This window comes from Eutrigla gurnardus (genome assembly GCF_963514095.1).
Source record: "Eutrigla gurnardus genome assembly, chromosome: 10".
In the NCBI taxonomy this organism is placed as follows: domain Eukaryota; kingdom Metazoa; phylum Chordata; class Actinopteri; order Perciformes; family Triglidae; genus Eutrigla; species Eutrigla gurnardus.
The window spans coordinates 459,128-531,216 of record NC_139924.1 but is presented as its reverse complement, the minus strand read 5'-3'; the positions used below and the strand labels follow the sequence as shown (position 1 = coordinate 531,216).

At 43.7% G+C, this 72,089-nt stretch overlaps 1 protein-coding gene across 3 annotated transcripts; it reads right to left on the bottom strand.

Moving 5' to 3' along the window:
• Positions 1-11,781: 11,781 nt before the first annotated feature.
• mmp23bb (matrix metallopeptidase 23bb) lies at positions 11,782-60,509 on the bottom strand. 3 transcript variants are annotated; one of them, XM_084019995.1, is made up of 9 exons: positions 60,365-60,509; positions 60,177-60,272; positions 58,867-58,973; positions 34,189-34,328; positions 31,935-32,102; positions 24,004-24,168; positions 14,599-14,709; positions 14,360-14,486; positions 11,782-12,972 (listed from the first exon to the last, which is right to left on the bottom strand). In XM_084019995.1, the coding sequence occupies exons 2-9, from the start codon at positions 60,255-60,257 to the stop codon at positions 12,780-12,782; spliced, it is 1,092 nt and encodes a 363-aa protein (XP_083876121.1). In that variant the 5' UTR covers positions 60,258-60,272; positions 60,365-60,509; the 3' UTR covers positions 11,782-12,779. The 3 variants fall into 3 exon arrangements, with proteins under 3 accessions (XP_083876121.1, XP_083876122.1, XP_083876123.1); XM_084019996.1 differs by having other exon boundaries at positions 11,783-12,972; positions 60,204-60,509; XM_084019997.1 differs by lacking the exons at positions 58,867-58,973; positions 60,177-60,272; positions 60,365-60,509 and adding an exon at positions 47,864-48,185 and having other exon boundaries at positions 11,783-12,972.
• Positions 60,510-72,089: the final 11,580 nt, after the last annotated feature.

Sequence of the window (72,089 nt, the reverse complement as noted above, 5' to 3'; positions counted from 1 at the left end):
CATTTATCCTGTCCTGTCATTTTACGTTGTCTTTTAATTTTCTCTTAAAGGTTTTATTATTCATTTACTTATTTATTTTTGTTTTGCTTTCAGTAATTCACATTAACATTCATTTATGTTGTTTTAGGAAGTTTTTCATTTCTTTTATTATCCATTTTATTTATTGTCTCTTAGTTTCCAGCTCCATTGTTCTCCTCATGGTAATGTAAGAGCCAAATTCGTGATTTCATGTGTAATAATAGTTTAGTTAAAAAGATTAAAAACAGTTAAGATAAATAATTTAATTATGGTGTGAAAGAATGTGTAGATTAAAATGCATAATCTACCTTTCACTAACACCGGCGTTGATTTCTTTGGACCCTTCAATGTAAAGCGAGGCCGGGGTACAGTCAAAACATACGGCGTGATGTTTACCTGCCTCACTCTCAGAGCCGTGCACATTGAAGTTGCCGACAGCCTTGACACGGACTCCTGCATCAATGCAATTCAACGCTTTATATGCAGGAGAGGCCAAGTTACCATCATGAGGTCAGATAATGGCACAAATTTTGTGTCCGCCGAAAGAGAACTGAGAGAAGCGATCCAGCAGCTGGATAATGGCAAAATTGAAAGAATGTTGCAACCAAAGGGGATTAAGTGGATATTCAACAGCCCAGCTGCCTCCCACCAAGGCGGGATTTGGGAGAGGCAAATCCGGACGGTGAGAAGAATTCTCAATTCCCTACCGAAAGAGCAAACAATAAATGATGATTGCCTGCACACAATCATCTGTGAAGTTGAAAGTATTATTAATGGTAGGCCGCTCACAACTGTCTTCCACTGTCTACCTTCCACTTCTTCAGGAGCGCCAGAAATGGCTCAAGCCAAGAAGAAACTTCATGACGGGAGATGTCGTGCTACTAGTGGACAGTTCTTCCCTACGCAACTCCTGGCTCATGGGGAAAGTTGTGGAAACATTGCCAGACTCTAGTGGGACAGTACGAAGAGTGAGGATCAAGACAAAGACCAGTATACTGGAAAGACCTGTGAACAAGCTTTGCCTATTGGAAGAGGCAATGCCAGAAGAGTGAAGAGAAAATATACTAGTTTAAGTTAAAGTTTAGTTAATGGACATGTTTGAAGTATTGTGGCTCTTAATGTTTTAGTTTGATATTGTTTAGTCCTTCTGCCTAACCAATTAGGGGCCGGGTAATGTAAGAGCCAAATTCGTGATTTCATGTGTTAATAATAGTTTAGTTAAAAAGATTAAAAATGCAACAGTTAAGATAAATAATTTCATTATGGTTTGAAAGAATGTGTAGATTAAAATGCATAATCTAGTCATGTTAAAATTGAAAACCTATCAGAATGTAAGCTTCCAATCAGAGAGCAGCATGTCAGTGATATATAAGGTGATGGAGCTTTATTCAGGTCAGATTGAATCCAGAGAGGTTGGAAGCGACATAGTTTTTTGACCTTGTGAACGTGTGAATATGTGAACTTTATGAGTAAACATTTTGGAAGAAGATCATCTCGTCTCACTCGCATTTCAATTACTAGTTGCTAACACTGAATTCAAATTGTGGTACGGAAGACTGAACGAAACAAAGTGCCACTACAGGGGCCCTCCACTCCAGGAGCTCTGTCTGGCCTGCCTGCGGGGGTGCCGTCCTGGGGGTTGTCCAGGCCTGGACAGTTGGGGAGTCCTGCCCCAGGGCTTTATGGCCGTGGTATGGGTCCCTATCTGTCTGGGTCGGGGTGGTCTCTGTGGCGGTGTCCCCTGTAGTCGTGGGCTTGGACGGCTCTCAGTGGGGAGGATGGTGTTTCCTCACTTGGTCTATCAGTGCTCAGCCATATTCCATTTTAGCTCGCGGGGTTGGGGGGGCGGGGGGGGGGGGGGGGGGTATGTATCGGTGTAGCATGTGTGTATGTGTGTGTGTTACATGAATGAGGGTGCGGGGAGTAATGATGTTAAAAGTGTTTGTTATATTTTATTTTATTGTAAAGCACTTTTGGCTGCATTTTTATATGTACACTCTTAGAAATAAAAGTGCTAAGTAGAACCATATAAGGTTCTTCGGCTTGTCCTCATAGGAGAACCCTTTTTGGCTCCAGGTAGAAGCTTTTATAAAGGTTCCACCTGGAACCCTTTTGGAAGATTATACCGAGAACCCCACATAAAGGGTTATACCTAGAACTGTGTGTGTAAGGTTCCACCCAGAACCCCCCATGAGAGGTTCTACAAAGAACCCATACTGGGGGTTCCACCAAGAACCCTTTCATTTTCCAAGGGTTTCATCTAGAACCCAAACAGGTAGTTCCACCCGGAACCCCTCATTAGAGGTTCTACAAAGAACCAACGCAGGGAGTTCCACTAAAAACCCTTTCATATTTCAAGGGTTTCATCTAGAACCTACAAAAGGACTTCCACCAAGAACCCTTTCATGTTTCAAGGGTTTCATCTAGACCTCACACAGGGAGTTCTAAAAACATCCCTTTTCAAAGGTTTTCACAAATAACCGTCTTGTCCTGTGAGGGTTCTATAAAGAGCCATATTGTATTCTACAGATCAGTTTAGTTCATATTATATTGTGGTCATTTATCATGTTGACATTGAACAAACATTCAAAACATTTTAATGGGAAAATAATTATTTAAAGATAGTCCAACAGAACAGGCTGACAGGCCAGACACATCATGCTGTCCTCAGTCATGGATTTTTGTAATCTCCAGCAACGGTGACATGGCAGAAAGTGGAGACAAAAAAGAGTTTTAGTTCCATCAATCCAAGGTGCATTTACTGTGCCTTATTGTAAGCTATCTACAAACAATAAAATAATGCATGGTCCAATGAAAGGAATCGGAGTACATACTGTACGTAGTAATCGTGACAGTGGAACAGAATCATGAGAAAGTGAGGGAACCCCACAAAGTTTTCACATTGATTTAAATAATGTTAAAATACTTTTCAGTATTATGTAACAAGTACTCAAAATGTTACGTATGATAACAATAATGGAAATCTCAGCAAAACCCTCTTTTTCAAGCCAATGGCACACTTTGGCTTTCGTCCAAGCTGTGTAAGTCATTTCTACAAGAAAACAAACAAACAAGCAAACGGAAAAAACATAACAAGAAACAAATGCTTAGTCCACCTTTCACCATAAAAGTCCTCAGCTAGGTCAAGCATGCTGAAATAAGATATTATATTTAGCTCACCTTGATTCTCTGAAGTTTCTTCTGTTCTCTCTCTCTTCGGTTCTTCTTTGTTCTGTTCTGTTCACAGTAATCACTATTGGTATGTCACACCTGGTTTGTAGAGGGTGAAGACCAGACTATATGGTGCAATCCATGGGGCAACCAGCTCTTAACTCACACATGACAGCCACCATTGGGCCAGCTCGCAGGCCCAACACACCAAACCTCTCCCTTTCCCCAGGGTTCAATTCCTGGCATCAACAAACCCTGATGCAGTAGCCCCAAAGTCAGCATTACAACATGATTGATGATCAGTTAAGGCTTGGCCTCTGACATCAAAGACCTTCCTTTATCACTGAACTTTTGTGCAGCTTCACAACTTGACTAAGCCAGTAAGCAGGGTACAGCCGTAGGGCGGGCCATACTTATGTGAAAATACCAAGCAGATCTTTTCACAGTTGGCATCACAATGTCCGGCACCTCCTTCCTCTGGGATTTGAGGCAGTCCAGCTGAAACAGGATGTGCCTAGGCCCTTCAATCCAGGAGTGATTGACCTTCACTTTGAACCAACATGGATAGTACACTCCAATGATAAATTCCACAATGATTTGGAGATTCTTCAGGTTCTTTCCTTTAAGTCCGTGCTTGACACCCAGAGCCTGAGAAGTCTGTTCGCTGTGTGAGCCAACGGCTTTGGTTCACTGGTCCTATCTCCAACAGAGCTATCCTTGCAGGAATCACTCCATCCCTGACTGCACAGACAATTTTATACCCATAGTGTTGATCAGTTGAGAGATCTTGAATGACCTTGTCAGACAGCTTGATCAGTGGTGGGCTAACAGAGATCCGGGGGAAGTTTGGATTGATATTCAATTCTGTAACAGAATCAAGGAGTTTTCCTATTGTCCCAGATAATTTGTTGTCTGACAGAGTAGGGCCATCAAGGGCAACAATGAGATGGCGTAGAGGAAGTTCACCAGTGTGCAGGTTGCACACCAACCAGACCAGCTTTCTCCCAATGTGCAGCTCCAGCTTGCGCATGACTCCAGCTTTCACACCAGTGTTGACATTCGTTGAGTCTCCTCCAATGGCCCACAAGGTCTTATCGAAACCCCGCTCTTTCAGCCAGGCAAACAGGACCTTAGCAATCTTCTCTGCATGTGACTCCTCTTTACTTGCTTTCTCTGGGGTGAAGTGGAACAGATAGTTGCTGCCTGGCTCACTAACGACACTATAGTGTTCTTCCTTGATCTTTGCAGGAAAAGACTGGACACTGCCCTCAGCCTCCATCATCACATTGGTCAGGTCAATCCGCCCATCAAAGAGGATACAGGAGATCCCACCTTCCACCCTGCACTTTTCCTCAAACTCTTCTCCCAGCTCTCTCATCAACTTCTCCTGTGCTCTCTTGACCTTGTTCTTATCAATCACTTTACTTGTGTCGTCTTCTGTGATGATTCCCGCATCAATCAGGGCTGCAGTTGCTATGGCTGCAGTTGGCCTCAGCCCTATGCCATACCTTACACTAGCAAAGGCTATGTTTGGAATCTCATCATAGTTTTTCTGAACCTTAACTGAAGCTGCAGGTTCAGGGTCAGTTTCATGGACAAACTCATCTTCAGCACCACTTCTCTCCACTTCCAGATCCTCATCACCATCTGCTAAAAATCTCTCGATGTCCTTCTTGGCTGCCTTCTCTGCTGCTGCAGAACTTTCCCCCTTGCTCCTTCTCCTTTCCTCTCCCTTCTTCTCCATCCCCTGTCTTTCCAATTTCTTCACCTGTCTCTTGTGCTCTGGCAGATCAGGGCCCCCCATTTGGTGGGGACCTTTACTTCCAACCTTCTCTTTCTGGCCCTTGATGTAGGCAAGCTCCTTAACAGGAATATTTTTCTCTCTGCTGCAGGAACAGTTAATGTGGGCTTGGTTCACACAGCCCTCACAGCCTTCTTCCTCACAATTGGTTATCTGACACTTGCCAGTCAAAATATCAAATAACTTGTCTAACTTGAGCATGAACCTCTCTTTTGCATCAAGTTTGCCCTTCCCAAGAGAAAACTTCACTGCCTGATTCCTAGGGTTGGGCATCGTTTGGATTTTACCGATTCCCAACCCGATTCCGATCCTCTGTTTTGATTCCTGTTCTAAACGATTCTCGATTCCGATTCTTTGAGGTGCAGGTCAACAGGTCCAGTGTTGCCACAGTTACTTTGAAAAGTAGTACTCTTGACTTCACTTAACTTAAATAATTGTTTGCATATTGTAATGGCAGTAACATCATGAATGAACATTTTATGAATATTGAACCGGCATTAGAGCAGCAAGGATTGGTTTTATGAAACAAATGAGCACAGTCCTAAAGTATGAGCGGCGTGATGACGAAGGGAGGGGGCGGGGCCAGCAAGCAGCGAGACATTTCTCCACTAAACACTCAAGAGAGACTCCGCTCGCATTTCAGCACAGACTGAGTTAGCAGGAGCTCCGTGAAATCGAGAACTCGTCTTGTTTATTCACACCTTTTCACCGTCACCGGGCGGGACCTGCTTGTTTAATGTGGTTGTGCCATGCTGTGACTTTAAATGTTTTTTCAAGTTTGACGTTGTATTCTTGAAAGTAGACAACACTTTGTTGTTAACACAGAGTGTACAACGAACCTTTATGTTGCCATCTTTTGCTGAGATGAAGTCGAAATAATGCTTGTATTTCCAGCTGGAAAATGCGTATCTCTCCCCCTCCATTGTTTACCTTTGTGCCGGTATAGCCGACTACACGTGACCGTCCGTGAAGGTGTCAGCTAACATACGTCACCCCCCCGAGACGCAAGAAGAAAGCAGATACTGACAAAAATAGTAACGCACCGTGTATTTGGATAAGTAACTTTAATCTGACTACTGGTTTGGCAATAGTAGCGCGTTAGACTACTCGTTACTGATCGTTCTATCGCGGAGTCTCCGCATGCCGGGCGGAGTAATACAAACAAACTAGTGCGAGCGGAGTAAAACAAACAAACTAGTGCGGACGTTTAAGAACCGAAAAAAAAGGATCGCAATTCCAACAGCTTCTTAACGGTTCCGGAACCGGAGGTTAGGAACCGGTTCCTATTTGGAACCGGATCTCGATGCCCAACCCTACTGATTCCAGACGTCCTTGAGCTTGGACATGATGGTCACCTTTTCATTAATGGCTTGAAAAGAGCATTATTTGAATTTGAATTTATTTATTCAGGATAGCCCCTTGAGATGAATCATCTCATTTTCGAGGGGGTCCTTCCACAAAAAAATACAATGATACAATGTCAGGTAAAGAAATAAAAAGAAAAGCAAATACATTGAAACACAATACAGGACTTACGTACATACACACACACACACACACACACACACACACACACACACACACACGCAAGACAAGGCTCTCCTAACCCCAGCTAATCCACAAACGGCCAGATATCGGAATAATAGTCAACTTGTGATATCTTAGCTTACAAATGGGAAAAATACAGAAAGAAATAAAATAATAATAATATTATAATAGTAAAAATTAAGTAAATAAATAATCGGATCAGATAAGAGAATCACACACACAAAGAAAGAAAAATTTTTGCAGTTTGCACGAGAGAGAGGAAAGATAAGTAATAGGAAATAATAATAATAATAATAAATAAATAAATAGTAAACATCATCAGAAACAAGAACAGGGAGTTTGCAAATGAATTAGAAGTTTAGCTTTTCTCCACTGAACAATCAGAGCAGGGTAGATGTCACCCACCAGCTGATCCACTGGGTAGTTCCTCCGGTCATCTTCACATTGTTCCCTCCATTAGATGCCATACCTCAGGATATCCCTCACAGTTGGCAGTTCAGCAGACACCAACAGCTCCTGGCCGTTGCCGACATAAATACTCAAATGAGAGCTTGATTTTGTCCTTGTCTTAACATGAGCCATTTTACTACTGCATAACTCAACACAATATGAATTTAAACCTGGACCCGTCTGCGCAAAGCTCAATTTTTACGACTACACGGACTCCGTGTACTCAGTGTCACGCAATAGACTGCTCAGTGACACCGTACGCTCGACTATGAAACCTCAAACTTCCGCGGACAGTACATGTGGAGTCCGCGTGGCTCACAGTACGCGCACAGTCCGCCCGACTATGTGGGAGCCTTAACTATCAGGTGGCTCTTATGAGGTAGAACACTTTTTCCCTCCAGAATTTCCTCTAATCATATAAAATTTAATGTTTCACTTGATAAACGTCCTCAAAATAGTAATTTTCTTACCATTTCTGAGCTAGATGGTATCACAATTACAATTCAAATCATTCCAGAAGAATAGCATAATAACCCGAAATTTAAAAATAATCAACTGCAAATTGATGTAGGTTAGGGTTATCAGAATTAAAAATTGAATTCAGATTTGTCTTCTACACACTAAAATATATGATTTGAAGACCCCTCTTAATTGATTTAAAAAAAAATTTGTATGAGTATGGCCCGCCCTAGTACAGCAGCCATGGGATTAGGCCGATCATGGAAAAGTATGAGGAGGAGACAAATACATGAGTAAAATTGTCTGTAAAATAAGTGTTTAATATTTTTCAAATTGTCTGTCACTAATCCACACATCACCTAGGTAGGCATTAACATGGTCACTCTGCATCAACCAGGCCTTGAACTCACAACTTCAAACTGTATCTCTAGATCACGTGACTTGTAACAAACTTTCAAAAGCCTTTGTTTATGGAGTAGTATAGCTCACTTAAATGCCCCAGAAAGAGGGGTTATATCCTTGCTGTAGGGACCCAGGGTTCAATTCCCCTGGTTGCTTCTTTGCTGTGTCATTTCCTCCTGAAGAAGGGAGTAGTGTAACTAAACTTTTAAAAATAAACACAATTATAGCTGCTGCGTAGCAATGGGTCGGGTCCGGACTATTTTTGGCAACTTTAGGCAATTCTGAGCAACAAACAGGAGAATAGGAAGGCAAGACAGTTGACATTGTAATGTTGCACATTTTGCACCAGTTGAGGCTGAAATCCACAATTTCTGGAACCAAAGACCATTGTCTGTCGCACTGAGCTAATTGGCAAGTGGCAACTCAACTGTGGCTTCACAAATTGAGTAAGCCATTCACTGTCGCGCAGGCAGATTTGAAACCACTGTAAAAAAAAAATCAGTTTTTGAGGTAAAATTATGATATGTTTTTGTCAAACATCACCTACCATGACTCTAAAATGTTGTACATTTGTTTCACAAAGACTACAAGGTATTTTGATGTATTACCATTATCACCCTTGCTGTGGCTTGAACCCACATCGTCTGGCACCAAGAACCAGCTCCTAGCCAACTGAGCTAATTGTCTGGAAGTGCAATCAGCAAGGTATGATATCTGTCAACATCGGAATTGAACCTGTGACCTAAAAGCAGAAGTCACAGTTTGTACAGACAGAGCTAAACAGACACATGATCAGCTCCCTCTGTCTGACCACTGACATGAAGGAACGGTCAACCTGGCTGTGTGAGTGAGTGTGGCAAGTGTGCTGGATAGCTCAGTGGGTAATGGTACAGACTTTAGATTTGGAGGGTGGGGGTTAAAATCCCAGTCACAGCTTATCTTCGCCTGGGTCAACAAGATTTGCTGATGAAGGTCTTGCTTTCTTATAATTAATGGTTGTGAAAATAAATTGGTAACAGAACATTTCAGTTTCAGGACTGCCATTATTTGTATGTCTGATCAGAATGTGTAAGGTGAACGACTAGTATGGTGGAACCGATGACTCAATGCAGCTAGCTGGTTAGCTCAGTCACTACTGCCAGTGACTTTAGACTGGTTGGCAGGTGTTCAAATTCCAAGATGGGCAATTATGTTGCAGTTTGATCAACAGGATCTGGAGAAGAAGAAAAAAACAAATAAACAAAAAAATGGATAAGAAAAGTATTTGTATCAGTAGTCACAAGGAATTGTATTTTGCACCATTATTGGTAAGTGTTATAAGGAAGTATGTCCCTGGTGACACAGGGATGCTTTCAACATTCCCTGAAGACCTCTTTCTTCCAAAAAGAAAATAGTTCTTACTGGAACCCTTAGTGTTACCAAGAACCCTTTTAAAACCCTTTATTCAGGAAAGGGGTTTTAAAGGGTTCTCTCGATCAAAATGGTTCTTACTGGAACCATTAGTGTTACCAAGAACCCTTGAAAAACCCTTTCTTCTGGCTTTTCAGCCCTTGTAGAAGAACCCTATTGGAACCCTTATTTCTAAGAGTGTAGGGGAGCTCACAGCCAGGAGGAAGAAGTTCAGAAAAAGGTGGAAATGCACTCTGATGGTGCGTTCACTGTCGCTCTTTTGCAACACCAAAAAACACCTTTCCGTATGTTAAGGTTAAAACAGTTGACAGTTTTTATTTGTGACAAAAGTCAAAGTGTTAAGTAGGAAATAAAAGTTAAAAAAATACTGCTATGCATTATGGGTAAAATAATTAAGATACTGGACGCTTTTTCTTTTTTCTTTGTTAACTGAGGAAACTGACTGTATGTCTCTACATAAAGGAACACATGTATGTTGTCTGACTGCAGCGATGGGAAGTTAACACCATACAGTACATAACCATAACCATTACCATGGACATATTGCATTGAAGTATTGTTGTATAAAGGCAAGTCCAGATATTCTGATATTTCTTCTTATATATTTTTTATTTATTAAAACTTTTACCACCTTCTATTATTTATCTGTTCATTATATTCCTTTCCTTCTTTTTCTAAAATATATTTGAACATTTATTATGATCTATTTCCATTATTTATTGCTATCTTCTCCTCTCCTCTCACCTGCTCTCCAGTCATCTCTTCTCCTTTTCCCTGTTTTCCTCTCCTCTCCTTTCAATTTATTATCACGTAACTTCTCAGATTCTATTTTCTACTTTTTTCATATATTTGGAAAGAGACAGTACAGTGTTTGAAACGTGATTGGACCGACCAACTGCAAAATCTTCTGTTGGGGCAACACACCACACAAACCACAGGAAGAACAGCAGCAGCCTAGCCCACTCCGTAGAACTGGTACCTTTAGTTTTGAAAGTCGTCATGGCGGCCTGTCATGAAACATATATTGATTTTCATTAATTAAAAAAATAAAAATGAAAAAATATAACATTTTGACGTGGAAAAAAAGTGAATATTTGATTTGTTTCTTACAAAGCAAAATGATCCAAACAAAAGCTTCGTAGTGTGAAGCTCAAAACATGAATTTATTGTTTAACAGCCGTGTGAAATAATCTGCACTATAGATTGTGGCCACATGGGGATTAATCAAGCATCTACCTCAATATATCAATATAGCCTTTCTGCAATATGATGATGCATTGATCTTTTGCAGAAATTAAACCTCTTATTTTGATTTGTTATTGACTTTTTCAATGTTTACTGTGAACCTCATGGAATAATTAATATATATACATTGATCAACGCGGGCTGCACAGTGGTGTAGCGGGTAGCACCTCGCTCACATTCAGAGGGTTCTGGGTTCGATTCCCGGGTCGGGTTCAGGTTCCTTCTGTGTGGAGTTTGCATGTTCTCACCGTGGGTTCTCTCCGGGTTCTCCGGCTTCCTCCCACAGTCCAAAGAATGTGGTTTATTGATGACTCCAAATTGCCCATAGGTGTGAATGTGAATGGTTGTTTGTCTCTACATGTTGGCCCTGTGATAGACTGGCGTCCTGTCCAGGGTGAACCCCGCCTTCGCCCAATGACAGTTGGGATCGGCTCGAGACCCCTGAATACAGGATAAGCGGTAGATGATGGATGGATTGATCAACGGAATAATATATCAATGAGATAATCTGTATCACATCATCCATCCATCCATTGTCTACCGCTTATCCTGTATTGAGGGTCGCGGGGCGGCTGGAGCCAATCCCAGCTGTCATTGGGCGAAGGCAGGGTACACCTTGGACAGGTCGCCAGTCTATCACAGGGCCAACATGTAGAGACAGACAACCATTCACACCTACAGGCAATTTAGAGTCATCAATTAACCTACCCCCATCCTGCATGTCTTTGGACTGTGGGAGGAAGCTGGAGAACCCGGAGAGAACCCACGCTTACACGGGGAGAACATGCAAACTCCACACAGAGGGAGCCCGGGCATACCCGGGAATCGAACCCGGGATCCTCTCGCTGTGAGGCGACAGTGCTACCCACTACACCACCGTGCAGGCCTTTATCACATCATGTGGTATTCATATTTGACTCATCATTGTAACGTAGCCTCACAATTGTTCTGTGATGCAGCAAAACCAAACTTTTGCACTAAACAAGATAAAAATGACAATTTCAGAACAAAGCACTGCCTCGTCATTGTCACGGCGACTCCATTGTTGTACCTGTTGATAATTATTGGTATGTAATGTCACTCCATGAGGATTATATGTTCATGACATTTTTCAGGATCATCCATCCATCCATCGTCTACCACTAATCCTGTATTCAGGGTCGCGGGGGGGCTGGAGCCGATCCCAGCTGTCATTGGGTGAAGGCAGGGTACACCCTGGACAGGTAACCAGTCTATCACAGGGCTGACATGTAGAGACAGACAGGTAACCAGTCTATCACAGGGCTGACACGTAGAGACAGACAGGTAAACAGTCTATCACAGGGCTGACATTTAGAGACAGACAGGTAACCAGTCTATCACAGGGCCGACATGTAGAGACAAACACCCATTCACGCTCACATTCACACCTACAGGCAATTTAGAGTCATCAATTAATTGATTAATTGTGTCCTAATGAGATGTTTACAAGGAAACCATGTCCCAAAGAGATGTTTACGAGGACACCATGTCCGGATGAGAAGTTTATGAGGACATGAAATCACACAAAGTGACATAATATCCTCCCGGGATATTATTGGTCCGTGACCTGGTACCCGATGTCTGTAGGATTATCAGGACAATATCTTCAAACATGATGATTACAGCAACATGATGCCTTGTCATGACTATTATGGGTACAAGGAAACCCATCAGGAAGATTAAGAGAACATGACCTATTAGATATATGATGTCAGACATGATGTTTGACAGAGAAGATTATGAGGATGTCGTGCCATGGTGACTGTTATATTACAAGGATATGACGTCCTGCCGAGATGGTCACAGGAACACATCTTGCATAAGGATGAAACAAACATGACGTCCCATCAGAAGAATTTTGGAATGACCCACTGGAATAACGGGACCATTATTTCATGAGACTTGAATTCCTACAGAGTTACAGGTACATTACATCTCAAACTGTCAGGAAGATTATGAAGATATGATGTTGTGACATGACTGGGAGGACTACAAGGACATGATGACATGCAAAGATTTTAACAGATAAATGAGATCCTACAGTATTATGAGGACACAGCATCATACCTGGATGAGCACAAGGACAAGTGGTCACGCAGTTTCCAGTTTTGTTTTTGAGATGATGAATCCAATACCTGTAAGAAGGTCTAACATGTCCCGACAACTCTGAGACCAGTAAAACTGGTAAGTTGTGCCATCCTACAAATGTTAAAAGCAGCACTTCCTTTCATCATCACTTTGTCCTCTGTCTCCCTCAGCTGTTGGACGGTTGCTCTGGTTTCAGTCGGATGGCCCAGGAGTTGGCGGATACAATGTCTCCCCGTCGATGGATGCGGCAGGTGTAAATGCCTTCATTGAACTCGTTGGCGACTATGCGGAGGTCTCGGTCCTTCATGACGATGTAGCCTGGGATGGAGGTCAGGATCTGCTCGCCGTCTTTGTACCAGCTACAGAAAACAAAGCAGAAAACAAAAGAGACCTTTCAGTTTTCAGTTGGTTTATGCCATGAACTTTCTTCGAAGCCTGGTGAGGCTCTAACACACACATGGGCATTTTAAGTCTCAGTCCGGCCCGCGGCGGCCACAGAGGAGAAAAGAAAAAAAAAATTCCACATTATAGAGGCATATGAGTTTGAACTGCTATACCATCCGATTGCAACAGAGGGCGCTATTTTAATTTGGAGTGGGTGAAAATGCGCTCCCTTGGCTCTTGCATAGACAGTTTGATGATCATCAGGATGAGTGCTGTGAAATGGATGTCTATTGTTTTTCTGATGAGCATTTCAATGCAATCATTTAGTTACAACAGCTGGATGCAATGTCACGAGTCATCATTTCTCACAGTTGTAATTCAAAGGAGTTGTGTGTTTCTCTGTAAATAAAATTATACAAAAGCCTAATATTTTCTTCATTGAGTGACGCAAGTCTGTTACACAAACAGAACAGTCTCACTGAATCATAGTTCTTAATTGAGTAGTTAAATGTAATATTCATGAGTATGATCATGTATTTGTTTAAAAAGGGCTGGTGAATAACACAATCAAACCCACCAAATCTATGTACCGGTAGTTTAAAATAATTCTGCACTAAATATTCCATTACATTTTATTTCCAATTGTGTGGCCCTTCACTTACTTTAACGGAGTCAGTATGGCCCACTTGAAAAAATATTTCCCACCCTCTAACACCTGGATTTCACTGGAGGCTTCAGTCAATGCTCTGCTTCTGAAATGTATGATGTCATACGGATGACGGAACAAAATCTAATGTGCGAACTTGTCTCTGACTTTTATTCGAGGCTTTAACTTCCTAAATACAGTTTTTTTTTTATTTACAGGTAATTTATATAAATAATTGAATCTTTTCAAAAAACATTCTCAACACAAAACTGTTTTTTTCCAGACTCGTTGGGTGGAGTTGTTCAGAATCCAACGTGGCAGATCAGTTGATATGTGGTCGAAAGCTCTAGAAACAAGAAGGATGGACATTGACTTGAGAATTGTTTGTCAGGCTGTAAAGATCAAGAACAAAGCTTCAATGATAACTTAATTTATCTGTTTATTGTTATTCATTGAGGTTCATGTATCTGACTGCTAAAATATGTCATTAACAATGAGTCCAACTATTGTAATAATCAATTACTTTTTGTATCTAAAATACAAGCAAGAAATTACTGTTCTGTGAATATTTTCTGTTTATATCTCAGTAAATTTAAACTCTTTGAGTTTTGGCCTGTTGGTCGGACAGTATTTATTCTATTTGCTAACACTTTAAAGAGGTCACTAAAATTCAGAAGATGAATAATTGAATCAATAATCAGCATTGATTAGCTGACCTGACTTTGGGCAGTGAGCGAGGGTTTTTGGTTCCACAGCGGAAACCCACCACCTTCCCCCGAGGAACCATCTTGATCTTGACATTGGCCGGAGGCGGCGTTGGCGTGGAAACCGCCTCCAGAGGCTCTATAAGACAGGAAATATGCAGAGTAGCAAAAATGACCAGAAAAACCTCAGAGACAGAATCGGTTTTCAGTTTGAGGTCAGGGCTGCGGCAAAGAGTCTGACGTCACCTCACCATAGCAGAGGTCACAGCGGCGAGGACAGTTCTTCTTCATGAACGTCTTCCTGCGCTCACAGAAACCCAGACGAGCCCAGAGATCACAGACACGCGTCTTATCCAGGCAGCCTGCACACAACAGGAAGTAGTCACATCCTCTACTCAAGTAAAAGTACTGCAGGAGGTATTCACATCCTTTTCTCAAGTGCAAGTACTACACAAAGAAACATAGACATAAAAGTATCAGTACTACACTGTTGAAATACTCTAACACAGGTAAATGTCCTGCATTTAAAATGTTATGAGTACAGAATAATTCCTCAACATGTATTTTAAATATCAGATGTAATAGTACTCATTAGAAAGTGTTAAAGGAGAAATACGGTAATATTTGACCCCATTGTTGTTGTCCCCAGGGTCATCGCGACTTTTCAGAAGCAAAAAACCCAACAAAAATTGACTTGACCTAGCCCGAGATGTGTACCTGCCTGCCAGCCTTCCAGAATCGCTCCAATGCTTTAGGGCCATAGGGGCAGGGTTAGGGTTAGGGTTTTCTGGGCCTCAGAAAATAATTCCAAGACCTATGCAACACAGGTTGGGTCCTTACGAGACACGACAGTGCTTGTTTAGCTCAAATAGTGTGGCGAAAATGACATAATTTGCATGGAGTTACTCACCTCAAATCACCTCGTAGACATAAGTAGTAGAGTGCCGGGCGCGCGCTCATCCCTCCCACTCGCCGCAGAAACAAAAACGTTTTCCTCGTAGTTGTCATGTCCATAATAAACCCATGAAGCTGTTATGTCCATATGTATGACTATGTTACAACATAGCAACGATTGCTTACAGCTAAACAGCAGCCCGTAGCCAAAACAATGCAAGTCTCGCGCAAGTTCCCATCTGACGTCCTCACTCTGTTTTCAAGCCAGTACAGTGACAAACTTCTTTCTATCGAGCAGTGCCGTCATGTCCATATGACAGTGTAACTACATAGTAAGATTGCTTAGCCTTTGTGACAGTTGAACCTGCTACAGCTAAAACAAATCTCACGCAGTCTCTGTAGGCTAGTTGTGTTGATAGCACTAGTGGGAGTCGCATGTGCAGACTGCAGTCTCTCATCAGCAGAGTGAGATCGAGCAAGAGCTTCCAAAGCTGGCTAGCTAGTACTTGCCATTGTCACTGTTTTACGACTCCAGGTGTACTCAAAGTGACCCTCACGCGACTGTCCAAGATTTGTCACTGATCTGGCTTGCAAACAGCTCCAGAGTGAGGACGGCAGACGGGAACTTGCGCGAGACTTGCATTGTTTTGGCTACGGGCTGCAGTTTAGCTGTAAGCAATCGTTGCTATGTTGTAACTAGTGTTGGGACCTCACCATGAGGACTACACAATGCGGCCTACAAAAGCCTTCACATGCGGTCAGGAGAAAGGAACAAAGGAGATAAAAAACTACAACCGCCATTTTGTTTCACCTCGCACCTAGGTGCGAAGTGCAACGTCACACAACTGGTGACCTATTGGCTGACAACCACAGGTACCCCAGGGGGTCCCCGGGAGCAGCCGTGAGCTATATAAACCGGCGCCGCCTTACGAACTTTCTCTTCCATCGCAACACAACGTTGCAACAGGAGGTAGACTCCTCCCGCCGCAGCACACCGCTGCAACAGGAGATGAACTGAGACTGTTTTTCCCCGTTTTCCGCGACTCGCCCTTTTTCTTTTACTCGGTTTTTGGATCCTGAGAGATCGCCACAACCGCGCGATTCTTCTGTTTGCCTACTGAAGAGGAACACAAACGGTTCCTGCATTCCAGCTACCAGCTCCTGTCTGAAGTCAGCTGACTAAATCGCCAAGCCGCGATTATATTGTTGCCCGCGGAAGGAAGAAACACAAACTGTTTACTTTATTCGAGTTTGATCAACGAGAGGGATAACGCCCCGCTCTCGTCTGGACTCACGTCCCCCACTGCTGCTGGGGACTCACGAACTACCGTCGCTGCCGCGTTAAGGAACGCCGCCATCGCCGGGAACAGACTCACAGGCTACACATCAACACCGTAAGAGGCTATCAATCTGGGCAGAGATATAAGTTTGATAGTGTAGAATATGCTTGTAATTCTTGTTAACGTGTTTTAAGTTTTGATCACGGACCGCCGAGTCCGTTGCTTTCTGTGCTGTTGATAGCCAAATCTGCTCCTGCTACTACCCCAACACTAGGGTTGTGAACGATAAACCGATGCGACCGAATATTCGGTTCAACAAGTGAGAGATACGGCTGCATCGGTAGCAGTCTCCTCAATCGATACGAATTATCAATGAATTCCTAGATGAATCGGTTATAGAGTCATGGATCGGGTATCGCGAGAGCGTCCTGTGACCGCCATCCAACGATTCAGCCAGACTTTTTTTTGGTCCATGTCTAAAAATAAATACATTGACATGTGATTTTGTTGTTCTGTTTTTTCATACAGCCACAATGCTTGGGGATATGTGGTATTTTACATATTTGAAAAGAAACTAATGTACTGTCACTTTCATAGAATTGGCTTCTTTATTTCATAAATTACATTATATATAACAAATATTAACCGTAGAATCAAATCGTATCGTTCTTACACTGTATGGAATTGATTCGAATCGAATCGGTCTGTAATAAAAGGATATCGTTTTTGAATCGAATCGTAACCTGTGTATCTAAATGCATATCGAATCGTTTAGAGATGTGCAACCCTAGTTGTAACATAGTCATACATATGGACATAACAGCTTCATGGATTTATTATAGACTTGACGACTGCACTCCCCGATCGTTTCTTTTTGGATACAAAATCAAAACTACGAGGAAAACGTTTTCGTTTCTGCGGTGAATAGGAGGGACGAGCGCGCGCCTGGCACTCTACTACTAATGTCTACGGGGTGATTTGACGCGAGTAACTCCATGCAAAAACACATATCCTAGGAGGATTTCACACATTTATGAATTTGCTAGGAGCGATTGGTACATTGATGGATGGCACAGGACTTAAGGAAATTCTAGGAGTAGTCTATGGGGAGAATTCAGTAGCCCATATGATGACTGGCAAATCAGTTCAGAGAGCATTCCGTGGCCATCTTCTTGTAGACAAATGTCTTAACCAAAGGCTGGTGTCAGAGATGATTGATGGTAGTCATGGATTCGCAACAATGGTTGAACAGTCTGAAGCTATGTATACCTCACTAGTTAAGGGTGAAATGCCACTAGAAACAGTGTTTATATCAGAGACCCTCATTAGAATAAATGAAGAGCTGGGGAAAAGGAAGATGGAACTGTGTGCTCGATCCAAGACAAGTCAGTTGTGGCTAAATTACCAAAACATGTTAGAAGTTGCTAGGTCACTGATAACGGCAGATCGCACAGGTTCTTGGCATTTGCACCTACGCGCTGTTTCTGACTGCATGCCGATTTTCGCTGCGGCTGGGCATTACAAGTACTTGAAATCGGTACACTTTATGTCCAAGAGATGAGTCAGCTTCACATCAACCACCCAGATGTGTTCAGAAAATTCAAAATGGGTTTTCATGTTATCCGCCGCAGCAGCCAGTCATGGGCAGGCCTCAGCTCAGATCTTGTCATCGAGACGACATTGATGAGGTCATTGAAGACTACCGGTGGTATGACACATGGAAGTGGAATGACTGACAATCAGAGAGCCCTTTGGACCATGTCAAAGTGCATAACATCAGAGTACAACACCGCAATGCAGGAGTTCACAAACCAGACATACACAACATCAGAACAGCACAAGGACTCAACAGAGGCAAGGATGAAAAGGGATGCTGCTGACCTGGAGAAGATCACTTCAAAACTTGCTATATGGTCACCTTTCTCTCCAGACTCTTCTTTAAGGAATGTTGTTACAGGTGTTGTTGCTGACGACGGAGTGAACGTGCATGATTATGACTCTGTTGGACGCAATATCATGCACAAAATGATTGGACAGCCTTCATTCACATTCTCATTTAGTAGAAAGGATAAAGCCATAACCCTTGGACAAAAATCGTCTATCAAGGTTGCTCCTGATCGAACAATTGATTCTGCACTTCTTTTTCAACGTTTCCTGATTGTCTCCCAAACTGGAGAGCTATCATTGGAGGAGGTTATGCGTTACGAACTCAGTCCTTTCCCTCCTGCCCTCTTTGAAGCTGGAAACATCTTCCGCAAGGCTGATAAACCACAACTTGCACACGCAATCTGTGATCATGCAAGTGATGCAATCCTAGATACTGTACCAGAAACAGATCATTATGTTCTTGATGGAGGTTCACTCCTTCACCGAATACCATGGAAGCACGGACAAAGCTATGGTAAAATTGCGCAGTCATATGCAGACTTCACCATCCAGCATTATGGCTCAGCTACAACCATTGTGTTCGATGGCTATGGGGATGGGCCATCCATTAAAGACAACACACATCAAAGAAGAGGAAACAATATTCATCCCATTGTCAACTTCACTGCTGAGACAGAGTTCTCAGGTAAGAAGGAGGAGTTCCTGTCAAGAGATCTGAATAAACAGAGGCTGATCCAAATGATAAGCGATGAACTGAAAGAAAGGGGTTGCACTGTTGTCAATTCAATTGGAGATGCTGATGTAGACATCGTAAGGGCCGCAGTGGAATCATCTCTTCTTCACACCACTACGCTGATTGGAGAAGATACAGATCTCCTTGTCTTACTACTTCACTATGCACAGAGAGATAGTAAAGGTGTTTATTTCAGATCAGACAAGTCAAAAGCTGATGGCAGTTTTAAAGTGTATGCCGTAAACCATTTAAAAGAAGTACTTGGACATGATGTGTGTTCTCAGTTGATGTTCATCCATGCTCTCACTGGCTGTGACACAACTTCTCGGATCTTCGGGGTTGGCAAAAAGACTGCTTTCCAGAAGCTTGTAAAAGGGGATCCTGTCCTTCGATCTTGTGCCAATGCATTCATTGTCCCAAACCAGACCACAGAGGTGATCGATGACCTTGGGTGCCAAGTAATGGCTGTCCTCTTTGGTGGAAAGTGCACAGATTCCCTTGCAGCAATGCGATATAACATTTTCAGCAAGAAGGTTGTCTCAGCTTCATCAACTGTAACGCCTGAACGTCTGCCACCAACTGAATCTGCGACCAAATTTCACTGTCGTAGAGCATACTACCAGGTCATGGTCTGGATGGGAACAGAAGATGGTATGGATGCCCTGAACTGGGGGTGGAGCCTGCAGGACAATAGATTTGTCCCACTCATGTCAACAATGAATGTTGCTCCAGACAGTCTCTTGAAGGTCATTCATTGTAACTGTACCACTGCCTGCGAGACACTCCGCTGCTCTTGCAGAAAATATGGACTACCTTGTACTACTGTCTGTGGACCATGTCAATTTAAGGAATGTGACAATCCACATAACAAGTTTCTTCCAGAGGAGCCCGAAGATGATGATGATGAATAAAGACCACAAAAAGTGTGGCATTTATGTTGTTCAACACCAACACCACCTTTCTAGTTTATATAGTAACCAATTTTAACCATTTAACCAATGTAAGCTTACAGGCAGTCATTTTGAAAATGATGCCTTTCTAGCAGTTATATTTACCTAGATTTGTCGCACGGTCTTAATTTATAGAGGTACCAGAATCAGTTGAAACATTCTTTTGTAACATTTTCCATTTGAGATATAGCCATTCTAAGCTCCCGGCCACCATTTTGGACGCCATTATGAAAATGAAGCCTTTCTGGGAGGTATATTTTCCTAGATTGTTAGTATGTTCATAAGCATATTTGCAGGTACCAGAATCAAGTGAAAAATCATTCGAATAATCTTTTTCTTTTGAGATGTATAGCCATTTTAAGCTTGGCCGGCCACCATTTTGGACGCCATCTTGAAAATGAAGCCTTTCCGGAAGGTGTATTTTCCTAGATTTTTAGTATGTTCGTAAGCATGTCCAGAGGTACCAGAATCAGTTGAAAATTCCTTTGCAACATTTTTTCAATTTGAGATATAGCCATTTCAAGCTCCCCGCCGCCATTTCGGCCGCCATCTTGGAAATTAGGGCTTTCTGGGAGGTATATTTTGGTATACTTTTAGTATGTTATTCAGCACACCAAATACTACTAGAATCCATTGAAAAACCTTTTGTATAAATTTTTTTGGGGTTAAGCCCTTTTTTTTTAGATTGACTCACCTATATTTATGTCGCTTCGCCACACTATTTGAGCTAAACGAGTGCTGTCGTGTCTCGTACGGACCCAACCTGTGTTGCATAGGTTCTTGGAATTATTTTCTGAGGCCCAGAAAAGCAGATAAAACTTGCCCCTATGGGTTAGCATTGGAGCGATTCTGGAAGGCTGCCAGGCACGTACAGATCTCAGGCTAGGTCAAGTCAATTTTTGTCTGTTTTTTTGCTTCTGAAAAGTCGAGATGACCCTGGGGACAACGACAATGGGGTCAAAAATGACCGGATTTCTCATTTAAGTGTTGCAGTAATATTGTATTGTCAGGTCAATCTGAAATTAAGTGCAATAGAATAACAAAGTATATATTATATAAACATGTACCCCAGATTGTACATAAGTAGTTCCTGTAGTAAATGTACTTTTATACAGCAGTGGTTTTACCAGTCGCCGCCAGCAGAGATCAGTGTGTGCAGATCATCTTTATGTATTGTAGCCTAATTGGCGAAGTTTCAGGAGCAGGACCACACCTCAACAGCGCCAATTTCCGCATCCTATAAATAACCAGCCTGACCCTCGCCTCCGCTTCGCTCCCGCACTCTGCGCCTTCGCTTCCGTGAGAGCACGCGACTTCGTCTCAAAGAACGACCAACTTTGCACGAGCAAACTCGTGCGGCTCACCTCATAGCCAACTCACCTCAAGATGGACTTCGTCTCTCTATCCCCTTCCGACGACGACCTCTTCCACCGAGACCAAGATTCACCAGAAGCCGACGTCACCTCCATACCCGAGACCCCGACTTCAGTGGCTCCAACGATGTCCAGGACGCCAGCGTCCCCGATGAAACCAAGCTCCGTCTCATCCATGGTCAGTATCCCGCCTGGTTCATCCCTTCTCCATATCCAAGACTATCATAGCTCGCCCGACGAATCATCCGTGTCTCCCAGCCCACCTCCTCCAGCAGCCAAGAGAGGACGGGGAAACGCGCGGACAGAACGTCGCCGTCGCCGGAACTCGCCGACCCCTTCACCGCCGAGGACCACTCCAGCCTCCCGCCGTCATTCCGACAAACCCGGCCGAACAACTCGCCGGTCGCAACGGCACCATGCTCCAGCCAGATCCCCGACCAGCCTCCAGCTTCAAAAATCTCCGACTGGAAAGTAGCCACACTCCAAAAGACCTTAAAAGATAAAGGCATCCCGTTTCACAGATCCGACAATAAAGCAAAACTCTTCTCCACACTCATGGCCGCCCGCTCCGTCAACACCAGGTCGCTTCCGGGTGACGTCACCACGCACACCCCTTCCGGCAGCGACGTTGACGCTCTCGTCAAAGGCCTCAGCCAACTCAGCCCAAAGGCCAAAGGCCAACTCAGCCCAAAGGAAACAGGAAAAGCAACAGCAAAAACAGAGTCAGAGATCATCCACCAGAACTAACAACCCCAGAACCGTCACCACCACTTCCCGTCATCCCTACACTCCAGAGGGGGCGCCCAGACGGATGTCAGGACCCTCCAACCTCCACCAGGTTCATCACCACCACCAGCATCAGCAACCTACTACCTATTACCAGCAACCATCGCAGCCAGTTCCAGCTGGGGCTCCTGGCACCGGGATGCCAGCGCCCCCTGCTGTCTATTTCCAAACACAGCAGCTCGCGGCAGCAGGGGTACCTGGCACTGGGATGCCAGTGACTCCTGCTGCTTGCTTCCAACTACAGCAGCCTGTTCCAGCAGGGGCTCAACAACCACCACAGTCCGCTCCAGCTCCTGGCACTGAGATGCCAGCGCCCTGCGCCAGGTGGCAGGGACCTGCGTCATCCCAGTTCCAGCATTCCCAGCAGCCCTGGTCAGCTGGGGTCATCGGCTCCGGGATGCCAGCACCCGGGCTCCCCCCCCAGCAGGCAACTCCTAGTTTCACTCTTTCCACAGCCAACCTTCCTGCTCACCACCCTAACACTTTCATTTCCCGTCCTTCCCCAGTTCCCACCAGCCTACGTAAACAGATAATAGACGGTAATTACATCGACCTTGCACTCCTAATCTTGCCTTCACTCCACCAGCCACCCGCCAATAGATCCAACGAAGGTTACGAAAGTGAGAGCACCCACACGCTCTAGAGAACTTAACCCCACAGAGTTTGCCTACGCCTTCTCCCTTTTTCGAGACGTCTTATGTTCCAAATTCCCCACGCGACGACATGAACTGGACGACTATTTGTCCACCATCCTGAACCTTGCCCTCCGCTTTGGCGGAAACGGTTTCTATCAATAGAAATGTATCAATCTTGACCTCCATCTCCCTGGATAGCCCAAGCCGTGCTGTGGCTCAACCTCCTCTCCAACTGGAACGGTATCACCTTCTTCTACCACGACCAACTTAAGCACCCACATGACATCCACCTGTACACCGATGCCGCTCCTTCAGTCGGTTTTGGGGGTTTTTACAACGGAAGATGGTTCGCAGCAGCATGGCCCCCAGAGCTCGCAAATGAATGCCAGGTCACTTCCTCTGCGCTCTTCGAGATCTACCCCATAATAGCCGCCGCCATCTTGTGGGGACACGAATGGTCCCGCAAATCCATTCTCATATATTCCGATAACCTCGCGGTAATAGACATCATTAACAAAGGTCGCTCCAACTCCCCATCCATCATGCCATTCACACGACGCCTCATCTGGCACGTCTTTTTCGTTCAATATCAATAAAATCCTTAAACGCATCTCGTTGACGGTGTGGTCCTTGCTAGTGAATTGTAGCCTAATTGGCGAAGTTTCAGGAGCAGGACCACACCTCAACAGCGCCAATTTCCGCATCCTATAAATAACCACCTGACCCTCGCCTCCGCTTCGCTCCCGCACTCTGCGCCCCTCCCCCCCACCCCATTTTTCTCTCCCTGCTCTTCTTTCTATCCTCTCCTTCATAGGTCCATGAGGGGGTCCGTCGCCGCCCGGGAGCGGCGGCTGATTCTCCACAGAAGCCCCACAACGTTCCACATCCAGAATTGAGATCTTCGACACGTCTTTTTCGTTCAATATCAATAAAATCCTTAAACGCATCTCGTTGATGGTGTGGTCCTTGCTAGTGAATATTTACGTTGTTACCTCAAGAATTCAGACTATAATTTTGTTTTAAGTATCATATTTAACAGCAGCCTGTTTTCTGTTTAAACATTATGAAACTGTGTGAACACCATGCCTTTATTGTGAAACAACGATAGGAAGTGTTACCGTAGAGTCTCTGGATGCCCCACACGTCGTCCTGGGCAACGTTCCTCTGGCCGGTGTACGTGGCGTTGGGATGCATCAGAGCCTGAGGATCTCTGGAGTGCCACAAACCGAGAGCGTGACCAATCTCATGAGCTGCAACCTGGACCAGGTCGTTCAGCCACACACCTGCGGATCACATGATCAACACCAGCAGTCTAATGATAAACACCTGCAGAGTCACATGATGAACACCTAGCAAACTAACTCTCCCATTTACTGCTTGCGTACAACGGTGGCCTCGTATGAGCGCATCTACGTTTTGAGCTTGTTAAATGCTCCGGTGGCGTGTCGTCTGTCGTCTCGCCTCTGATGCGGCTCTGTGATTACTTCTGTTGGCGTCTCAGAGGCGAAAAATTCTGTCACCCCTTTCCGTCTCAGTAGAGTTTACACTGGAAAAAATGAGTGACTGAGCTCCAGTGGGCTTTGTCCAATCAAAATTCATAGTTTCAGTTCCACCTGAAACTTCACACCTGACTGAGCCTCTGTGTTCTGGCGGGATTTTTGCTTTGTTTTATTGTCCAGACTTTAATTTTGGGTGTTGGCCTCATATTTTAGGCTTCAGTTTAAAATACAGGCTGCTTATTTGTTCTCCCACATGGTGAGGGCCCATAAACATTTTAATCAGATTAGTCACAGGGTAGCTGTGGATTAATCCTGATTAATTATGATTAATTACCATTCATAGAACCCGGGGGAAAAAACATTTTATCTGTATATTGTTGTGGAAACTCTAAATTGCCGTATGTGTAAATGTGAGTGTGAATGGTTGTCTGTCTCTACATGTCAGCCCTGTGACAGACTGGTTACCTGTCTGTCTCTACATGTCAGCCCTGTGATAGACTAGTTACCTGTCTGTCTCTACATGTCAGCCCTGTGATATATTGGTTACCTGTCTGTCTCTACATGTCAGCCCTGTGATAGACTGGTTACCTGTCTGTCTCTACATGTCAGCCCTGGGATAGACTGGTTACCTGTCTGTCTCTACATGTCAGCCCTGTGGTAGACTGGTTACCTGTCTGTCTCTACATGTCAGCCCTGTGATAGACTGGTTACGTGTCTGTCTCTACATGTCAGCCCTGTGGTAGACTGGTTACCTGTCTGTCTCTACATGTCAGCCCTGTGATAGACTGGTTACATGTCTGTCTCTACATGTCAGCCCTGTGATAGACTGGTTACCTGTCTGTCTCTACATGTCAGCCCTGGGATAGACTGGTTACCAGTCTGTCTCTACATGTCAGCCCTGTGGTAGACTGGTTACCTGTCTGTCTCTACATGTCAGCCCTGTGATAGACTGGTTACATGTCTATCTCTAGCCTTGTCTTTTTTCTCCGTTGGAGTGAGTTTCTTTTCGTAAAGTTAATAGTGTATTCCCTCATATCAAATCAAATCAAATCAGACTTTATTTATATGGCACTTTTCATACATATAGTAGCACAAAGTGCCTCACAAAAAATAAAAGCGAACAAAACAAAAACAAAACAAGATGTGAGCAACAAAGAACACCACGAAACCAAAACCTCCCACCCCCACAAATATATAGACAGATATACGCAGAGACATACACACCCACACACATAAACATACACACACAAATACACACCCACACACATAAACATACACACACAAATACACACCCACACACAAACACTAACTGTTGCTGAGGAGACATGGCTGGGCATCGAGATCTGAGGTGAGGAAGAAGCTACCTTTGGGGGCCGTACACACCGAGAGGAATCATGGTCCATGCCTGCAGGGGGCGCCGCCACAGGGACCACCCCAGCCCAGGCAGACAGGAGGCTCCACACCACGGTGTAGAGCTCTCCAACCACCCGGGCCATGGCCGTCCACAGGACAGCACCCCCAACGTTGGACCAGAAACAACTCCCGGTGTGGTAGGCCCCCAGGAGGAAACACTGGAAAATCGAGGGGCTAAAACAGTAAAATAAGGTAAAAGGTAGAAGCTAAAATCTGAGGGAATAAAACAATAAAACAACAAAAACAGTAAAATTCATAAAGATGTATAAAATAAAGTAAAATAGACCCAATAAATAAAACAATAAAAATAAATAAAATATATAAAACAGTAAAGCAGGATAAGCTAAAATAGATAATATAAAATAGAATAATAATAAAAAATGTAAGAAGCATAAAAGGAATTAAACAAGTCAATTAAAAGCTTGATTGAAAAGGTGGGTCTTGAGCCTCTTTTTAAAAACATCAACATTCTCTGCGGCCCTGAGGTTCTCCGGCAGGCTGTTCCACAATGGGGGGCCATGGTAACTGAATGCCGCCTCCCCGTGTGTTTTGGTTCTGACTAGTGGTATGGTTAAAAGGCCAGCACCGGAGGACCTCAGGGTCCGCGAGGGTTGATAGGGTAAAATTTGTGCAGACAAATAAGAAGGCCCGAGACCATTAAGACATTTAAAAACTAGTAAAATAACCTTAAAATCGATCCTGAAGCGCACAGGGAGCCAATGCAGCGATTTAAAACTGGTGTAATGTGCTCCCGCCCTCTGGTCCTCGTCAGCACGCGTGCGGCTGAGTTCTGTAGTAGTTGTAAATTGTACATGTTCTTTTTGGGAAGACCAGAGAGCAGGGCATTACAATAATCTAAACGACATGAGATAAAAGCATGCATCAGCACCTCCGTACTGGCCTGAGAGAGAAACGGGCGGACTCTGGCTATATTCTTAAGATGGTAAAAACCTATCTTTGTTATGTTTTTGATGTGTGGAATAAAAGTGAGCTCAGAGTCAAAAATCACACCCAGATTCTTTATAGATTTTGAGGGTTTAAAATCCTGTAACTTTGGTAAAAGTTTCTCTCTCTGGCCTTCAGGACCAATGACTAAAACCTCTGTTTTTTCCTGGTTGAGCTGTAGGAAGTTTGCTGCCATCCATGACTTGATGTCTACAATGCAGTTAAAAAGGGCATCAATTGGCCCTGTGTCATCAGGAGACACAGCCATGTACAGTTGCGTATCGTCAGCATAGCTATGAAAGCTGATGCCGTGTCTCCTGATGACGTCCCCAAGGGGAAGCATGTAAAGGTTAAAAAGAGTTGGACCTAAAATTGACCCTTGGGGAACCCCACACTTTATCTTATGGGTTTCTGAGGAACATGTATCCATACTTACAAAGAAACTTCGATCAGTAAGGTAGGACGTGAACCAGTTAAAAACAGTACCAGAGAGGCCGACCAGGTTCCTCAGTCTATTTAATAAAATGTGATGGTCTACTGTATCGAAGGCGGCGGTTAGATCCAGTAGTACCAGGACTGTGAGTTTATGATTATCTAAATTACACCTGATGTCATTTAAAATCTTTAAAAGTGCTGTCTCTGTACTGTGGTTCCTCCTAAAACCAGACTGATGAGTCTCTAAAATATGGTTTGAGTTTAAGAAATCATTTACTTGATTAAAAACAAGTTTTTCCAAAATTTTACTTAAAAATGGTAAGTTGGATACAGGCCGGTAGTTATTTAAGACATTGGGGTCTAAATCACTCTTCTTCAGAAGGGGCTTCACCACCGCCGTTTTAAAGGAGGTGGGGAAGACACCCGTCTGAAGAGAGCAATTCACCAAATACAACAGCTGTTCCTCAAAGAATCCATAGAGTGTTTTAAAAAACGGTGTGGGAATTGGATCTAAAAGGCAGGTTGTGGGCTTTACCTGGGAGAAAACTCGACCAAGTGTCCTCGCATCAACCAGGGCAAAACTCTCCAGTGTTTCCTCAGGTAAAAGCAATGATCCAGGTGTTAAAAGCTGTTGGGATAAAAGACTGGATCTGATGTCATTGATTTTTCTTCTGAAGTGGTCTGCAAAGGTCTTAGAGGATTTTTTAAAATTTGTGTTTGTTAAAAGATCGATTGTGGAGAATAAAAATTTGGGGTTATTTTTATGATCAGTGATCAATTTTTGGAAGTGGGAGATTCTTGCTTGTTTGACTGCGTTATTGTAAATTTTGAGGTGTTGACGTAAAATTTCATAGTGAACAGTTAACTTGCATTTCCTCCATCTCCTTTCAGCACTCCTGCATTCCCTTTTGAGTTTTTTAATGTCCTCGTTTCTCCATGGCGGTGTAGGTCTTGTTTTAATTGTTTTAATAAAAGGTGGAGCCACTGAGTCCAGTGTTGACTTTATCTTATTGTTAAAATTGTCAGTGATAAAATCGCAGGGTGCTGGTAAAATTTCGGCAGGAGTGCTTTGTAATATCTGAATAAAATTTGCAGCCACTTCAGAAGTTAGGTAGCGTTTCTTCACTGTTCTCACCGGGGCCTCCCGCTGATTAAAACTGGTGATTGTAAAAAACACACAAAAGTGGTCAGATACAGCCAGGTCCACAACAGAGGGCGCACCAATGGACAGGCCATAAGATATAACCAGGTCCAAGGTGCGCCCTCTGCTGTGGGTCGACTGCGTCACATGTTGCTTAAAATCAAGGCAGTGTAAAAGGTTTAAAAAGTCTCTAGACAGTGAGTCTGAGGAGATGTCCACGTGTAAATTAAAATCACCGGTTATTAAAATTCTGTTAAAAGTGGTATGAATAATTGATAAAAGTTCTGAAAATTCCCTGATGAATGAAGTGGAGTACTGGGGTGGTCGGTAGACTGTTATACAGAGAATAGGTGGGCTGCTAAAAACGAAGGCATGGTACTCAAATGAAGAGTAACTGTTAAAAACTACTTCGTTAGTGTTCATATTGTTCTTTGTAATTGAAGCAGTGCCGCCCCCTCTTCTGCACCCCCTAGTTGAAAATAAAAAGTTAAAATTCGGTGGGGAAGCCTCAGTGAGAACAACAGGTGCATCAGTGCCAAGCCATGTCTTCGTAAGGAAAATGCTGTCCAGGTTATTGTCTAAAATGATATCATTTATGATAAAAGACTTGTTTAAAAGAGAGCACACATTCAGCACAGCCAATTTAACGTCTGAACGTGCTGAACGTGCGCTCATCGCGTTTTCCAATCGGAATGTTAAAAACACAGTTTGATCTAAAAACAGTCCTGGGTTTCAATTGTCTATGTGAGATGATGGTTGGGATGGTATGAATACTGTCCTGTGCCACTGGGGTCACTGAGGGAGGGGCGTGTATGAGCGGCGAAGAAGACTTGTCGGGGACCGGGGGGGCGTGGCAGGTCAACAGTCACGCACGTGTGTCAGATTGGACAGCATAGAGGATATTGTCTGTTAAAATGTTGCTACCTAGCCAGCTCGGATGAACCCCGTCAGCTCTAAAAAGGGAGGAACGATTCCAGAACAGATTAAAATTGTCGATAAAACCTAAGTTGTGGGCAGTGCAGGAGGACTGGAGCCATGTGTTGAGGCTGAGGATTCGGCTAAAACGTTCTACTCCGCGGGCCAGAGTTGGAATCGGACCGGAAATGAAAACGGACTTTCCACAGTTTGTTAAAAACTTAAAAAGATCTTTAAAATCAGTTTTGGTCAGCTCGGACTGCTTTCTACCTGCATCATTTGATCCAACGTGCACTATGACACGTTGGATGGAGGGCCCGAGAGAGTTCAGCAGTGCTGGGAGTTTGTCCAGTATGCCGGGGACGGTGGCTCCGGGAAAACAATGCGTTGCGGCATTGAAGAAGCGGATGTTTTTAATTATTGAGTCTCCAATTATTAATGTGGTGGGCGAAAAAAGGGGGCGGGGGGGTGACGGTTTCTGGCTCACCTGGCAGCCAGTGGCATCGGAGGTTGGAGTGTGATTCCCCGCCGGGTCCGGGTGAGGAAACCGACCGGAGCGGCGGAGCACAGCCTCCTTCAGGATCTTGCGCCGGGCGGAGGAGGTCCGGTTCGAAGGCCTCTGAGGTGGCTCCCCTGTGAATTCCCCAGCCACCCGGGCCTCATCGTCGCAGCTCCACACCGGCGAGGCAACGGGGTCCGCAGGTAGTACAGGTGTGCCCCGGTCCAAGAGAGGAGGAGGCGCGGAGAGAACCGCTGGGTCGGCAGGCGTTGCTGCTGGGACTCGGACCAGGAGAGGAGGCGCGGGGCCATCAGCTGGGAGGACCGGGTCGTCGTCGGCCAGAGGAGTGTAGCGGTTGGAGAGGTTAACGGGGGGCGGAGAGACAGACCCGGCCGAGCCTCTCTTACGTCCCCGGACTGCTACCTCAGCCCAGGTTAGCCCATGATTTGGGGTTGAGCAGGAGGGCTGGCAACCGTTGGATGGATCCCACACTACTGTGTCCTGCAGGGTTGTGGTGGATTGTTTTTTGGAATGGTCGGCAGCTAAAAAACTGGTCAGTACAGGAAGACGGGAGGAGAAGCTAGTCAGCAGTGAGTCCTTTTTCTGTAGTTCGTCTGAGAGCCGACGGATGTCCTCCTCAAGGTCTGTTATCTTTTTATACGCCTTTTTTAAAAGCTCACCGTCTCCACAGGGCATGGCAGGCATAGTTGCCAGGGCCTCAGCTTCCGCAGCAGCAGACGGAGAGAGCGGTTCTTGATAGAGATCCTGCCGTCCGGTCATTAAAATATGCAAGCCTGATAAAAAAGCGTGGTATAAAAAACGAGCTAAAAAATAAAATAAAAAATAAAAATGGATAAGAGTAGCAAGGATAAAAGAAACTAAAAGGGGAGCAGTTTCCCCTGGCGTCCAAACAAAACGGCGCACAGGCGCAGGAAATGTGCATAGTGTAGGAAATAGGCGCAGGAAATAGCATAGTGTAGCTCTCAGCCTTTTTCTTTGCCTCCTTAGGGAGTGATTTTTCGTTATCTTTTTCCCGTAAGGGTTCAGTGTTTTTCAGTGCTTTCATGGTTCTCAGTTTGTAGCCCAAGTTTTTCGTAGCCTGTTTTGTTCTCACTCTTTCCAGGGAAGTTTTCAAATAAAGATCTGCCTGAGCTGTTCAACCTCTGCACCTGAGTCCTCTAACTGTCCAGGCCTGGCAGTTACCTGTCTGTCGCTACATCTCTACATATCTCTACAATGTCAGCTGGGATCAGCTCCAGCCCCCCTGTGACCCTGAATACAGGATAAGCGGTAGACGATGGATGGATGGATGGATGGATGGATGGATTGTTGTGGAAACAGAAAGATAAATGACAAAACATGCATATGCACCAGAATTTGAAGCCTTGAGGAATAAGGATGCACCCATGCCACAGACCAAGTACAAATACTTACATTTCAGGACTTGCCAATACCGAGTACTGATGAGTACTAAGTAACATTTGTGTTTTCCTGATATAAAAAAAGTTGTTTGCAGTAGAGATATTAATAACTGTTTAACCTGCTATCAGTTACACATTTAAAAGAAATATTAAAGATAAAAAAAGCTAAGGGACACAGAGGAGCAGCTTGTCACTTAAAGAAAAATAGAGCTAGTCCACCTTAAATGTCAGGCCACCTTTAATGTTCCTGAGCCAGAGCAGCCAGACCTGTTGCTAACTTCAGGGCTAACCTTCTTCACTTTCTTTATCAGCTGACAGCAAGACACAGGAACTTAATTTGAGACTCCTCACAAATATAGAAGAGTTGTGTATTCACCGACAAATAAGCGGTACCCACAATGCACTGCTACATGCACACTGTAATATTACTGCTGACTTCATACTCACCATCAGATACATTCTCTCTCTCTCTCTCTCTCTCTCTCTCTCTCACTAACATTAGCCTAGATCAGGCTTTTGAACTTTTGAACTATTGAAGTAACAAATTGTTATATTAATATATAAACGTGCATATCAGCATTTATGAAGACTGTACCTGTCTTGTTCCCACAACATTCACATAATCAAGGAGCTTCCAGGGCAAGTCAGAGAGACTTACTACCCATCATCCAATGCACTCTGCGACATCTGTCTGACTTGTCTCAAACAGGCCTGATAACAATCATACTTCACTGGAATAATACTTGTAGTACTACTATCACTTATTCTGCAGTATAAGTACCTTGTTTCCAGCTAAACCTGGACTTGCCGAGAATCCAGAACTCATGGTTGTCAAAGTGGATCTCTCCTCTTGGCGGCAGGAAGGCGTGAGCCAGCTCGCCATTCAGACCATCGAAACATGGGTGGAGAGGAGACCACCAGCAGTCAGTGTGGTTAAAGGTGTAGAAACCTAATGCACCCAAATAAACACGTTGAACATTTATAAAACCACGTTCGCCTCGTTGCTCAATGGTTTCTGTTAGGGGTGTCAACGTTTACAATTTTTTCTACACGTGTACACGAGGCTTCTATCCGACATGTACACGGTTACACGTTTAAATTTATGATCTCTTTCTATCGCAGTTGCACCATATAACCACTAGAGGGTTCTGTTTCCATTCAACTGCCTCCTAATCCCATTAAATCAAAGCCATTGTAAGTGGTTGCGCATGGATCCCGTGCTGTTACTATAAGCCAACTTTGCCTGGCATAATTTACACTCAACTGTATTTTGCGGTGCCAGCCCGGCTTCCCTCACTGCCACATCCATGTTTCTCGCATTGTCGGTGACTACAGCGATACCTTGTTGTTGCCTTTCCAGCTGCCATTCCGCCACCGCCTCCTTTAGCACTTCAGCTATGTTAGCCCCAGTATGTGACTCCAAAAGAGGTTGTGTCTGAAGCACAAAGTCAGCCAACTCCCCATCGGCATTGATCACATGAGCAGTTATAGTGATATAACTTTGCGTGGCTCTAGATGTCCACCCGTCAGTTGTGATAGACACAGTATCAGCCCTCCGGAGATCCTCAGCCACATGAGCTCTTACCTCCTGGTAGAGTTTGGCCACCACCACCTTGCTGAAGTGCTGTTGTGACGGGATGTGGTATCTTGGCTCCAGCGTGTTCATCAACAGCCGAAAGCACTTTTCAACTAAAATCTTTTCCAATAAAATAACCAATTGCCCTGGTAATTCCTTGCACTCTTGCGTTGTTATGGGGGAGAGGAGATGCAAAGCCTCTCGTCAGGGTGGTTTGCCCCTTCGGCAATTTTCCCTCAGGAGGTGGCGTAACATTACTTTGCTTCTCACTGTGGTGGCGGCTAATATGCTGCTGCATGTTGCTCATGTTGCCGGTATATGTTAGCAGTCTCTTGCAATATTTACACGCTGTTTTGGTTTTGTCTGTCCATTTCTCACCGGTTGTATTTGTGTATATGGGGAATCAAAAATGCAGCCACACAGGTGACTTAAAACCACTTGGTGCATCCTCTATTTCAAAGTTGTTGCCTACCGTTGCCATGTCTTCCCTCGTTCTGTGCCCTGTACCTACGTAGTGACGTAAGTTAGGTGACTTGACGTCGAACAAAAGAATCACCAACCAGTGACTTTTTTTTAAGATAACGTAACCTATTTCTAAAAATAGCATTCGCGATTAATTTTTTCTGTCAACCGGTGCGAATCGTCACACATTTGTACCGATTTTTAATCGTGTCACGATGCATCGTTACATCCCTACTACACACGCATGGCTTGATGTTGTTTTGAAGGAGCGCCGTCTGCATGTATTTCTAGTCAACACTCGTCCTGCATCAGCGCATGTGAATACGAGCATATCTATGCGAGCAGGCAGCGCGAGCGCAGCAGATTTTGGTCAGAGACACAGCCGCATTTTTATTATAAAAGTACCGGTCCAGTTTCGCTCACACCACAAGTCTGAAGAGTGCAGCAGCTTATCAAAATACAGTGTCAACTTTCTGAGTTTTCAAAGTAGAAAGCGACATTGTGGTGATGTCGCAGAACAACATCAAGCGCGTACACGAAGAAGAACTTAGCGGGGGCGCGTGGTGAGGATTGTGCCTTAAGGAGCAAGTCTCCACTGCGCTGCGTGGAGATGAGAGAGGGCAGCTCATATCGGCCACTACACGGCTAGCATTTTTTTTTTTTTTTTTTTCACTAAACGGGCCAGTAAATATTGCTTTGCGGGCCGGACCCAGCCCGGGGGCCGCCAATTGAATAGCCCTGAATGCGGATAACTGCACTCGTGGTAACATTTAATTGTATAGTTAGTTAATGTTATTATCTGAAGCTTTCAGGCAACATTATCACCCCTAAAAATACTATAGGCGTATATATTGGTGAGAAATAAATGAGGATGAAAAATGACGTGTAAACGGTTATTGATTTTTGTAAACGGTTATGATTCATTATCCGTGTACCCGTTTACACGTGTAGACGTTGACACCCCTAGTTTCTGTTTCATTTGAACTTGTCTACCTACCTATGGTGATGTCAGCAGTGGTGTTGCCGTCGGTAACCTCAGTAAATATAAGCGGGGACACATCGCTCCACTTGGTAAAGGCAATGCTGATGGCCTTCCTGGTGTCCTCAACATTCAGAGTGTTAGGAAACGTTAGGATCCTGAGAGATAGACGAAGACAGAGAGAGAAAGAGAGACAGAGAAACAGACGCAGATTGAAAGACACAGACAGGAAAGACAGAATAATTCACATCATCAGTGTTGGGCAAGCTACTTCAAAAGTGTAATGCATTATTTATTACTTGTTACTGTCATTTCAAAGTAATTAGTTACATTACAATATTACTGTCTTTGAATTGTAAGGCATTACACTACTTTTACATTACTTTTGCATTACTTTTCGCCAAAATAAAAGGAAATATGGATTTGGTGTTCTCAATAGATCTTCTTGTGTTCAATGCAGTTCATTACACAGCAGGAGGTGATGTGGTATGTATGGCATTATGACTGAGGCTAACAGAAGTACAATATAATGTCAGTTATGGATCATGGTGCAATACATACCCGACCAATATCAGGACAGCAGAGTCATTTGCCATCTTCCGAAAAAGGCTCAAGACTCACCTGTTCAGACTTCACCTCAACTCTACATTAATGACCTAAATGTAAATGTAAATACATTTTACAATAAAAATACTGTAACTTTAGGTATTCATATTGAAATCAATAGAGCTAGAGCCTACTACTGTAGATTGTAAAAAAAAAAAAAGTCATGACAAGATACACAACCCTTTTTACATTTCTATCCCTTTATTTCTTTTATTCACAGATAAATTAACAGCATAATGAAGCTAGACCTATGGCTATTGCTTCTGTGGGGATAGCCACATTTTTCAAACTTGCAAATGACAATCAAAGTGCTTCAAAATGAAAGTGGCTATATGAAAACATGGAAATAAAAAAGTCTAAACAGAACACCTGTTAATTTGCTTCTGTGGGGATAGCCACATTTTTCAAACTTACAAATGACAATCAAAGTGCTTCAAAATGAAAGTGGCTATATGAAAACATGGAAATAAAAAAGTCTAAACAGAACACCTGTTACTTTGCTTCTGTGGGGATAGCCACATTTTTCAAACTTACAAATGACAATCAAAGTGCTTCAAAATGAAAGTGGCTATATGAAAACATGGAAATAAAAAAGTCTACACAGAACACCTGTTACTTTGCTTCTGTGGGGATAGCCACATTTTTCAAACTTACAAATGACAATCAAAGTGCTTCAAAATGAAAGTGGCTATATGAAAACATGGAAATAAAAAAGTCTAAACAGAGCACCTGTTACTGCCAAATAAATAAACAGAGGTAGCATGCAGCAAAACAAGGCTGGTAAAAAATAGCCAAACAAGGCTGGTAAAATTAACTTATATAGCCTTGTTCTATGGTGGGGAGCTATCCTATTCACTGCATACTTCACTAAAATACCTGTTAAAGCGCAACAGAAGAAGGCGCTGAAATAGCACATCTCCAAGACGGTTTCGCTTTGGAGTGAGCACAAGACTCCCAAGACTGAAAAGTCTTTTGACTGGTGCGCTGGATGGTGTAGGTGCATTGTAACGGAGAGCAATTCTTTTAATTCTTGGAAACCGATGGAGGCTTTCCATCACAGGGGCAGAATTCAAGTAAGACGTGACCTCTGTTTCGACGGACATGGGTGCATCAGCCGAGACACTGACCTGTTCATCAAAAGAGAAAAAGTCCTCCTCACTTGGAGTGACCATGGCAGGTTGAGGGGCATCAGGAATCAGGGCTGCAGGCTCCTCCGTTGGAAGGGAGCGGCACTCCGTTTTAAGGAGGAAAGTGATGTGGTCTCTCCTGGTTTCCTCTTTTACCCAGCGCAGCTTGAACTTGGGCAGTGAGACGGAAGCCAGTAGCGCAGCTTTGGAATCAATTGTAGCAGCAAAGCGAGTTTTGATTGCTCCCACAATAACCTCAGGCAACCCAGTCATCATTGGCAATAAACCATTTTTCATTGCTAAGGTTTTGGCCATAAGAACCTCTAGCGTGGGTTGAAGCGTCCCATAAAAACAAGTGTCCTCACCCTGCAGGATGTCCAATGCGACTGTGAAAGGCTTCATGATTGCACAGTATTCCTTGAGAAACTGATGTTCCCTGTCAGTCATACATTTAATCTGAAACTGCGTGCAGAGATTATTTATGTCAATGAGGGGCATTTCTGTAATTCGTGCATAGGCATCATAGAATGAGTTCCACCGTGTTACTGTGGGGACAATCAACTTTTTCTCACCAACCTCTTCCAGACAATCTGATGCGACTGTGGAGCGGCTCGTCTTTGTCCACATTGCTGAACATTTGGCTGTGGCACTGCGGTACACCGCTCTTGATTCTGGATTGGTTTCCAACCATTTATTAACCTCATTGTTCGCAATTAGATTGAGTGTATGGGCTGCACATCTATGGTGGGGAGGCAGTACACAAAGCCCAGCCTGGGCATCTTCGTCTTCAGCAGTAAGCAGTACACTGTGAAGGTCTGTAAACTCTACTTCCCCTTCGCCATCTTCCAACTCCTCCTCCTCTTCAGACTTAACATACTGATACTCCTTGAAGCACTTCACAAAGTTACTCCCGTTATCAGTTACACATGCAGTGACTTTATCGTGAGTAAGGCCATATTCCGAGAAAATGTCCTCGATCTCAGCAGCAATTTTATCAAATGTATGTCGACCCCTGAATCGTTTACAGGCTATTGCCGCCTTCCTCCGTTTCAAAGTTTCACCATCAATCCAGTGCACAGTCACCCCGAGGTAGCTTCTGTTATTTGCACTCCAAATATCAGCGGTGGTGGACACGTGGTGCTGTTCTTCAATGGTCCTTTTAAGTTCCTTTGCCATGACAGCATATGCCTTATCCAAGTCCTTTGCGAAGGTCTTTCTGCTTGGCAGTACATGCTGAAAATAGATGAGATTAGATTCAATTTTATTGTCATTTAGCAGAGTACAGCTACAGAGCTAATGAAATGCAGTTTTAAAATATAAATAAAAAAATAGCCAGATATCAAACACATGCTATGCTGAGTGGACTAAATAAGTGTTGTTTGATGTAGCCAAGATGTGATTAAACATGCATGGTCACTTCCTCTATATAACAGGGACAGTACATTCCTATAATGCATCTACAGTACATTGTATTGAAAGTTTTTGAAACACACATTGATTTTCAATGTAGCCTAAATCTGTTAATGGAGCAGAAACCGGCCGTGCATCCCAAAATGTTTGTATACTAAAGGCGGGTCCACACTGCACCGACTGCCCGACTCACGTCGGTAAATGAAGTTGGGCTACTTAATATGGCCGACTCGAATGGCGGATTACACATTTGAATCGGCTGAAATGAACGCCGACGTGGGCCGATTCGAGCGACCACACCAAGGAGACTCATGTCACGGACGCCGACTCTCTCAAAGACGCCGATTTTCGGTCCGGTGTGGACCCGCCTTAACACTAAAATTCAGTAGCGCTAGGGTTTTTGTATGTTTATGTGGACACAGACTGACGTGATAGAGATTGACCTTATGTCTATAGCCCAGTTGGACTAACCTGTTGAGGCAGTGATAGAAGCTTACCTTGTCGTTGCTAGCCTGGACAGGGATCTTGCTCACAATGTTTCTAAAAGATGGAGACTCCACTGTTGAAAGGGGCAGCATATCTTCGACAACATACTGTGCCACGAGTCTCCTCACTTCCTGAGGTTCAAGCATCGCAGGATGGGAGAATGTCAGTTTTTGTTGTTTAGTTTTTTCTCCACTCTCATCCTCAGTTTGCTTTCTTTTGGTTACTAGCTTGATGTTAGCGTGGCACCTCGCAAGATGTTTCGTTAAATTACTTGTGCTACTTCGTGAGGTAGAGAGATCTTTTGGTCTCGAACACAAAGTGCACTTCACTACAAGGTTTTTCGTATCCTTTTCTCTGACAAAATTAAAATAATGAGCGTATGCCCATCTGGCGAAAGTCGAGTCCGACTCTGCTGCTGCCGTCATCTTCTCCGCTAGCAAGGAGGAAGTAAATATTCGGGCAGATTGTAATACCATCCTCTTTAGATCTAGCGGTGACGGCGAATTTGTATAAAAAAAAAACACCAATTGACTTCGGTTTAAAATGCATTGTAACGCGCGTTACTGAGAATTGTACCGAGTAAAATATGACTCTCTTTTGTGTGTAATGCCTTACATTACCGCGTTACAGCAAAAATACGTTCTGCTGATTAGACAGACCACAGAGCATTCTGGAAATACCAGAGATAAGAAACCAGGTCAGCTGCTGTTTTGGAGAAGCTAAAGTCAACCAAGAGTCTGAACATGGAGGTTTTCCTTAATCCTCTCCCTGCTCACATGCATTGCCATCCTGGCCTGCCCTAAAAGAAAGTTTAGAAGTTGGCTCTTCTGTTTATGCTGGTGAGTTTATCTAAAACCACAAATAAAAACCTGCTTGCTAAAAGCCTCTTTAAAACAGGTAAGAAAAACTAAAAACAGAAAGAGTGCTGACAGACTGTTGATTGACACAAATTAGTTCACTGCCATGATCCCATGGAGCACCCTACACTGCAACTCCCCATTATTCTTACACAGTGGAGGTTGGTACAGAGATCTCCACAGAGGTCTGGGTACCGGGTCCAGACTCAAGTAGTCAGACTGCCCATTTAGCTTTTTCCTGTTTAGCGTTTTATTCACTAGCCTGTAAAGGCTTTTTCCATGGGACCCCTCCAGGGAAACCAGGTGTCTTGGTCCTAAAAGAGGACCAGAGCAGTCTTTCAAATCCAGAGCAAGGACGTTGGAGGAAACAGGGTCCTCAGTATCCATGGATCCATCTGAGAAAGATTTAAACTCAACTCAAACTTTATTTATAAAGAACATTTTAAACAACCATCGGTCGACCAAAGTGCTGTAGAATTCAATAGACAATACAAGAAGAAAAAAACATAAAATACAGTAAACGGGTGTCTTGCTCAGCCTGGGTTGAAAGCCAAGAAGAAAGGGTGGGTCTTTAATAAGGGCTTAAAAACCTCTAGGGTCCAGCAGCAGTTTATTTGCTGACCTCAGTGCTCTAGCTGGAGTGTGACAATGTAAAAGTCCAGCTAAATACAGAGGATGCAGTGTGACGGAGAGCACACCGTCGCCTGGCTTTTAATAAAACAACACTGGACTGAGTGGGACTATGCACTTTAATAATTGCACACACACACTTTAGGAGGATGTAAACTTTATTGGAGATTTGCACAGTACATTTTAACGCATTGTTTTGCACATTTTGTATGGATATATTTGCCGTATTTATTGAATGTTTGTCACCATGTTTACTGTCCTTGGTCGGCTCTTGGTTTGCTGGGGGGTGCTGTGTGGGCCACGCAGCTCCATCTAGAGCAGAGGGACATAAAGGTTAAATGGTCATATTAAATGGTCATATTAAATGTGTGAATTATTATTACAAGGATATAAGCTAAGGTGTATTGTGTCAAGTGTATTGTGTACTCACCAAGTCTTTGTCCTTAGGGTGTGCAGGCAAAAGGCTTCCCCAGGAAACGGACACTGCTTTTATAGTTCCGGGGACAACCAAGTGTAAATTGGTGTGGGTGGTTGATGTGTGTATGTAAATGGATTAGGGAGTGGATATGTGTATTTTCTTTGTTAGTAGAGGTACATGAGGGTGCGATATAGGTTAGTGATTATGTGGTGGAAATATAGAAATAAAAAGGGTGGGTTAACATGTGGGTAGGCAGTGGACCCCAGCGGATGGACTCTTCTAGGGTCATTAGCTGCGACACCCTATAAATAGGTGCCATTTTGACGACCTGGCTTGGGCCTGATGTATCGATACAGGATGCTTTAATGGGTAAATAAAGAAACCCCTCTGTTGCTCACCCTAAACCTGACTTTGGTTCATTCTTAGCTGTACACTCCAGCCGTAATTGTGGTCATTCTCACATGCAGATTTAAAAGCAAGATGTTTTGACCAGTCAGTTTGTGTTTCCAGTGGTTGAGTCTTTTGCTAATCCTGGTGGATCTTAGTCCCAGTTTGTTCGCCAGTCTAGTAGGGTTCTCCAGCAGGCGCCGACCACCTCTACCACCTGGCCCAATGTGGAGACCCCTCCAGTCTGCAGTAGTCTCGAAAGGGTGGCCACTGCCCAGCTGTGATGGTCTATTAAAGTTCTGTACTGGACAGCCAGTGCAGGGGGTCCCCCTGCTGCTTTCGCTCTTTCTTAAGCAAGGCAAGGCAAGGCAACTTTATTTGTATAGCACATTTCATACACAAGGCAGACTCAAAGTGCTTCACATCATAAAACAAAGTGAGAAGAAAAAAAAAAGAAAAAAAAATAGAAGAATTAAAAGAAAATAATAAAAATTTTAAAAATGCATTACAGAAAGAAAATAGAATAAAAACATATTTGCAATAATTAAAAACAGTGCAGACATTAAAGGATTTAGCAGAAAGCTATGGTGAACATAAAAGTTTTCAGTCTAGTTTTAAAAGTGGTCAGACTTGGGGCAAGTCTTACATCTTCAGGAAGTTTATTCCAGCCATTTGTTGCATAGTGACTAAATGATGCTCTCCCGTGATTGTTGTTTACTCTGGGAATCACTAACAGATTGGTCTCAGAAGATCTTAGTGGTCTAGAAGGCTTATGTAGTGGGAGCATATCAGTGATATACTTCGGTCCTAGACCATGTAGTGATTTATATGTGAGCAGGAGGATTTTGAAATCAATCCTCTGACATACAGGGAGCCAATGTAAGGATTTAAGAATTGGTGTAATGTGCTCACATTTTTTGGTCTTTGTAAGAACTCTAGCAGCAGCGTTCTGAACAAGCTGTAGCTGCCTGACAGTTTTTTTTCTGAAGACCTGCAAGGAGACCATTACAGTAGTCTAGCCTACTAGTAATAAAGGCATGTACAAGTTTTTCTAAGTCTTGAGCTGACATGAGCCCTCTAAGTCTTGCTACATTTTTTAGGTGATAGTAGGCTGATTTTGTTACTGATTTAATGTGACTGTCGAAATGTAAATCAGAATCCATAATAACCCCAAGATTTCTGGCTTTGTTTGAGGTTTTCAGGGACAGAGAGTGAAGGTGTTGAATTACTTTAAACCTTTCTTTTTTAGCACCAAAAACAATTATCTCAGTTTTGTCCTCATTTAGTTGTAGGAAGTTTTGGCACATCCAGTCTTTGACTTGCTCAATGCACTGGCACAGAAGATCTATGGGGCGGTGTCATCGGCATAGCAATGGTGGTCAATGTTATTATTTTGCATGATTTGTCCTAGTGGGAGCATGTAGATGTTGAATAAAGTTGGCCCCAAGATTGAACCTTGGGGGACTCCACACGTTACATTGGTAGGTACTGATACAAAGTCGCCAATGGAAACAAAATAGTTCCTATCTTGTAGATATGACTTGAACCAGTTTAAGACTGTGCCTGAGAGCCCCACCCAGTTTTCCAACCTGTCCAAGAGTATTGAGTGGTCGACAGTGTCAAATGCAGCACTGAGGTCTAATAGCATTGATATTGAAGTTTTGCCAGAGTCTGTGTTAAGACGGATGTCATTTACAACTTTAATAAGGGCCGTCTCGGTGCTATGAAAAGGTCGAAATCCTGACTGGAAGTTGTTGTGGCAGCCAGTTGAAGCCAGGAAGTGATTTAGTTGTTGGAGGACAACTTTCTCAATTATTTTACTTATGAAGGGTAGATTTGAAATTGGTCTGTAGTTGTTGATAATAGAGGCATCTAGGCTCCGCTTTTTTAGAAGAGGTTTAATGACTGCAGTTTTGAAGGCCTTTGGGAAATTGCCTGATTGAATGGAGTTATTAACTATTTGCAATACGTCTATTGATAGGCAGTCAAAAACATTCTTAAAAAAGTTGGTAGGTAAAGCATCAAGGCAGCAGGTGGATGATTTTAGATTTGTCACCGTTTCCACTAGAGTTTTAGAGTCTATGGCATTAAAGCTTGCCATCATTGCTGTGTTACTTTTGCCTGAACAGGGTGGTGATCCAACTTTTTTGTTTGAGATATTGATGGTGCGTCTGATGCCTTCAATTTTATTAGTATAAAAGAATGCAAACTCATTGCATTTCTGCGTGGAATGGAGTTTAGCTGGTATTTGTGTTGGGGGGTTGGTCAGTCTGTCAACAGTTGCGAATAGGGTTTTCGCCTTATTAGTGTTGTTCCATCCATCCATCCATTATCTTCCGCTTATCCGGGACCGGGTCGCGGGGGCAGCTGCCTGAGCAGGGACGCCCAGACTTCCCTCTCCCCAGACACTTCCCCCAGCTCCTCCGGGAGGACCCCAAGGCGTTCCCAGGCCAGCCGGGTGACATAGTCACTCCAGCGTGTCCTGGGTCTTCCTCGGGGTCTCCTCCCGGTGGGGCATGCCTGGAACACCTCCCGAGGGAGGCGTCCAGGGGGCATCCGATGCAGATGCCCGAGCCACCTCAACTGGCTCCTCTCGATGTGGAGGAGCAGCGGCTCTACTCCGATCTCCCCCCGTGTGACGGAGCTCCTCACCCTATCTCTAAGTGAGCGCCCCGCCACCCTGCGGAGGAAGCTCATTTCGGCCGCTTGTATCCGGGATCTTATTCTTTCGGTCATGACCCAAAGTTCATGACCATAGGTGAGGGTAGGAACGTAGATTGACCGGTAAACCGAGAGCTTCGCCTTTCGGCTCAGCTCTCTCTTTACCACGACGGACCGATACAGCGACCGCATTACTGCAGCCGCTGCACCGATCCGCCTGTCAATCTCACGCTCCATCCTTCCCTCACTCGTGAACAAGACCCCAAGATACTTAAACTCCTCCACTTGAGGCAGGAACTCCCCCCCGACCTGGAGGGAGCAAGCCACCTTTTTCCGGTCGAGAACCATGGCCTCAGATTTGGAGGTGCTAATCCTCAACCCGGCTGCTTCACACTCGGCTGCAAACCGCCCCAGGACATGCTGGAGGTCCTGGCTCGAAGGAGCCAACAAGACCACATCGTCCGCAAAAAGCAGGGATGAAATCCAGTGGCTCCCGAACCAGATCCCCTCCGGCCCACGGCTGCGCCTAGAAATCCTGTCCATAAAAATAATGAACAGGACCGGTGACAAAGGGCAGCCCTGCCGGAGTCCAACATGCACCTGGAACAGGTCTGACTTACTGCCGGCAATGCGAACCAAGCTCCTGCCCCGGTCATACAGGGACCGAACAGCCCTTAGCAGAGGGCCCCCGACCCCGTACTCCCAAAGTACCTCCCACAGAATATCACGAGGGACACGGTCGAATGCCTTCTCCAAGTCCACAAAACACATGTGGACTGGTTGGGCAAACTCCCATGAACCCTCGAGCACCCTGCGGAGGGTATAGAGCTGGTCCAGTGTTCCACGGCCAGGACGAAAACCGCATTGTTCCTCCTGAATCCGAGTGTATTAGTGTTGTTGTTTATGATATTGGAGAAGTATGTTTCTCTCGCACTTTTTAAGACTAAATTGTAGGCCCGGAGGCTCTCTTTATAGATGTCATGGTGAATATGAAGTTTAGTACTCCGCCAGATTCGTTCAGCCTTCCTGCACTCTCTTCTCTGGGCTGTCACAACAGCAGCTTTTCTCCAGGGTGCCTTTTGCTTACCAGAAATTGTTTTAACCGTAGCAGGTGCAATGACATCTATGACATTCAGAATTTTGGAATTAAAGATGTTTACAAGATCATCAGCATGACATGGGTTTAGAGGTGGTAACGAGGAAATGGCCAAGAGTACATTGGCATGTTCATTGATGTACCGCTTTTTGACCTTATTTGATTCTGTTTGTGTGTCAGGAATGAAAGAAATATTAAAGAAAACACAGAAGTGATCAGACAATGAAGGATCAGTCACAAAAACATCAGAAACATGGAGACCTTTTGTGATAATCAGGTCCAGGGTGTGTCCCTGGTGTGCCTCTTTCACATGTTGAGAAAGGTCAAATGTGTCTAGAATATTAAAAAGTTATTTTGCACCCTTGTCATTCAAATCATCAATATGAAAATTAAAGTCACCAGTTATAACTAGGCAGTCAAAATCAGTGGAGATGCTAGACAATAATTCAGTAAAATCATCGAAAAAATTTGACGAATATTTAGGTGGCCTGTAAATAATTAACAGGAGAACTCTGGGAGAGCATTTCAACACAGCACAAAGATATTCGAATGATGGAAAAACACCAAGGGACATCTGTTTCCCCTGAAATGTATTTTTAAATATAGCAGCAACCCCTCCACCTCTTTTCCCAGATCTACAAACATCAATAAAATTATAGTTGGGGGGTGCTGTCTCGATCAGAATGCTTGCACTGTTATTTTGTTCTAGCCATGTTTCAGTTAAAAACATAAAATCAAGTTTAGAAGTGGTAATAAAATCATTGACTAAAAATGATTTGTTATTAAGAGACCTTACATTTAGCAGACCCATCCTGATGGTGTTATTGACAGGCTTTGAGGTTGACTTTGATTTTCAGAGAACAGGAATGAGATTGTTTAGGTTAGCAGTGTGTTCAAGTTTCCCAATGTTTACTCTCTTAGTAGTCACAACAGGAATGCAGAAGGTGCCATGTTTTGATGTAGGCGACCTTGGGTCCAGCTGATAATGCGGTCTACTGCTGAACCCTTTTCTGTCTCAGTAATATTCAGGGCTGCTGTCAGGGTGGGGAGGGGGTGGCCAAAAGGGAAGAGGTGGCCATAAGGGAAGAGTTTTGGAGGAGGGGGTCTTGGATTTTAGTGACTTAGTTGCAGCTTTGGAAGAGGGGGTCTTGAGTTTTGGTGACTTAGTTGCAGCTTTGGAAGAGGGGGTCTTGGATTTTGGTGACTTCGTTGCAGCTTTGGAAGAGGGGGTCTTGAGTTTTGGTGACTTAGTTGCAGCCTTGGGAGAGGGGGTCTGAGTAGGGCGGGGGGTAGGTGGGGGTAGCTCCTGGAATTCCAAGGGGGAGGAGGGGAGAGAAAGGTTTATTGGAGGGAGGGAGAATGACGAAGACCTGGATTGGGATTTGGGAGGGGTGGGGGAGGGATCCACATTCAGTCCTCCTTCGACGTTGTTGATAATCTGAGAAGGGCGGGGGGTAGGTGGGGGTAGCTCTTGGAACTCCAAGGGGGAGGAGGGGAGAGAAAGGTTTATTGGAGGGAGGGAGAATGATGAAGACCTGGATGGAGATTTGGGGGGGGTGGGGGAGGGATCCACATTCAGTCCTCCTTCGACGTTTCTGATAATCTGTGTTTCGTCTTCCCTCTTTGTTGGTTCCTCTCGTCTCTTGTCCTTGGCGACAGATGGATGACGCAGGCAGTAAGACATGTTGGTGATGAATAGCTTTGCTCCCAGCTTATTTAGGCAAAGTCCGTTTGTCTTAAAAAGAAAAGAAAAAAAGAAAAAGCGGAAATTGTCAATAAAATGCATTGGGCGAGCAAGAGATGCAGTTGAGAGCCATTTGTTGAGCCAGAACAGTCTACTGAATGTCTCCGCTCCTCTCCCGGTCGGGGGCAGAGGGCCACTGATGAAAACCTCAGCATTCACAGAGCTGACTGTTTCAAAGAGTTTGTTGAAGTCCTCTCTCAACTCTGTTGATTGTTGTTTTTCAATGTCATTAAATCCAATGTGCAGAATGATATTTTTCACAGTTGGGTGTGCAGCCACAATTTTCTTTTTTCCAAATCAGACACCGTATCCTTCGGAAAGCAGAGTACTTTGATGTTATTACTGCTTTTCATATCTTTTACAGAAAAGTCACCCACAATCAGATTTTCATGCCCTGTCATTAGCTTTCTCTGTGGCTTTAAGTTAGCAGGTCTTACCCTGCTGCGTGGTGGTGGGGGGTTATCCAGGCAGTCAGAGGGGGATCCATGGTCCTGCAGCAGTGGGGCAAACCTGTTCTTTAGTTGAACAGTTGTTTGCTGGGGAGGTTTCTTGGTAGCTCTCCTCTTCCCAGCTGTCCACTGCTGTGTCCTACGAGGCAGTGGGGTTGAGGAGGCACTGTGCCTGGATGGAGATGGTAACACAGGCCAGCCGGTCAGATCACAGATATCGGGGCGCTGGGTCCTGCCAGATATCCGTTCTCACATGTCACGGGGAAATGGTCTTCTCTTTGGCTTCGCACCAAGTGTGTTCCAGGGAGGATTATCGCTGGTAGATTTATTACCGTGTACAGGATCCTCCCGTTTCTTCATAGCTTCATTATTGCTACTTAGCTGGGTTCTAGCATGCTCCTGTCCACTGTTTTGAGTCAGTGCTAGAGTGGTGTTGTTCCCACAAAGTCCATTCACTTCTACATTTACTTCTAACCGATTCATTTTTGTTTCCAGCAGTAAAATCTTCTGTAGGAGTTTATGGTAATCTTCCGTAGAGAAGGGAGGCATCTTCTGCTAATTACCTTTAGCAGGCTCAGGCTTATCTTGTTTGGTAGGCCTCCTCGCGTAGCGTTTGAGGAAGTTGTAAAAATATTGAAAAATGCCCGTTTTATCTCAAAGAAAATATAATCCCACTGGTTTTGTAAATATCCAGGAGCTGCTGCTCTTTGTTTCTTATTGAGGAGAAGCAGATAGCAAAAAATAGCAGAAAATCGCAGGCAGGGGTGAGAGCAAAGAGGAAAAGCGTCTGCACTGTAGCAAAGCCGGAAGCAAGAAAAAAGCAGGTTCCAGACAATAAGAACACTTATAAAAAAACAAGACGAGATGATGCCATTACCTTATTATCATTCATTAAAAACAGGTTAAAATGTAGACACAGTTTGTTAAAATGTTTCAGGATGCACTGGGATAGAGGTCTCCAGAGTGTCCCTTGGCCCAGCCAACATCCTCTGGAGGAACTGGAGGCAGAAGGCAGTGCCCCTGCTGCCCGTTTACCAACACAATAACATCATCTTCACAATCATCAGAATAGACCAACAAAAAAACATACACATACACATGAATGTGAATGACTGCTGTATGTTTAAGGTGGTGGTCGGAGGGGCCGTAGGCGCAGAATGGCAGCCCCGCTTCCTTCAGCTGTGGCTACTATCGTAGTTTTCTACCACCTGTGAATGAATGGAACCTGGGACCCTGTCAGAGCGCTTTGAGTGTCTTAAAAGGCTCCATACAAATCCAATCATCCATTTTTATTAAATCCATTATTATTTTTATTATTATGGACCAAGATTTCTGCCTTCAAGCCTATTAAGGCCGTTTTTTTCTCGCCACTGTCGCTGTAATGCTTGCTCCTGGGTGATGTTGGGACTTGAGTGTGTTCTAGTCCTGCTCAATATGTAAAGTGTCCTGAGATAACTTCTGTTGTGATATGACACTATAAATCAAATTGAATTTAAATTAATTGAATAGAACTGTAAAAAGGACATTCCGTGGAAGTCAGGGACAGTGCCTAAGGAGTGTCAGACTTGGGTGGTAGACCCCCTGTTCAAAAAGGGGGACCAGAGAGTGTGTACCAACTACAGGGGTATCACACCACACAGCCTCCCTGGTAAAGTCTACTCCAGGGTGCTGGGAAGGAGGGTTCAGCCGATTGTCAAACCTCTAGGCCATAATGGCGGAAAGGCGAGTAAAAATATACCGCAAACCGCACCATTTATACTTTGCTTCGTGGCGTAATGCCGCAACGGTGGGTGCGTTTACAAAGGAATGAGACGTCACATACCCGGTCACGCTGCCTGTGTGATGTCCTGGCCATGGAACAATGGACCAGCTCTTAACATTTGCGACGAAGCTGGAGGGGACCTGGGTATATTCCCATCCAGTCTTCATGTGTTTTGTGGACTTGGAGAAGGAGTATGAGGTGTGCGGAGGATGGGAGTATGGGGGGGTCACTTCTTAGGGCCATCCAATCTCTGCACTCCCAAAGCGAAAGCTGTGTTTGGGTACTAGTCAAACAATTCAAACCTGTGTCCAGTGGGGGTTGGCCTCCACCAAGGCTGCACTTTTTCACCAATCCTGTTCGTAATATTCATGGACAGGATATTGATGCTTCGTCAGGGACGGAAGTTTGGTGTGCTGCGGATCTCATCGCTGCTTTTTGCAGATGATGTGGTCCTGCTGACATCATCGGTCTGTGATATCCAGCACTCACTGGACCGGTTTGCAGCTGAATGTGAAGCGGCCAGGATGAGGATCAGCACCTCTTAATCGGAAGCCATGGTTCTCAGCAGGAAAACGATGGACTGCCTGCTCCAGGTAGAGAATGAGTCCTTACCCCAAGTGAAGGGGTTCAAGGCCCTCGGGGTCTTGTTCGTGAGTAAGAGGACAATGGAATGTGAGACTGGCCTGACTGGTGGCCTCCCATGGTCCGGAGTTTGGTTCTGGGGTGATGGAGGAGGTTGCCATTTTACGAGCGGAGGTTTTGGATGGATATTTACTGGGTGAGGAGTTCTTTGAGATAGAGTGGAGCATTGCCATGGATGGACTGGTGGGTGAGGAGAGCGATTTTGCAGTGGATCTGGAGAAGATGGGGAGCCAGTGAAGGGCATGAAGGATGGGGGTTATGTGTTCATATTTACACACTCCATCAGGATCCTAGCACTACTGTTCTGTATCCGTTGGCGTTTCTGCAGGCTCTTGCTAGGGATGCCGATGAAAAGTGCGTTGCAATAATTGAGCCTGGAGGACACAAAGGCATGAACGAGTTTTGTGGTATTGGAAACTCTAAGCAACTCCACAATAAACCATCTTACGTCCCCCCTCAAAACTGCCGTCATCAAACCCCTTCTCAAAAAAAAAACACTTTAGACCCAGAAGTCCCTGCAAACTGCAGGGTCATATCACACCTCCCATTCCTTTCCAAAGTACTGAAAACAGCAGTTGCCGCTCAGCTCCAGGACCATCTTCAACAACACAACCTCGACAAGTCTCAATCAGGCTTCCGCTCCGCCCACAGCACAGAAACAGCTTTGGTCAGAATCACAAATGACCTTCTGATTGCAGCCAATGCTGGCTCTCCTTCACTTCTCATCCTCCTAGACCTAACACTTTGACACTGTCGACCACCACATACTCCTCAACAGCCTCCACTGCAATATAGGACTAACACACTTTGCTTTGGACTGGTTCACATCCTACCTTTCTGGAAGGACCAAATACATCAACTTGGGGGAAGCCCAAATCCAACACACATGCTGTCACATGGTGTCCCTCAAGGGTCCAATACTATTCATCCTGTACATGCTCCCCCTTGGATGCATCATCAGCCCGCATGGAATCTCTTTCCATTGCAACCTCAGAACAAACCCCACCCCCTCTGCTGCCCTGCCTTCATCTTCGTCCCCACCATCCATGAGTAAGAACTTTCCACCTCAGTTTTGCTCCAAAACTGAAGCAATTCTTGTCGGCATCCCACATCAGGTCTAGTCATCCCAAATAACCACAATCATCTTTTCCGGAAAAGACATCCCCCTCTCATCAACAGTTACCAACCTGGGTATGAGACTGGACCCTCACCTTTGAAACCCATATCAAACATCTTTGCAAATCATCCTTTTTTCACCTCAAGAACATCGCCAAACTCCGTCCCACACTCACCCATTCCATACCACAAAACTCGTCCATGCCTTTGTCTCCTCCAGGCTCTATTACTGCAACGCACTTCTCATTGGGATCCCTAGCAAGAGCCTGCAGAAACGCCAACACATACAGAACAGTAGTGGTAGGATCCTGATGAGAGTGCGTAAATACGAACATATAACCCCCATCCTTCATGCCCTTCAGAGGCTCCCCAACTCCTCCTACAAAATCGCTCCCCTCACCCACCAGTCCATCCATGGCAGTGCTCCACTCTACCTCAAAAAACTTCTCCACTGGTCCTGTCTCACTGTCTCCCCTCGAGCCGTAAGATACCGGTCCTGTCTCACTGTCTCCCCTCGAGCCGTAAGATACCAGTCCTGTCTTACTGTTTCCCCTCGCTGTTTCCCCATGCGCCATAAGATACCGGTACTGTCTCACTGTCTCCACTTGCTCCATAAGTACCGGTCCTGTCTCACACCAGTGTCACGAACTGGGCGGTCCAGTCGGGCATAGTTTTAAGAACCGAGCGGTCCAGTCGGGTGTAGTTTTAAGAACCGGTCGTTTGGTCCAGTCTCCAGTTCTCCGTGGGCCGACATGTCGGAGCCTTTACTGTTGGAGCGTCGTCATTCAGAATTGTTAAAAAAGCATCAGAAACACAACCGGTACCGGGACATCTGCATGGTGGGCCGAGCAGCCCCCCTTCCCTCCCTGCAGCATCTCAGCGTCAAACAGCCACAAACCGGAGCAGTGAGGAGTCAGACATGATAGTAACATTTAACAGTGCTTATAATATCACCAAAGACGAGCATTTTAAGTTTATTTTTAAACAATTTAGATCATTTTGATTTCTTGTTTGTGTTGAGATTTAAATAACGAAAAATCCTCATTTATCTTGAGCTTTTTTTCCTCCTTTCTTTTTTTCTTATCTTTATTCCCATTTATAGTCATTGACCGAATGTGTTAAGAAATTAACAGTGTATATGGGAACTATATACAATGTTCATTTTTATCCTTGATTACAAAAAGATTCGATAGCTGCAGCCCTAATCACAATATTCACAGGTGAGTTGCACCACCACGAGGTGCCTATAGGTTTGTTCACTGACACACACACAACACCTAAGGCACCACGCGGCCTATAGGGTCAGTGAACAAAGAGAAAGAAGAAGAAAGCAGGGGGGAAACCTGGCTGCCGTGTAAAATACAACAGCTGTCCTTTATCACGTAGAAGCCCAGGCCGTTTAACTACCTCACAGTGATGGTGAGAAACTAACACATACTGTATAACATATGAGCAGCAACACCACCGACTGAGGTAATCTCAACATTAAGCGGGACTCTGAGGTCAAAAATTGTTTAATGGGTTAAACACTTTATAAGCAGCAAAAACAAAATTGAGGTAGTCTTAACAGCGGTTAGCAGGAACCAATGTTCACAAAACCGGTTCAGGGTCAGACACATTTAATACAGTGTTGTGTGGAAAGCCCATTGATGCGTCTGGCGGAGTTTCCTCAGTCTTGGGAAATAACAGGGCCATTATCTCGCCCATCCACGGATGAATGGCAGCTGGTCTTTGTGCAGCAGAGAAGAACATGCAGCGGGAGTCAACTTAGATGAAAGAAAGCAAGTCATGGAAGTTATCCTTCTATTTTGTAAAGAATGGTGGGCTGTATCTTCCTGCTAGAATAAGATCACTGGTTGTCCAGTTCTTCAGGTTTTGTAGGTCTCCCTTCCTTGGCAACAGGGTGATGACAGCCCTCCAGCAAGTACCTCAAGCAGGTCCTGTACTATGAGGGACCATTTTGGAAGCCCTCCATTCAGCTCCTCCACAATGGTCTAAAAATAAAAGGCACGTCCCACAGGCGAAAGACTGCCTCTCACTATTTCAATGGTACAGAATTTGGTGTCAAGCCTAAAGCAAGGTTGTTACATTGACACTATGCTGGAAGCTGTTCTGTTAATGGCATTCCAGGGGTCTCTCAGATGCACTGAATACACAACCAGATCACTTTCATTAAAACCCCAGCATGACCTCACCTTCTTTGATAAGGAGAGCACATGTATACTTTATAGGGATGCAAACAATTAATCGATTATCGATTAATTGTCGATAAGAAATTACTCGATTAAAATAAATTAATTGCAATTAATTGCGTTTTGAACACGTAATTCCCCGCCAGTCCACGTGAGGGCGCTCTTGACGGCAGGCGTACTTGACGCACATGCGCGAACACAAGCGAAGCAGGGCTCTGACGACAACAACAAGACAAACGGGAAGTGGTGTTTCCCACACATTATGGCGCACCGCCATTGTCTAATTTCGGCCGCCATAGTCTCGATGTTCGCCCAAAATTATTTCATCAAAGCAAATGGACTTAACTAGCGGCTCTAATGATAGGCCTAAACAGGAGGGCAGCAGCGCGTATTATAAGGGGGAATCCTCGCGGCTGGTTTGGCTCATCAACATTCTGTTTTCCCCCGTCGCCATGGCGAGGCGTCCCCCGCGCCGACCCCCCCTCAGCTGGCGAGTGTGACGGCGCGTATAGCCCCGTTCACATACGTCGCTACTCGCCTGTCACTCGCTTTCTAGCTGAATTATAATCGCTGGCAAAAAAAATTATAACTGCCGCCGACATCTAGTTCAAGCGGCAAATCTCTGTGGAACTCTCTGTTTGACGTCAACTGTCAATCATCTCTATTCTACATTCCGATTGGTACTCGCTTCACTCGCATCGCAGAAAGTTATTTTATCTCCGTCCTCGCCCACATCGCATCGCCTGTCCTGGCCACATTACTCTAGAACACAGCTGTCGCTCAGAGATGGGCGAGTGGCGACGTATGTGAACGAGGTCAAAACCAAAACACCAAGGAAGGTTGAGGAATATTCACCCACTTATATTATTAATAATAATAATAATAATAATAGTCATAATAAACTAATAGTTTAAAGGCTCAGCACTGTGTTTTAGTCATTTTTGTTTTCATCTTTTCTTGAATGCTTAAACTCCTCAACCCCATTTAGTATGTCAACATTTGTATCAGAACCAGCAGTTCGTAAGAAATTGGTCAGGAAATGATGTCATATTTTGGTTCTAAAAATTCCCCAAATTATAAGTGGTAGACAATGGATGGATGGATGGAAATTCCCCAAATTGATGCATTAAAATGAAATTGTTCAAAATATGATTTGTGTTTTTCTTTATATCATAAGGAAGATAGCATTTTATGTTAAGTACACAGTAGATAGAACCTATTCAGAGGGAAATTCAGCTTCTCAGAAGAATTGCCGCTTATCAATTAATCGATCATCGATCGATAAGATGAAACAACTATCGATTAATGAATTACTCGATAATTTGCATCCCTAATACTTTATTCCTAAAAAATACTCAAAGATTGACAGAACATGGCATGGCTATCCAATTATCATTGCTAAGGATATTGCTTTCTGTTCCTTTTCTTCCATGATCAATTCCTGAATCATCGCTCCTCAACCCATCGGTTGACTCCCCTCTTCATCACAGATGATTGAAAACCCAGTGACGAGATCCTGGTCTCCTGACAGCCACAATAGCAGCCCTCCATATGCCTTACTCATAAATCCCTGGGTCGCTGGTCATCTGCTTTCTATTGCTATGTCAGACTCCATAAGAAAGAGAGAGAGAGAGAGACAGAAAGGGGTGCAGTCAGAGGGACAGACAGACAGACAGAGGGAGTGAGAGAGACGGGCTAACAAATTGTAGAAACACAGAGACAGACAGAGAAAAAGGCAGACACGCAAAGAGACAGACAGAGAGAGACAGAGAGAGAAAGGCAGTGAGACAGACAAAGAAACAGACAGACAGAGAAACAAACAGGGAAAGAGATAGAGAGACAGACATACAGAGAGAGAGACAGACAGATGGAGAAAGAGAGGAAGACAGAAAGACAAAGAAACAGACAGATGGGCAGAGGGAGAGAGAGAGACACGCAGAGAGAGGGACAGAGATAGACAGACAGACAGAGTGACAAAGACAGAAATACGGACAGACAGACAGCGAGAGAGAGAGAGAGAGAGACAGAGAGACAAATAGGAACCTGAATTCCACAACATGAACAAAAGCATGCGTTTCAGAAGGTGAAAACTAAGCCCAACCTTCGTGCAATAATTGACTCAGAATTAGGGATGCAAACAATTAATCGATTATCGATTAATTGTCGATAAGAAATTACTCGATTAAAATAAATTAATTGCAATTAATTGCGTTTTGAACACGTAATTCCCCGCCAGTCCGCGTGAGGGCGCGCTTGACGCCAGACGTACTTGACGGACATGCTTGAACAAAAGCGAAGCAGGGCTCTGACGACAACAACAAGACAAAACGAGAAGCGGGAGCAGTGTTTCCCACACGACATCACTATGGCGCACCGCCGTAGTCTAATTTAGGCCGCCATAGTCTCGATGTTCGCCCAAAATTAAAGGCAAATGGACTTAACTAAATGGACTTAACTAGCGGCTCTAATGATAGGCCTAAACAGGAGGGCAGCAGCGCTTATTGTAAGGGGAATCCTCGCGGCTGGTTAGGCTCATCAACGTTCTGTTTTCCCCCGTTGCCATGGCAAGGCTTCCCCGGCGCCGATCCCCCCCCCCCTCAGCTGGCGAGTTTGACGGCGCGTATAGCCCCGTTCACATACGTCGCTACTCGCCCATCACTCGCTTTCTCGCTGAATTCTACTCACTGGCAAAAAAAATAAATCACTGCCGCCGACGGCTAGTTCAAGCCGCAAATCTCTGTGGAACTATCTGTTGACGGCAACTGTCAATCATCTCTATTCTACATTCTGATTGGTACTCGCTTCACTCGCATCGCAGAAAGTTAAAGTTATTTTATCTCCGTCCCCGCCCACATCGCATCGCCTGTCCTGGCCACGTTCCGCTAGAACACATTCACATTCCATTGACAGCTGTCGCTCAGAGATGGGCGAGTAGCGACGTATGTGAACGAGGCTTCAGTCAAAACCAAAACACCAAGGAAGGCTGAGGAATAGTCACCCACTTATATTAATAATAATAACAGTCATAATAAACTAATAGTATAAAGGCTCAGCACTGTGTTTTAGTCTCCTCAACCCCATTTATTATGTCAACATTTGGATCAGAACCAGCAGTTTGTAAGAAATTGGTCAGGAAACGATGTCATATTTTGGTTCTCAAAATTCACCAAATTATAAGCGGTAGACAATGGATGGATGGATGGAAATTCCCCAAATTGATGCATTAAAATGAAATTATTCAAAATATGATTTGCATTTTTCTTTATATCATAAGGAAGTTAGCATTTTATGTTATGTATGCAGTAGATAGAACCTATTCAGAGGGAAATTCAGCTTCTCAGAAGAATTGCCGCTTATCAATTAATCGATCATCGATCGATAAGATGAAACAACTATCGATTAATGAATTACTCGATAATTTGCATCCCTTCTCAGAATCCTTTGCAAAGACACTGCATGAAAAGTCGGATTTTCGTCCCTGTAAACGCCCGAAAATCTCCCTAATTTTCGGGAGTTAACGACAATTTACAGGCTGCGAACACCGCGTTCGTCTGTGCCGAAAATTGTCGGAAACGAACCACAGCGAAGGCTCTAATTAGCATATGAATAGCGGCGAAACCCCGCCTGGCCAGAGATGGCTTGAATATCCTCACTCAGGATTGGATGAAACCACTAGTTTTAGACAAGTATAATTGCTCGTGATTGGTTGGCAGATCTGGTCATTATAAATGTAAACCCCACCCCCGTTGGCAGATGTGTTACTATTGGTCACACTGGGTCTTTTAAACAAGAATAATCACTAGTGATTGGTTAGCAGATCTATCACTATATATATATACATATATATATATATATATATATATATATATATACACACACACATATATATATACATATGTTTATATATATATATGTATATTTATACATATATATACACGCATATATTTATTTTTATTTATTTATAAATATAAATATGAATGAATTTATTGAGGAAAGGAAAAATTGCCAGGAGGAAGTATTCAAAGAAAGAGCTTTATTGACAACACAACACACAACTGTACAAATTTGCCCACACAACAAACAAATGAACTGGCGACATTCTGTCCGAATTTGGTCAATTAGCCGCCTGCGGTGCGTGGCCCTGTACTTGGGAGTCTTCTCTAATCGCGACTGTAGAGTCGCACAGAGCTCGGTGAGCTCCTGGCTACGAGAGGATGGAGGTCGCACAATCCATCCAGACACCCCGCCAACGACGCCGTCCTCCTCATCAGACATCATGTCTGTGGTGGCGCACTTCCAACGGTCCACCTCATCGCCAGCAAGCACACTCCGTCTCGCTTCCAGCAGCTGTAAAACAATCAATAAAGACAATCAGTACTGCGCGATGCACTGCGCATGGACACAACACATCTATTAATGCACCTGAAAATAGGTTTAGGTAGGTTTGGTCACATTGACCAAAAACGGATCTAATAAATCTAATAAGTCTTACCCTCTTTCTCCTGGAACGACTCCGAGCTGACCTCTTCACAGCTTCCGCCTGCGATGTGAGATCAGGCTGTGTGTGTCTGAAGCTCCTGCGTACCGTTTCATAGAATGTCTTACAGGCAGCTGGAAAACAATTAAATGAGTGGTATGAATAAGAAAACTTAAGTCACAGTAAAATTAAAACAAGGAAGAAGAAAACAGTAAAAGTTACTTACACACAATGGCGTCACTATCAGCGTCATAGAAATCCGGACTTGCGGACAAAGCTCCGAGCAAGTAAGAGGTCACAGCTTCGTTATGAGGCGAGGTTCGTCTGTGAAAACAAAATGAACAGTTAAGATCGGTATCTACTGTTAACGCATCTATTTCCTTATACAGCAGAATGAAAGCATAGACAACAACAATAAAGTAACGTTCATTATCAATACGATTTAAAAGTCAGCTGGAAACATAAAAGTCATGTTACAGTATACTTACATGTGTACGCGGTTTGTGTCGGGCTCCTCGCCAGAATCACCGCAGTCGTCCGCCATTATCCAAAACTTGTGAAGTCAGACGAGCCGCAATGCATTTTGGGAAGTTGAGTAGATTTAGCAAGGTCCGCTGTACTCAGAAATTCTTGCCAATGCAGTATACATCCGGGCATTTCTCGAGTACACAAATTCACATACTATTGTATGTGAACGCACTACGTACTCAAATTTACGTCACAATTAAGTACGAGTAGGACGTTAGTATGGCATTTCGAACACAGCCGAGATCTATGATCTATGAACCCATCCTTGACCCTCTAGCAGAACTACGACCAGCCATTATAAAGCAGTTTATAGTTGTTAATGTTGTGTCAAAAGGTACTGCATTTAAACATGTTACTGCGCAAGTTTCCTGGCTTCATCCCCATCCGGACAGACATTTTTATGGAAAGCCAATAGAAGTTTGGAGCTTGCAGGGAACAGACACGTCATACCCAGCATAATTTCTGCCTGTTGAGCGCATTGCTGGGAGATGTGTGGTTAACACATCCACTGTGCATTTAAGCAAGACCAAAGAAAGGGTCACTGTAGTCATGCCACTATGCACAGTGGTTGAGCTCTAGGAGACTGTGATGTTGTTTGCATGAATGTACATTTTACCTTTGTGGCAAAGCCTGATTAAAAGTAATTGTTGAAGCAAATTGTTTTGTGTATCTTTGAATGAAGATGAAATTAAGTTATATCTTTGAATGAAGATGAAATTAAGTTATATCTTTGAATGAAGATGAAATGAAGTTAACACCTTTCAGAAAAATGTCACCTGTGGGAAAACTCCCCCTGCTATCCTGATTTGCATTTGTATAGCTCACAGCATTTTCATTTACATGTTAAAGCCTCCCCTAGAATTACGGGGAGGGGGGTCATGGGGGGACAACTGCGAAGCAAGGCCCACGTCAATTCCCGGCAATTTACGTCAGTTTTCGGTGTTTCCTGCAAATTGCCGTTTGCAGTCGTAAACCTGAACTTCCACGTCAATTTACAGGGCCGCTAACTGACGAAAATCCCACTTTTCATGCAGTGAGAACTGTGTACATTCTACGCTCCCTTTGAAACTCAGGTACGACACCAGCTTAGCTCAGGGATGTACCAGGTATGACGGGATCACAGCAAGGATGCTGGAGACCTGCACCCTGGAAGTCTTCATTCACTCTTCTTTGAATCTGACCAGACTGCTATCATACCCATCCCCAGGAAAATTGCTACGATATTTTCTGTACTCAAAAGACCCGATGAACTCACCTCCTACATCCTGCTGCCTCACGTCCATAATAATACAGCAGCTCCTGAGCCTCCCTCTTAAGGCTAAAATGGGTGCCATGGATGCTGTAGTCTTCATGCTGCACCTCCTCCACCTACACTTGGACTCCCCAAGGATCCTCTTTGTTGACTTTAATACCATCTAAAAGCATCCAACATACAAAAAAGCAACCGCCAAAGACTATGAGCTGTCTGTAAACTTAAAGGGCTCAATGTTGCCCCTCATCTTCTCCTGTTGTTGGATCAATTATTCAGCCCATTCTTAGTAACTAACCGGATCAAACTCACAACACCACTGCCAGTGGCTAAACAAAGTCCACCGCACACATTGCAAACTCAACATAACATGAAATTATGCACTGACCTCACCACCACCTCACCCTACCGCCTCCATCACCACGTACAGAGCTCTGAGGTCCAGAAGGGCTACCATTGTAAAAAGCCCCCTGCCCCAACCCTCTACACAGTCCAGTCCCTGTACCTCCCATCCTTCCAGCAGTCCATCAGTTCCCCGTGTTCTGAGAGGAGCAGTGCCCCCACTGATGACCTCAGAGAGATACAACACCTGTCACACCCGGTCTGACCTTTGACACAATGAGACCGTACTAAGACAAAACTAGAAAGGGACAGAATCAAATCACTACCTTAGACATTCTAGGTGGTTAAACCTTTTTACTTTTACTACTGGCTGATAAAACTTGACTACTTTGAACTCAGTAACATTTTGAATATAGTCTTAAAAGATTTTTCAGTATTATTTGATCACTGATCAATGTATATGGTGTTGATTATTATACATAATATATTGATATATTATGATATATATTATCATCACCTGTACGTGATGTTCTGGTGGGTCCACTTGTGTCCCAGAGGGTTGATGGCGTAGCGCCTGTTTCTGGTTCCTCTGAATGTCTCCATCATTCTGCTGCTGACGGACGTCTGAATAATACAACAAGCAGAATAATCAGCTTCTGTAGCCAGATATTTAACCAATCACCAAACTCCCTTCATAAAAATGTACATCATTATAATAATAATGATAATAATAATAATAATACATTTATGATGTTTAGTATACCTCTGACTGGGGGCCAGCAGCCAAGGGTCATGGGTAATGTAGTCTAACTGTGAGCCGAGCTCTCCGTGTCTCTACTAACCAGCCGTGAACAGAGAAGTTTGAGACGTGGCAGCAAACTGATTTAGGACAGATGTGAGACTCTTCGTCAGATATCTGTCACCCACATGTGAACCTCCTCTGAACCTGAACCAGGCTCATTCTGAGCCTCTGTCCCGCAGCTGGAGGAGTTCCTGTCTCTACATTTCCTGTTGGCATCTTGTCTGATTTCAAAATACGCACACAAAGACTACACCTTTCTGAAATTCTTAATACAAAGTTCTGTAATTAAAGAGTTATATTAGGTGCTGTATGTCTGACTGTAACTATCAATAACCGATTTTATCATTTAAAGTAACACATTGTGGACTTTATTAAAACGGATACTGAATATTGTTTTAGGTTTGGTGCTTCAAAAGGTTTTCTTGCAAATAAAAAACATGAAATACATAAACCAAATAATACAGAATTGAATGTGCTGAAGTGGAGAAACCATAGGAATGAAAATGTCATGATTAACTGTGGAGTAATATAATCTGATTAAAATACTGATGTAATCAGATTAAAATAACGGGTTAATCTGATTAAAACACTGAGTTCATTTGATTTAAATACAGAGATAATCTGAGGAAGACACAGAATTTATCTGACTAAAATACTGAGAATATATCGCAACTCATATCACATTAACGAACCTGATTCATCACTCAAAAATGATATAAAAAAAAACAACTGTAAACTTTATAAAGATTAAATATGACCGGATCAATAATTCAGAAAATCTCACCTAAAATCACTATTTTTACAAAAACTGACATGTGAGACCAACTTGAAATGAATATTAATTAATGAATGTCTCATTATTGTTGTTCATTGATTCAGTGATTATTTCTCTTATGACATGAACATAGTCCGTTTACTGGTACAGAAAAATCAGTGTTTTTTATTGATAAATGATTCAAACTATTAATTCATTCAAATAGTTTGACTGGTTAAACTGCTTTCATTGATAAACTCAGTTCACTGACCTGCGGCTGGAGAGCAGCTCCGCTCACCTTCATCACCACCATCACCATCATCATCATCTTTATCATCAGAGGGGGGTCCATGGTGTGAACTGGACTCTACACAGTCCGACACATCACCCGCTCGTCAATCAAGCAACCAAACAACTAATCAATCAATCAATCTGAAGAAGCGAAGGCAACGCGCTGACCCGGAGAACGAGACGAGGGACGAGTACAGCCAGCAGCGCGTCCGGATCCGAGCCGCATAAAGACAGTCCAGATGAGTTACTCCTGTCTCCGTATCCCGTCTCCAGGTCAGAGAAACCGGGTCGTGCTGGTTCCGGACGAGGTACGTCCTGCTCGGCTCTGGAACAAACTGAGGGAACTTCCCCGAGTGCGCTCGCTGCTGCAGTGAGTCTGATCCAGAGGGGTGGGGTCAGGTGTGTACGTGTGTGTGTGTGTGTGTGTGTGTGTGTGTGTGTCTATTTACACGAGACTATAAATGTTGAGTTTTTAACCCTTTCAGTTCAGATTCAGTCTGAACGACTTGACATTTATTTGAATGAGAAAGATATACATGTTATTTTTTATATTATAATTAAAATAAGAAAGTCTTGAATTTGCTTTGACTGGCTTATAAAACTTGCTGTATGTAAATGTATTGTAAGGAAGAAAGATTACTTTGCTTTAACTATTAAAATTAAAAATCTAAATGCCAACATCCATCCATCTATTATTAGTCGCAGCTCATCCTGTCTATCGCAAGTATTTAAAGTAATTATTATTTTCTGCAGTGTATGAGCTATGCTTTTCTGGAACTATGGATAAACAAATCTAAAACAGACCTGGTCCTCCTTGTAGCCTCTGGGGATCCTTGTGGTTCAGGGCCACAGGTAGGGCCACCCCCAGGTGTTTTCCCAACAACAGCAGTCCAGATGTGCAGCGTTTGTCTTGTCTGTCCTCGGAACATCTGTCCAAACAGCCTGCAGACACTGAAAACTCTGTTCTCACATGTTATATTAGAACGGAAGAAGCCTCTTGGATGAGAGGGGAAATGTCTGCGAAAACCTAAAGCAAGTCCAGTGAACTACAATTAAAGCTTTCCAAGGTTACCTTAAAGAGAAAACCTCCCGGCTGAGACATGAAAAGGGGCCGAAGTCTTCTTTGACGTTTTGGATTTCATTTAACAGGAGGGGAACGACACAGATGACTGACAACTTTGTTCAGATCATTTTATGTAACAAGTGCAACATTAAAGCCGTGGACTAGCAAGCTAGCAATATAATGTGCAGAGGTCTTCAACGTTTTTCAGGCCAAGAAGCCCTCATCCTATAGTGCCACGATGAAGCGACCCCCATTACATATCATATAAAATGATGTTGCTTATTAAACCAGGCCTCTAATAATGTGTAGTGCAGCTTATACTGCCATGTATAACGGTACTTTGTAATCATGTATGTATACAATGCTAAGCCAATTAAATAATTCGGGACAGTTCATATATTTACAGAATATATTTTAATTCAGTGATGGCATTTCTACATCACAATTTCACTTCATAACAGTGAATAAATAGGAAGATTTATATTTGCACAAGATAGGTTGTATTCATGCTAATGTGTATTTTTGGACATACTAACATTTTGGAAGAAATAGAGTTTGGGATCAAATCATCGGGGACCCCCTGCACTAACTCTGTGGACACTCTAGGGGGCACGGACCCCCTGTTGAAGATCTCTGAACTAGTGGCTAGCTGTCTAGTTAGCTAGCTTGCTAATTTGGTCTCCTGTACTCAGTTCCTTAGAACTCCGATCTCTGTAGGTTGACATAGGTTTGACAGGTCAAAACCCAAACTCCACTCCTTCCAGAGCTTAGAATTTTGCTTCCAAAGAAGTTTCTTCTTCTTCAGCCTCAGAATCTTCTGTTTCACCGGAGAACAGAAAACAGTAAAAACACAAATTGTCCAGGAGTCCACTGATGCCCTGATCCAGGTCTAGGAGGAGATCACCCAGGACACCATCCGCCAACTCATCAGGAGCAGCCCAGACGTTGTCGGCCCGAGTGTATACAGGCACGGGAGCCAGACACACTACTGAGTCACATTATGATGAAATTCATCAAAATCATCCTGTGATGAATGATGTAAATTTTCAAGTTTGATTTTCGGTGTGATTCTGAATCCAGCCCTAAATTGTGGGGGGGGGGGGGGGGGGGGGGGGGGGTTTGCACGCACAAACACAGACACACAGAATATTTGTTTTCAAACATCATCTATTCCTATTCAAATGCATCAGTAATCACTTACTGATTTGTAACATTTGTTTGGCCATATAAAAGACCAGACATTTGCAAATTATTCCAACTTTATGGATACTGATACTGTATATACATACACTGTTCCAGTCACAGAAGGAAACAAAAATTAATTCAGATTTTCCTTTGTCTATTTTCTGTAAGTTCAGTAATAATTAGTTCTCCCGTTGTCTCTCTTAATATAAACATATTGATTAGTGCAGCTTTAAGCCATTTCTGCAGAGAGAAGTGCTGACCAACATTTATTCACAATAAAGGGATCATTGAATAGAGCACAATGATTGGCTGCACCCTCACCAGTGACACTGATTGGTTGTTTTGTTTATCAGGTCACCTTCAGTTTGACAAACTGCCTGCAGAAGCATTTTTCACAGGAAGTCATCATAAGCTGCATCTAAAGCAGCTCATTAAAGCTGCTTTTCGTCCTCAACAAGGTCTGAATGTTGGCAACTGAGGCACCTGGCAGACTCCCATCATGCACTGCAACAATGTTCGCTGCTCTCACACCGACTCTCAGATCGATGCTGAGATACAAACCTGAGACCACATCCAGAAACTCATCTGAGACCAAAACAGTGGATCAGTGTGCTCATAGAATATCTTTAATTGTCATTGCACAGGTACAACGAAATTGAGGTAGAAACTCTCACATCAGTGCTCATAAAGTACAAAAAGACATAAAAAGACAACTTGCCATACCTGTTGTGGGTTGTTTCTGTTGAGATGCTCTTCTAGCTTCCTTTTGTATGCAGTATTGGCCTCCCTGATGCCTCTCCTCAGGTTAGATCTAGCCGTGCTATACAGAGCCTCATCTCCAGCCCTGAATGCTGTGTTTCAGCAACACTTGGACTTGTTTTGTCATCCACGGCTTCTGGTTTGGAAACACCCGGTTACGCCTGTTCACAGTGACAGTCAGTGACAGACACAGTGGAAGTAGCAGAGTATGGTTGTGGTATACTCTTCCAGAGGGGTATTCCATCAAACTCGCTTAGCGCAAAGCCGGACTAATTTGGATAAGCCTCGCTACCTTTAGCGAGAGTTGCGTTCCATCAACGTGACTTGAGGCACTCTCAGCGAAGTAACCATGGGGATGGTTAGCCTGCCCCGGGGCAGGCTAACCATCAGGCTTACTTTAGCGGGGGTTTCAGAGAAGGCCGTCTGTCAGAAACAACTGTACCAGCAGAAGGTTACGCCAAGCCTAGTCCTCGTGATTTCGTCACGTGAAAGACCAAAAATTACCAAAATTACATATATGAAGTACAAACAGACTATATTTTCATCAAGCGTCTAAGAATACAAGCTTGCAATTAAAAAAATATGAATAAATTGTTTATTTTGTTTAACACCGACTGGCCATATCATTGTCTAAAGCCAGTTGGGTGAGTGGTGATGCACCTGCCCCTGAACGTAGGCATCACAGGTTCATATCCCAGCGAGGACATCACATGTGTGCTTTTTTTCTTTTATAATTGTCATTAGATCAGAGAATTAGACCAACATTTTACCTTAACTATGATAAATATGTCATACAATTTCCCCAGAACCCAAATATAACTTGCAAAAACATGATAGGCATAAAGATGTTATTATTAATAGCATGTTATAGATCTCAATGACAAAGGCATTGCTGCATGCAATTGTCAGAATTCCTTTCAGGTGAGTTCATTAATAGGTTTATTGAATGTGTTCATTAAATTGTTGAGATAAATGTGTTGGTCAATGTACCCCTTTTGTTCGCTCTTGCAGTCGAGCCATTAGCAATCGCCCTTCGCAATGATGCTGATATAAAGGGAATAAAGAGAAACGGCTCAGAGAGCAAGGTGTCCCTTTATGCTGATGACATGCTTTTATATCTGCCATCAGTTATAGACGGAGCTTTCCATGAATGGGTGAGAAGAGGAGTAAATACAATAGAGGATCTTTTTGTAGTTAATACTTTCATATCCTTTGGTCAGTTAATGCTAAAATATAATATTCCCCGCTCACATTTTTTTTAGATTTTTACAGCTCTGTAGCTTCATATCGGCATCATACTCTCTTTTTCCATCACAACCACCCAACTCTCTTTTAGAGTCCATTCTGAAACTTGACCCATGTTCCAAAGGGACCATTGGAACAGTTTACTCTTTGTTAAACTCACAAAATCTGGAACCCTTGACATCAGTAAGAAATCAGTGGGAGGGAGATTTGGGGACAGTGCTTTCTGATGAAGTTTGGAAGAAGGCCATAGATAGGATACATTCTTCTTCTATTTGTTTACGTCACACAGTCATCCAGTTCAAGGTCTTACATCGCCTTCACTGGTCAAAAGTAAAGCTGGCAAAGTTCACACCTATCGATCCCATATGTGACCGATGCAAGCAAGTGCCGGCTACGCTTTCACACATGTTCTGGTCCTGTCCGAAACGTAATAATGTTTGGCAATTGATATTTAAAACCTTTTCAGATGTTTTACAAGTACATATAGAACCTTCTGCTATCACCGCAGTATTTGGAGTTACCCCACAGGATATACATCTTACGTCCCAAGCAAGAAAAATTATAGCTTTTGCATCTCTCTTGGCCAGACGACTTATACTCTTCAAGTGGAAAGAGAAGTTCTCCCCAACCTTTAAAATGTGGATTAAAGATATGATGCATCACTTAGTGTTAGAGAAGATTTGTTACTCTACTAGAGGGTGTGCTCAGAAATTTAATGCTATATGGAAACCTTTTTTGACCTATGTGGAGAGGATAGATTATGCTAATGTGGGAGTTTAGTGCTGCTGACCTAATTTCCTTCTCTATTGTAGCCTATTTACTGAGGTGTAATTCTAATTTCAATCTGTATTTATTTTTTGTATTTTTCCCTTAGACTGTTATTTAACTGTTTACATGTATTTCTAGTTTTGTTTTGATTTTGTCTTTTTACTTGTGTGCATTTCAATTGTGATCCCTGAATGCTATTGTTATAGAATGGTACAGTGTTACTGTTAAAGGGGTGGGGCTCTGTTGGAGCAAGTGGGGGGGGGGGGGGGGGTTATAATTGTATGAATCTAATTGTATCTGCATTGCATTCTGTAAAACGTCAAAAATACCAATAAATAAACCTTGAGAAGAAAAAAAAATGTGTTGGTCAATGTAGATGCATTTACTAGGCCTATCTTAAAAAAGAGAGAAAGAGAGAGAGAGAGTGTTCTGACCAAAGAAAGAAGTTTCACAAACTTCCATAGTCGGGAATTGAACCGTGGCCGGCCACGTGCAAAGCCGGCGCATTTCCTCCACACTATCCTCACGATCTAGAAATTGTTGTCAGTATTATATTAGAACATGTTACTCTTAACGGTACTTCCATATTTAAGCGCTCGGCAATGCTTGCCCAAGCAGCTTAGCGATTTTTCTTTATCACTACAGTATTCCTTTTTTTGGTTATGATGGGTTTGTACTCCTCGTACAGTTCCATCAATCATTTTTGCTCTAGTCTTTTCTGCCATTTTCTCGATGATTCAACATTCACGATTCTGGGCTGGCTTCATATCCCGTGAACGCGAGTAACACATGACAACGTTAACCTGGCTTAAATTAGCCTCAACAAGGCGCAGCTGAAATGCATTAATGGAATGGGTTTAGCCGCAAGTGGAAGTTGGCGTTAGTTCTAACCAGGCTTAACCAGGTAAGCGCTGCTTTAATTAGCGAGTTTGGTGGAATACCCCTCTGGTCTTGGTGTCTAAAGATATCCCAGTTGGTGTTTTCAAAACAGTCCTGCAGCTGCTGTGAGGCACCGTCAGGCTATGTTGTAACAGACTTTATAATGGGGGATGTTTTTTTCCTGAGGGGGGTGTATGCTGGTGTCAGGAAAAGGGAGATATGGTCAGACCAGCCCAGGTGAGCTAGCTTTGTAGTACTATAGCCATGTTTGATATTTTTATAGGCTTTATCCAGAGTATTCCCCCCCTAGTGGCGCATTTAATGTGTTGGTATAGTTTAGAAAGTACTATTTTCAAGTCAACATGGTTAAAATCACCTGCAATAACATGCACAGCATCTGGATATTTATTCTGTTGAAGGCTGATGGCGTTGTACAAGTGGCTGTGGCTGAGCTACCATTAGCGTATGGTGGTATGTACACAGCCGTCACTATGACAACGGTAAACTCCCAGGGGAGATAAGCCGGTCGGCACTTAATCGTTATATATTCCAGGTCTGGGGAGCAGTGACTGTCGATGGTGATATTGTTCGTACACCAGTTATTATCCACATACAAGCATACTCCCCCTCCCTTCCTTTTTTCCGTAGTTGCTGTTTCTGTCTTGGCAATGGGCTGTGCAGCCTGCTAGCTCAATTGCTACGCCCGAAATGGAAGAGTTTAGCCAGGTCTCTGTGATCAGAAATATACAACAGTCCTGGATGAGTCCATTTGTTGCGATCTGAAGTTTGAGTTTGTCCATTTTGTTTACGATTGATCTGGCGTTAGACAGGAAGATACTGGGAAGTGGCAGTTTGTGTGGATGTCTCCTTAATTGAACGAAGATACCGGATCGGCAGCCCCGCTTCTGCCTCCTCTCTCTGCCCCGTCTCCGCCTTCTCCCTGCGGGGATGGTAATCCACGCAGAGCCAGGGGACCTGGCGATATCCACTGGTATTCCGTTTGTGTGAATAAAGTCACTGCTTACAGAGTGTTCGCACTGTAATCCGATCCTAAGGATATCCTGACGGCTGTAAGGATACACACAACTAACTGTACATAAAGATACATACAAAACAAACGAAACAAGCGAAAAGCACCGAGAGCGAGAGTTCAGAACCGTTGCGTCAGAGCGCGCCGCCATCATGAGAAAATGATAATCTGATAACAATAATGTATCATATATTTTAGAATATTAAAATAGGGAGAACAGATGATATCATAATGAATATTTAAATAAATGAAGGAACACAGAGCTGAAATCAACAATCATTCATCTGCACTTGGAAACGAGGAAACAGCTATCTACTCTTAGCATAATGACTGGAAACGGGGGGGAAAACGCTAGTTATTCTCTTGGCATATGTCACGGTTTGAAGTTGGGGAAAAAGGTGTTACCTTTACAGCTCCCTCTCTCCGAAACCGTAGTTGGGAGCGAGCTAATCTCATGCTAACTTGGCTCGTGGCAGGTAACTTGCCTCAGGTGGTACGGGTTAACGGCCGAAGGAAAATGAACTCGGGCTTTATTAGGCATTAAAGGCACTTTTACTAGCATTTATAAACTCTCGGCTGGAGCATGGACCGTATTCACCCCGTAGACTGACCTAGACAGTTAACACACTACACTTTCCCTATACACTACCCACAACACACCTGTCCGACTACGTCACACATACACATTGTTCTCAATAAGCCGCCAGAGGGAGACTGAGATTGCAACAAAGGGGTAAAAGAGGGGTGGACCCAAATGCAGCCAAAAAGGTAACTGCAAAAAGTATTTATTTAATTAACCAAACAAGACAAAACTAAAGTTAATAAACCAAAAACACAAAAGGACACAGGAGGCCAGACACAGGAACACCAGTGGCCTGTACTAGGAAGCAGTAACTTAAGCGTTAAGCCTGGGTTTTCCGTCCTACGATGCTGGTTCACTTATTACCGGGATAGATCGCCATGGTAACATACGCTGCAGAGCTAACCTGCTCCGGAGCAGATTATGTTCCTGACAAGAGATCAATGTGTAGAAAAGCACTGCTTACTGACCAATCAGCTCTCTTGGAAAATGGATTAAAAAAAAAAAGAAGCTCGGTGGATCGTGGATCGGGTCTCTTAGGAGAACTAGAGTGTTCAGAGACCTGCAAAACCCTTTTGTCTGACCCTGACGGTGTTTTATATGAGAGATACAGATTATCATCAGAGGGCATGATTTATCTGTGACCACTTTGAATTATGTTTTTATATTTATTTTATTTGCTCCCAAGTCCGTTTTACACCGCCGGGATTGCAGCTGAAAGAATTAGGCTGATATTGTCATACACCACGTTATAAAAATACATCTAAGCAACACATTCATTTGTTCAAAGTTATTTTTTCTGCTTTTTATTGCGGGAGGACAGTGTGAGAGTTAAAGGGGCGAGAGAGAGTGATGACATGATTTAAAAGAGGGCAGCAGGGTGAATTTAAACCCGGGACCGCTGCAGGGAGGCGGTAACTCTACCACTGAGCTATCAGCACAGTTAACACATTTAGTTATGTGACGGGTGGGAGGGGGACACCTGGCGTTAATCCTAACAATCAGAGCGCAGCGAGTCACCGGCCACGTCCCCCTCACGTGACCAGAAGTGACGCGGGTAAATAGAACGCCGTGCAGTCAGTTTTCCTTTTCAAATCGAACGGCGCGACTAATCCAGTGGTGAGAGTGCTGTTAATTCTGCCGGCGGTGATTCAACACAAAACGGTGTACCGTTCGTCTGTGGTCTGGTCGTAATTATCAGCTGTAGTCGTCCTCGTCCGTGTCGGGTGGATGGCTAGCAGAATGAATGGTTGGTGAAGATTTTATCAAGAAGCTGATTGTAGCCACTGTTTTTCCCTAGGTTATCATTATGGGTCAAAGCTATGTTGCATAGCTACTCTGTATGCCTTATTTGAGTGTAAAACCACCTCCAATTTGTTTTTCTTTGTTTTATTTTGGTGAGGCGTGTTTTCTTTTCTTTTCTTTTTTTCAGCCGGGGCTGGGAGAATTTAGAGTGTAGTGGAGACTGCATGTTCAGTCCAGTGGGTCTGTTTTGGCAGTAGCCAGTGGTGCAGTGAGGCCTTTCCCTAAGTTTGTGTGCAGTAACATTAGCCTACGAGTGTTGCTTGATTTGCAGTGTACTTTTTGACTAGATGGTGTGTCAGTGAACTAGTTAGAGGACTCCATTGATAATATATATATATATATATATATATATATATATATATATATATATATATATATATATGCGGCTAGCCTCATTATAGTCCTGCTCTGATTTGTCCCTCTGAATGATTCTACTCTCAGCTGGCTTCTCCTTTTCCCTCGCCCTTAGTGGAATGCTTATGCCCGGGTTTGGCGTGATTATGTACCTGGCTTTTCTTTTGGTACCGAACAGAGTAGATTTAGTGTGCCGAGTTTTGGGTTGATTGTTGTGTGCTGTGCTTTTTCTTTTTGAAGCAAACAGAGTAGGTTAATCTAATGCAAGTAGTGACGTACACCTAGTGTTACAACTTGTGAGTGTGTGGAACAGTTAACGAAATCTAATTTATTCTGTTTATCCCTCTTCTATTCCAATATTTATTGTTAAGTATTTATTGACACATGTCCATATGTTTTTATTCCAAACAAATTCAGAAAATAAAGTGCAGTATTTTTGTACATTGTCTCCTCCCTCATTCATTCACTTGAATACCTGTTAGTGGGGAATACTGGAATTACACTGTAGCTTGTTAGCCCTGACACTTGGTTGTAGTCTTAGGGTTGGCTAGGTTACAGTTAATCAGTCAGATCTAATAGTTCCCTTATGATGGGGCAGTCATATTATAAAACTAATACTATTAATACAACTTACGCATTCACACAGTCGGCGAGTTTTTGCCAGCTGTCCTTCCTGCATTTGGCAGATGAAACTGTTGCTTTTTGCTTGTATTATATGTTTAACTTCTTTGTATTTCTGTAAGATTATGGTTCCCTCCTCGTACGTGAAATATGCTGCTCCGCTGCCTGTAGACTGATCCATGTTTGTGATTGGTCAAATGCTGCAAACCCCGCCTCTTTTATGTGCATGTGCTCATAGCTGGAAAGGGAAACCCTGGGTTGACTTAACAAGTTGATAACCAGCATCGTGTGACCGCTTATCTCTGATTACCTTTGTTAGGGTTACTTAAGCTGGATAACTGAAAGATAACCTGGTGTGTTGAACTTGCTTCGTAGTACAGGCCCCAGGTAGTGCAGCATGCAGGGAAATGAACCAAGGGAGGCAGAGAGCTGACGATGGACAGGTGAAACGCATTAGGGCGGGTAGGTAATCAACAAGAGAAGGTGGGGGAGTCAAGACAGCGGAAACAACAAGGACCAGGAAGTACGAGACCACATGGGACAAAAACTACAAAATAAAACAGGAAAGGAAACATTGAAAAACACAGATCATTCAACATCGGTCTGTTGTTTGTCACCATGACAACAACAAAGAAGAAACAGATTAAACATACCCAACTGATGAGCTTATCGGCCTGTCGTCCCTCAGTTACAAGCTGCTGTGGCTCCACAGGAGTATCTCATCATTCTTCAGTATTTCTGGCTGGTTTCCTGGGGGCCCCTGGGGACCTCCTGGAAGTCGTCCAGACAACCTGGAGGCCAGAACGTCGGGTCTCAGCGAGACAAGCAGAGAGAAGGAGGAGGAGACGGACTTTCAGCAAGAGCTGAAGGACGAGGATTTAATTACACCTCTGTCCATTCACCTGTCCATCACACACACACACACACACACACACACACACACACACACACACACACACACACACACACACACAGTCAACAGACAACAAAAACGTGCACACATTTGCACAAACATGCACACACATACAAGGTTACAAGGTTCATACAAGAGCGTTATACAGTGAAATGTAGTTTGTAAAGTTTTATACATCAGAAAACATACAAAGAAAACCCAAACTATGTTATATTGTGAAGGGTGGAAAATATATATGACAGCAGAGGTCCCGCCCCTTCCTGTGTCCCACATAGGACATCATCTCAGAATAAAAATGTATGGTAGATAATGTAAAGAAACAAATAATTGTTTTGATCCCATTTGTGTCATGAATTACACATATGATGTTTGTCAATTTAACAAATACATTTTGAAGTCTTGCTCGTTCTTTCTCTTCCCATGTGATAAAGAAGAGTCCTATCTCTTCCTGATAGAGTTTTATCAGGAAGACTCCCACTTTAATTTTCCCCTCTTTCACTGTCATTCACAAATCTCTCTCTCTCTGTGTCTCTCTCTCTCTCTCTCACAGGCTTCTTCAGCTGACTGTGGGTGATCACTATAGACTACTATAGGCTTGATGCAACAGCGCCCTGATCAGATGATCTAGAAACCCTGATGTCTGATAAAAGGGCCAAGAAATCTGTCTCTTCCTGAGCTCGCATTTCACACTCCTTCTGATGTCACTCCAGGCTCCTCTAATGCAGACAATACCTTGATTTCCACACTGCAGTCTGTGGTAGGCTCCATTCACACAATCAATGCACGCCTTCAGTCCCTCGAAGAAGCATTAGCTCTCGTGTTCTAGCACCCCACATCATCATTGATCAAAGCTGCTCAATCTTCTCTGGCATCCGCCGTCTCAACTCACTCATTAGGTTGGGTATACATCAGCAAGCTGCAGAAAACCCACTTGCCTAAAGTCTAAAATCATACAGTATATTAGTCAGCATCATCCTACCATCTCCGGAGTGTGACAAAAAACAAACAAACTCTTATTTATCTCTAACACCCACCTGAACAGGTTCTGGATGCTTAGCAGGAGGCTAATTCCCCCATTGGCCCTTCCGTGCCGTTTCGGATCGTCTGGGCCCTCTGACTCATTCACAGCGCCATACTGACACCCACGGTCAATTCTGTAATAATTTCAACTAAAGCGTTTGTACATACCCC

Bases quoted from the DNA above. Each gene is read 5' to 3' on its own strand.
- mmp23bb (XM_084019995.1), bottom strand. From the start codon at position 60,257: ATGGACCCCCCTCTGATGATAAAGATGATGATGATGGTGATGGTGGTG. The intron at 32,103-34,188 runs GTAGGTAGACAA...TGGGTGCATTAG, and splicing joins CACTGCTGACATCACCATAG to GTTTCTACACCTTTAACCAC. The intron at 24,169-31,934 runs GTACTTATACTG...TGTGATCCGCAG, and splicing joins CAGGTTTAGCTGGAAACAAG to GTGTGTGGCTGAACGACCTG.